Raw genomic sequence first — 72089 nt, 5'->3', positions numbered from 1 at the left:
AAGAGACAAGGAAGGACACTACATAATGATCAAGAGATCAATCCAAGAAGAAGATATAGCAATTATAAATATATACACACCCAACATAGGAGAACCTGAATACATAAGGCAAATGCTAACAGCTATAAAAGAGGAAACCAAAAATAACACAATAATCATGGGGGAAAATAACAACTCACTTACACAAATAGACAGATCATCCAGAGAGAAAATTAATTAGGAAATGCAACCTTTAAATTACACAATAGACCAGATAGATTTTATTGATATTTATAGGAAATTCCATGTGAAAACAGTAGATTACACTTTCTTCTCAAGTGCACACAGAACATTCTCTAGCATAGTTCACTTCTTGAGTTACAAATCAAGCCTTGGTAAATTTAAGAAACTTTAAATCATGTCAAGCATCTTTTCTGACCACAGTGCTATGAAGGTTAGAAATCAACTGCAGGGAAAAAAATCATAAAAACACAAACACATGGAGGCTAAACAATATGTTACTAAATAACCAAGAGATCACTGAAGAAATTAAAGAGGAAATCAAAAAATACCTAGAGACAAATGACAAGGAAAACACAATGATCCAAAACCTGTGGGATACAGCAAAAGCAGTTCTAAGAGGAAAGTTTATAGCAATACAACCCTCCTCAAGAAACAAGAAAAATCTCAAATAAACAATATAACTTTACACCTAAAGGAACTAGAGAAAGAAGAAAAAACAAAACCCAAAGATAGCAAAAGGAAAGAAATCATAAAGATCAGAGCAGAAATAAATGAAATAGAAACAAAGAAGAAAATAGTAAAGATCAATAAAACTAAAAGCTGGTTCTTTGAGAAGATAAACAAAATTGATAAACCTTTAGCCAGACTCACCAAGAAAAAGAGGGAGAACACTCAAATCAATAAAATTAGAAATGAAAAAGGAGAAGTTATAACAGACAACACAGAAATACAAAGCATCATAAGAGACTAGTACAAGCAACTCTATGCCAATAAAATGGACAACCTGGAAGAAATGGACAAATTCTTAGAAAGGTATAACCTTCCAAGACTGAACCAGGAAGAAATGGAAAATATAAACAGAGCAATCACAAGTAATGAAATTGAAACTGTGATTAAAAATCTTCCAACAAACAAAAGTCCATGACCATGTGGCATCACAGGTGAATTCTATCAAAAATTTAGAGAAGAGTTAACACCCATCCTTTTCAAACTCTTCTGAAAAATTGCAGAGGAAGGAAAACTCCCAAACTTATTCTATGAAGCCACTATCACCCTGATACCAAAACCAGACAAAGATACTATCAAAAAAAATTACAGATCAGTATCATTTATGAATATAGATGCAAAAATCCTCAACAAAACACTATCAAACAGAATCCAACAACACATTAAAAAGGTGATATACCGTGATCAAGTGGGATTTATCCCAGAGGTGCAAGTATTCTTCAATACATGGAAATCAATCAATGTGATACACCATACTAAGAGTTTGAAGGATAAAAACCATATGATAATCTCATTAGATGCATAAAAATCTTTAAACAAAATTCAATACCCACTTATGATAAAAACTCTCCAGAAAGTGGGCATAGAGGGAACTTACCTTAACATAATAAAGGCCATATATGACAAGCCCATAGCAAACATCATTCTTAATGGTGAAAAACTGAAAGTATTTCCTCTAAGATCAGGAACAAGGATGTCAGCTGTTGCCACTATTATTCATCATAGTTTTGGAAGTCTTAGTCACAGCAATCAGAGAAGAGAAAGGAATAAAATGAATCTAAATTGGAAAAGAAGAAGTAAAACTCTCACCGTTTGAAGCCGACATGAAAATATGCATAGATCATCATAAAGATGCCACCAGAAAACTACTAGAGCTAATGAATGAATTTGGTAAAGTTCTAGGATACAAAATTAATGCACAGAAATCTCTTGTATTCCCATACACTGACAACGAAAGATAAGAAAGAGAAATTAAGGAAATGACTCCATTCACCATTGCAACACAAAGAATAAAATACCTAGGAATAAAACTACTTAAGGTACCTACCTAAGGTACAGTATGGTACTGGCACAAAAACAGAAATATAGATCAATGGTACTGGATAAAATGTCCAGAGATAAACCCACGTATATATGGGCACTTAATTTACGACAAAGGAGGCAAAAACATACAATGGAGAAAAGACAGCCTCTTCAATAAATGGCTCTGGGAAAACTGGACAGCTACATTTAAAAGAATGAAATTAGAACACTCCCTAAAACCATACACAAAAATAAACTCAAAATGGATTAAATACTTAAACGTAAGGCCAGAGACTATAAAGCTCTTAGAGGAAAACATAGGAAAAACACTCTTTGACATAAACCACAACAAGATATTTTTTGACTCACCTCCTAGAGTAATGGAAATAAAACAAAAATTAACCAATTGGACATACTTAAACTTAAAAGCTTTTGCACAGCAAAGGAAACTATAAACAAGACAAAAAGACAACTCTCAGAATGGGAGAAAATATTTGCAAACAAACCAATGAGCAAAGGATTAATCTTCAAAATATATAACCAATTGATGCAGCTCAATATTTAGGAAAAAACAAAAAACACCCCATCAAAAAATGGGCAGAAGAACTAAATAGACATTTCACCAAAGAAGACATACAGATGGCCAAGAGGCACATGAAAAGCTGCTCAACGTCATTAATCATTAGAGAAATGCAAATCAAAACTACAATGAGGTATCACCTCACACCAGTTAGAATGGGCATCATCAGAAAATCTACAAACAACAAATGCTGGAGAGGGTGTGAAGAAAAGGAAACCCTCTTGCACTGTTGGGGGTAATATAAATTGATACAGACACTATGGAGAACAGTATGGAGCTTCCTTAAAAAAATAAAATAGAATTACCATATGACTCAGTAATCCCACTGCTGGGCATATACTCACAGAAAACCGTAATTCAAAAAGACACATGCACCCCAATGTTCATTGCAGCACTATTTACAATAGCCAGGTTATGGAAGCAACCTAAGTGCCCATAACAGATGAATGGATAAAGAAAATGTGGTACATTTATAGAATGGAATATTACCAAGCCATAAAAAGGAATGAAATTGGATCATTTTTAGAGATGTGGTTGGACATAGAGACTGTCATACAGAGTGAAGTAAGTCAGAAAGAGAAAAATATCATATATAATGCATATATGTGGAATCTAGAAAAATCGTACAGATGAAGCAGTTTGCAAGGCAGGAATAGAGACACAGATTTAGAGAACTAATGTACGGACACCAAGGGGGGAAAGCAGGAGAGGTGAGGTGGTGGTAGTGAGATGAATTGGGAGATTGGGATTGACATATATACACCAATATGAATAAAATGGATCACTAATAAGAACCTGCTGTATAAAATAAAATTTTAAAAAAAAGAAGTCAATATCCATGACACCTCATAATTAAACTTCTGAAAACTACAGGCAAAGACAAGAACTGACAAGGGACAGAGAGTAATAATGCATGGCTGCTGGGGAAGATCAGTTAGAATGACATCAGATTTCTCATCTGAAACCATGGAGGACAAAAGAAAGAGCCACTACATCTTTCAAGTTCTGAGATGAAAGGAATGTGAGATGTGAATTCTCCAGCTGGTGAACATGTCCTTCATGAATGGAGGAGGAACACAGACATTTTCAGACGAGGCAAACTTAGAGAAATATTGCTAACAAACCCACCCTGGAAGAATTGCTAGAGGAATGTCTCTACACAGAAAGGAAACAAAAGAAGAAAGCTTTTGTTTCTTCTTCTTCCATGGAAAGATTAAGGGACTTAAATGAAAGTAAGGTTTCTACATTTCACATGAATTGTCAAAATGTTGATACCAGTAGGCTGTGTTAGTGAAATAGGTGTATGGTAATACCGAGAACACTAAGAAAATTATACAAAGTGAGATACTTGAGAACACCATAAATAAATCAGGAGGAATCTAAAGCTTTCACATATCTGATCTCTTAAAAATTCGTCATTAAAATAAATTATTAAGAAAAAGTGGCTCAATATTATGTAACAACCTAAATGGGAAAAGAATTTGAAAAAGAATAGATACCTGAATATGTATAACTGAATCACTTTGCTGTACATCTGAAACTATCACAAAATTACTAATCAAATATACTTCAATATAAAATAAAAAATTTAAAAAATAAAAATAAATTAAAAAAATATTTTCATCTTTCTTTTTTTATTAAATTTATTTACTTTAATTATTTTTGACTGTGTTGGTTCCTCATTGTTGCACATGGGTTCTCTTCTAGCTGCGGTGAGCGGGGACCTCTCCTTGTTGCAGTGCATGTGCCTCTTATTGCGGTGGCCTCTCTTTTTGCAGAGCACAGGCTCCAGGCATGCTGGCTTCAGCAGGTGTGGCACTAGGGCTCAGAAGTTGTGGCTCGCAGGCTCTAGAAAGCAGGCTCAGTAGTTGTGGCAAGTGGGCTCAGCTGCTCCATGGCGTGTGGGATCTTTCCAGACAAGGGCTCGAACCCATGTCCCATGCATAGGCAGGCAGACTCCCAACCACTGCACTACCAAGGAAGTCCCTCAGCTTTCTTTTAAGCTATACTTTTGAGTGTATAGTAATAACTCATTATGGTTTTTAGTTTACACTTTCCTAATGATTAATGATGCTGAGCATTTTTAATGTGTTTTTTGTCATTTTAATATATTCATTTATAAAATGTCCTACAAATCTTTTGTCAGTTTTTAAATTATATTTGTCTTCTTATTGAATTATAAGTGTTCCTTACATAAAGGACAAATCCTTTGTCATGTAAGGATATACATATATACATATATATATATATCAGATCTGACATATGACATAGATGATAGATAAATAGGTAGATATAGATACAGATATAGATTATGATGCCTTTGTGAAGTACTTTTTCCCAATATGAAGCTTGCCTTTTCAATTTTTAAAGTGTCCTTAAATAAGCAAAAGTTTTAATGAAGTCCTCATTAACCAGCTCTGCCTTTTATTAGGTAAAGAAATAAAATACCTATCTTGTTAAAAACCTCAGTTAAAGCAGCCAAATCAATAATCTAATTAATGTATAAATATTAGTACACCAGAACACTACCAACTATCTACAATAAACACGTACTTGAAGATGGCGGAAGAATAAGATGTAGAGATCACCTTCCTCCCCACAGATACACCAGAAATACATCTACACATGGAACAATTCCTACAGAACACCTACTGAACACTGGCAGAAGACTTCAGACTTCCCAAAAGGCAAGAAACCCCCCACGTACCTGGGTAGGGCAAAAGAAAAAAGAAAAAAACAGAGACAAAAGGATAGGGATGGGACCTGCACCAGTGGGAGGGAGCTGCGAAGGAGGAAAGGTTTCCACACACTAGGAAGCCCCTTCACGGGCGGAGACTGTGGGTGGTGGAGGGGGAAAGCTTTGGAGCCCTGGAGAAGAGCACAGCAACAGGGGTGCGGAGGGCAAAGCAGAGAGATTCCCGCACAGAGGATCGGTGCTGACCAGCACTCACCAGCCCGAGAGGCTTGTCTGCTCACCCACCGGGGCAGGGGGTGCTGGGAGTTGAGGCTCGGGCTTTGGTAGGAGCACTAGGAGAGGACTGGGTTTAGCGGCGTGAACACAGCCTGCAGGGGTTAGTGCGCCACAGCTAGCCGGGAGGGAGTCCGGGGAAAAGTCTGGACCTGCCGAAGAGGCAAGAGACTTTTTCTTCCCTCTTTGTTTCCTCGTGTGCAAGGAGAGGGGATTAAGAGCGCTGCTTAAAGGAGCTCCAGAGACGGGCACGAGCTGCGGCTAAAAGCGTGGACCCCAGAGACGGGCATGAGACGCTAAGGCTGCTGCTGCAGCCAACAAGAAGCCTGTGTGCGAGCACAGGTCACTATCCACACCTCCCTTCTGGGAGCCTGTGCAGCCCACCACTGCCAGGGTCCCGGGATCCAGGGACAACTCCCCCAGGAGAACGCACGGCACACCTCAGGCTGGTGCAACGTCACGCTGGCCTCTGCCACCTCAGGCTTGCCCCGCACTCCATGCCCCTCCCTCCTCCCGGCCTGAGTGAGCCAGAGCCCCTAAATCAGCGGCTCCTTTAACCCTGTCCTGTCTGAGCGAAGAACAGATGCCCTCCAGCGACCTACACGCAGAGGCGGGGCCAAATCCAAAGCTGAGACCCTGGGAGCTGCGAGAACAAAGAAGAGAAAGGGAAATCTCTCTCAGCAGCCTCAGGAGCAGCGGTTTAAATCTCCACAATCAACTTGATGTACCCTGCATCTGTGGAATACATGAATAGACAACGAATCATGCCAAATTGAGGAGGTGGACTTTGAGAGCAAGATTTATTATTTTTTCCCCTTTTCCTCTTTTTCTGAGTGTGTATGTGTATGCTTCTGTGTGAGATTTTGTCTGTATAGCTTTGCTTCCACCATTTGTCCTAGGGCTCTATCCATCCGTTCTTTTTTCTTTTTTTCAAAATTTTTTTTCTTAATAATTACTTTTTATTTTAATAACTTTATTTTCTTTTACCTTTCTTTCTTTCTTTCTTTGTTTCTTTGTTTCTTTCTTTCTTTCCTTCCTTCCTTCCTTCCCTCCTTTAGACAATGAATAATCCCAAATTGAAAAGGTGGACTTTGAGAGTAAGATTTATGATTTTTTCCACTTTTCCTCTTTTTGAGAGTGTGTAGGTGTATGCTTCTGTGTGAGATTTTGTCTGTATAACTTTGCTTCCACCATTTGTCCTAGGGTACTATCTGTCTGTTTTTTTAATTTTATTTTTCTTTTTTTCCTCTTAATAATTTTTTTTATTTTAATAACTTTATTATATTTTATCTTACTTTATTTTATTTTATTTTATCTTGTTTCTTTTTTTCCTTCCTTCCCTCCTTCCTTCCTTCCTTCCTCCCTCCCTCCCTCCCTCCCTCCTTTCTTTCTTTCAATCTTTCTTTCTTTCTTTCTATCTTTCTTTCTTTCTTTCTTTCTTTCATTCTAATTCTACTAATTCTTTCTCCTTTTTCTCCCTTTTATTCTGAGCCGTGTAGATGAAAGGCTCTTCGTGCTCCAGCCAGGCATCAGGGCTGTGCCTCTGAGGTGGGAGAGCCAAATTCAGGACACTGGTCCACAAGAGACCTCCCAGTTCCACATAATATCAAATGGCTAAAATCTCCCAGAGATCTCCATCTCAACACCATCACCCAGCTTCACTCAACGACCAGCAAGCTACAGTGCTGGACATCCTATCCCAAACAACTAGCAAGACAGGAACACAACCCAACACATTAGCAGAGAGGCTGCCTAAAATCATAATAAGTACACAGACACCCCAAAACACACCACCAGACGTGGACCTTCCCACCAGAAAGACAAGATCCATCCTCACCCACCAGAATACAGGCACTAGTTCCCTCTGCCAGGAAGCCTACACAACCCACTGAACCAGCCTTAGCCACTGAGGACAGACACCAAAAATAATGGGAACTACGAACTTGCAGCCTGCAAAAAGGAGACCCCAAAACAGTAAGATAAGCAAAATGAGAAGACAGCATAACACACAGCAGATGAAGGAGCAAGATAAAAACCCAGTAGATCTAACAAATGAAGAGGAAATAAGCAGTCTACCTGAAAAAGAATTCAGAATAATGATAGGAAAGATGATCGAAAATCTTGGAAATAGAATAGACAAAATGCAAGAAACATTTAACAAGGACCAAGAAGAACTAAAGATGAAACAAACAACAATGAACAACACAATAAATGAAATTACAAATACTCTAGATGAGATCAATAGCAGAATAACTGAGGCAGAAGAACGGGTAAGTGACCTGGAAGATAAAATAGTAGAAATAACTACTGCAGAGCAGAATAAAGAAAAAAGAACGCAAAGAACTGAGGACAGTCTGAGAGACCTCTGGGAAACATTAAATGTACCAACATTTGAATTATAGGGGTTCCAGAGGAAGCAGAGGAAAAGAAAGGGACTGAGAAAATATTTGAAGAGATTATAGTTGAAAACTTCCCTAATATGGGAAAGGAAATAGTTAATCAAGGCCAGGAAACACAGAGAGTCCCATACAGGATAAATCCAAGGAGAAATATGCCAAGACACATATTAATCAAACTGTCAAAAATTAAATAAAAACATATTAAAAGCAGCAAGGGAAAAACAACAAATAACACACAAGGGAATCCCCATAAGGTTAACAGCTGAACTTTCAGCAGAAACTCTGCAAGCCAGAAGGGACTGGCAGGACATATTTAAAGTGATGAAGGAGAAAAACCTGCCACCAAGATTAGCAAGGCTCTCATTCAGATTTGATGGAGAAATTAAAACCTTTAGAGACAAGCAAAAGCTGAGAGAGTTCAGCACCACCAAACCAGCTTTACAACTGCTAAAGGAACTTCTCTAGGCAAGGAACACAAGAGAAGGAAAAGACCTACAATAACGACCCAAAACAATTAAGAAAATGGGAATAGGGACATACATATTGATACATATTGATAATTGTATATACATATTGATAATTGCACATACATATTGATAATTACCTTAAATGTAAATGGACTAAATGCTCCCACCAAAAGACACAGATTGGCTGAATTGATGCAAAAACAAGATCCATGTATATGCTGTCTACAAGAGACCCACTTCAGACATAGAGACACATACAGAGTAAGGGGATGCAAAAAGATATTTCATGCAAATGGAAACCAAAAGAAAACTGGAGTAGCAATTCTCATATCAGGCAAAATAAACTTTAAAATAAAGACTATTACAAGAGACAAGGACACTACATAATGATCAAGGGGTCGATCCAAGAAGAAGATATAACAATTGTAAATATTTATGCACCCAACATAGGAGCACCTCAATACATAAGGCAAATACTAACAGCCATAAAAGGGGAAATCAACAGTAACACATTCATAGTAGAGGACTTTAACACCCCAGTTTCACCAATGGACAGATCATCCAAAATGAAAATAAATAAGGAAACACAAGCCATAAATGATACATTAAACAAGATGGATTTAATTGATATTTATAGGACATTCCATCCAAACACAACAGAATACAAATTTTTCTCAAGCACTCATGGAACATTCTCCAGGATAGATCATATCTTGGGTCACAAATCAAGCCTTGGTAAATTTAAGAAAACTGAAATTGAATCAAGTATCTTTTCCAACCACAACACTATGAGACAAGATATCAATTACAGGAAAAGATCTGTAAAAAATAAAAACACATGGAAACTAAACAATACACTACTTAATAACGAAGTGATCACTGAAGAAATCAAAGAGGAAATCAAAAAATACCTAGAAACAAATGATGTTGGAGACACGACAACCCAAAACCTATGGGATGCAGCAAAAGCAGTTCTAAGACGGAAGTTTATAGCAATACAATCTATCTCAAGAAACAGGAAGCAACTCAAATAAACAACCTAACCTTGCACCTCAAGCAATTAGAGAAAGAAGAACAAAAAACCCCCAAAGTTAGCATAAGTAAAGAAATCATAAAAATCAGATCAGAAATAAATGAAAAAGAAATGAAGGAAACAATAGCAAAGGTCAATAAAACTAAGAGCTGGTTCTTTGAGAAGATAAACAAAATTCATAAACCATTAGCCATACTCATCAAGAATAAAAGGACTCAAATCAATAGAATTAGAAATGAAAAAGGACAAGTAACAACTGACACGGCAGAAATACAAAATATCATGAGAGCTTACTACAAGCAACTCTATGCCAATAAAATGGACAACCTGGAAGAAATGGACAAATTATTTGAAATGCACAACCTGCCAAGACTGAATCAGGAAGACATAGAAAATATGAACAGACCAAACACAAGCACTGAAATTGAAACTGTGATTAAAAATCATCCCACAAACAAAAGCCCAGGACCAGATGGCTTCACAGGCGAATTCTATCAAACATTAAGAGAAGAGGTAACACCTATCCTTCTCAAACTCTTCCAAAATATAGCAGAGGGAGGAACACTCCCAAACTCATTCTACAAGGCTACCATCACCCAGATACCAAAACCAGACAAGGATGTCACAAAGAAAGAAAACTACAGGCCAATATCACTGATGAACATAGATGCAAAAATCCTCAACAAAATATTAGCAAACAGAATCCAACAGCACATTAAATGGATCATACACCATTATCAAGTGGGGTTGATTCCAGGAATGCAAGGATTCTTCAATATATGCAAATCAATCAACGTGATACAACATATTAACGAATTGAAGGGGAAAAACCATATGATCATCTCAATAGATGCACAGAAAGCTTTTGACAAAATTCAACACCCATTTATGATAAAAACCCTGCAGAAAGTAGGCATAGAGGGAACTTTCCTCAACATAATAAAGGCCATATAGGACAAACCCACAGCCAACATCATCCTCAATGGTGAAAAACTGAAAGCATTTTCACTAAGACCAGGAACAAGACAAGGTTGCCCACTCTCACCATTCTTATTCAACATAGTTTTGGAAGTTTTAGTCACAGCAATCAGAGAAGAAAAGGAAATAAAAGGAATCCAAATTGGAAAAGAAGAAGTAAAGCTGTCACTGTTTGCAGATGACATGATTCTATACATAGAGAATCCTGAAGATGCTACCAGAAAACTACTAGACCTAATCAATGAATTTGGTAAAGTAGCAAGATACAAAATTAATGCACAGAAATCTCTTGCATTCCTATACACTAATGATGAAAAATCTGAAAGTAAAATCAAGAAAACACTACCATTTACCATTGCAACAAAAATAATAAAATGTCTAGGAATAAACCTACCTAAGGAAACAAAAGACCTGTATGCAGAAAATTATAAGACACTGATGAAAGAAATTAAAGATGATTCAAATAGATGGAGAGATATACCATGTTCTTGGATTGGAAGAATCAACATTGTGAAAATGACTCTACTACCGACAACAATCTACAGATTCAATGCAATCCCTATCAAACTACCACTGGCATTTTTCACAGAACTAGAACAAAAAACATCACAATCTGTATGGAAACACAAAAGACCCCAAGTAGCCAAAACAATCTTGAGAATGAAAAACGTAGCTGGAGGAATCAGGCTCCCTGACTTCAGACTATACTACAAAGCTACAGTAAACAAGACAGTATGGTACTGGCACAAAAACAGAAAGATTGATCAATGGAACAGGATAGAAAGCCGAGAGATAAACCTATGCACGTATGGTCACCCTATCTTTGCTAAAGGAGGCAGGAATGTACAGTGGAGAAAGGACAGCCTCTTCAATAAGTGGTGCTGGGAAAACTAGACAGGTACATGTAAAAGTATGAAATTAGATCACTCCCTAACACCATACACAAAAATAAGCTCAAAATGGATTAAAGACCTAAATATAAGGCCATTAACTATCAAACTCTTAGAGGAAAACATAGGCAGAACACTGTGACATAAATCACAGCAAGATCCTTTTTGACCCACCTCCTAGAGAAATGGAAATAAAAACGAAAATAAACAAATGGGACCTAATGAAACTTCAAAGTTTTGCACAGCAAAGGAAACCATAAACAAAACAAAAGACAACCCTCAGAATGGGAAAAAATATTTGAAAATGAAGCAACTGACAAAGGATTAATCTCCAAAATTTACAAGCAGCTCATGCAGCTCAATAACAGAAAAAATAAACAACCCAATCCAAAAACGGGCAGATGACCTAAATAGACATTTCTCCAAAGAAGTTATACAGACTGTCAACAAACACATGAAAGAATGCTCAACATCACTAATCATTAGAGAAATGCAACTCAAAACTACAATGAGATATCATCTCACACCAGTCAGAATGGCCATCATCAAAAAATCTAGAAACAATAAATGCTGGAGAGGGTGTGGAGAAAAGGGAACCCTCTTGCACTGTTGGTGGGAATGTAAATTGATACAGCCACTGTGGTGACCAGTATGGATGTTCCTTAAAAAACTACAAATAGAACTACAATATGAACCAGCAATCCCACTACTGGGCATATACCCTGAGAAAATCATAATTCAAAAAGAGTCATGTAGCAAAATATTCATTGCAGCTCTATTTAAAATAGCCTGGAGATGGAAACAACCTAAGTGTCCATCATCGGATGAATGGATAAAGAAGATGTGGCACATATATACAATGGAATATTACTCGGCCATAAAAAAAAATGAAATTGAGCTATTTGTAATGAGGTGGATAGACGTAGAGTCTGTCATACAGAGTGAAGTACGTCAGAAGGAGAAAGACAAATACCATATGCTAACACATATATATGGAATTTAAGAAAAAAAATGTCATGAAAAACCTAGGGGTAAGACAGGAATAAAGACACAGACCTACTAAAGAATGGACTTGAGGGTATGGGGCGGGGGAAGAGTAAGCTGTGACAAATCGAGAGAGAGGCATGGACATATATACACTACCATACGTAAGGTAGGTAGCTAGTGGGAAGCAGCCACATAGCACAGGGAGATCAGCTTGGTGCTTTTTGACTGCCTGGAGGGGTGGGATAGGAAGGGTGGGAGGGAGGGAGATGCAAGAGGGAAGAGATATGGGAACATATGTATATGTATAACTGATTCACTTTGTTATAAAGCAGAAACTAACACACCATTGTAAAGCAATTATACTCCAATAAAGGTGTAAAAAAAAAAAAACATACTGCTTTTGGAAACAGAAAAGTATAAACATTTTTAAGATGAAGAGTCTTCATGTTCAAGAAAGCACCATAATTAAATATATTAACTCCAGTCCTCTCACAAACTCAAGTGGCTACAATAAAAACAACAGAAAGAGGGTGAAATTAATATCTGCTCTAGAAACTGGGAAAATACACTTTTTATACATTCAAAACATTGAGGAACGCAACACTATGTGTTGCGGGACTGCATTGTAAGAACAAATTTTAAAAAATATCCATTTTAGTAATAATTAAAGGACCACTTAAGAATCCTATTACTTTCTCTGTACTGATTCCCAGCTCAAGGGAAGCTGAGACTTGAGGCAGTATATTAAGTTTGTATGAAAATAATCTGTACCTTCTGTATAGCACAGGGAGCTCTACTCAATACTCTGTAATGGCCTATATGGGAAAAGAATCTTAAAAAGAGTGTATATATGTGTATGTATAACTGATTCACTTTGCTGTACACCTAAAACTAACACAACATTGTAAATCAACTATACTCCAATAAAAATTATTAAAAAAAGAGATACCCAGCAAATTCTGAAAATACTTTATGCTATTGATATTTAGATTCTCATTGTAAACACTCCTTCATTTTCAAATACTGATTTCATAAATATTTAATGTGATTATTTTTCATCTTATTCCCTGAGGAGAGTAATATAAGGATTATGTTGTATTATACCTATGCTTGAAAACTGTATTAAATATTTATACAATGAAAAATAAAAGATTATATGAGCAACTTTGGAAAATTTTGCACATATTGGAACTATATAGACCAAAAATTTCAAAGTTGACCTAACCCATTTCCCATTTACCACAGAAAGTGGGCCAAAACTTAACAGATACATGGCTGCTGCTGATTCAGTAGAAGATTAATCCTACCACTTAGAGAATGTGATCATTAAATCACCTTATTGTAGTTATCTAATGGAATAAAATGAAAGGAAGAGCTAGAGAGTGAAGGAAAGAGGGTGAGAATGAAATAAAATCAAACAGACAAATGTTTTCTTAATGCTGTAGAATTCTTCTTCTGCCCAAAGTTCAAGCAGACCTAATTTGGCAAAGTTGAACCCACAAACATCTTTGATAGAATCTGTCTCAATTCTTAAAATTGAAGTATATTTGATGTACAATATTATGTTAGCTTCAGGTGTACAATTTAGTGATTCAACATTTAAAATACATTATGAAATGATCATCATGATAAGCCTAATAAAGCATCATTACGGTGTTATTGACTCTATTCCTTATGCTGTATATTACCTCCATGTGACTTAATTATTTTATAACTGGAAGTCTGTACCTCTTAATCCCCTTCACCTATTTCACCCAACACCTCACCCCATCTCAATTTTTAAAGCTGAAATAAAAATTCGTTTAGGGCTTCCCTGGTGGCGCAGTGGTTGAGAGTCCGCCTGCCGATGCAGGGGACACGGGTTCATGCCCCAGTCCGGGAAGATCCCACATGGCGCGGAGCGGCTGGGCCCGTGAGCCATGGCCGCTGAGCCTGCGCGTCCAGAGCCTGTGCTCCGCAACGGGAGAGGCCACAACAGTGAGAGGCCGGCGAACCGCAAAAAAAAAAAAAAAAAAAAAAAATTCGTTTAATAAAAGAAAAGAGGAATTAAGCTAAAAATGTAGAAGAAAAATACCCTAAAGAAAAGTTTAGAAAATACCCCATATCTTACTACCAAACAAACAGATGTCCTCAAACTCTGCAGTCTTTTCCAACCCTGCAGCATTTGCTCCTGTTGACTGTTTTTCTTTATGAAGCCTTTCCTCCAGATTATAAAGATGTCATCCTTTCCTAGTTAACTCCTCTTAGAACATGCATTCTATCCTTCACTTCATTTGTTAGCTCTTTGCTCTACTACTTTTCCATCCCTCTCATTAGATATAGTGTCATCACTCTCCACTGGTGAAAATATCCATACCCATGCTTTAAAATATTATCTTTATGACCATGAAATTTACCAGTAACTTCTGGGAAATTGTTAAACATTTTATGGACATCTCCAACAGGATGGTAATTAAGCATGTCCACAGCAATCTGTGAAAAAAATATCCAGTGTCTTCTCCTTGTTTCCAGGTGTTTTGCGAAAGATTTACATAATGAATCTTTGATAGCAGTCAAACTTGTTTTTCCCCTCACTGCAATACATTGGGGACATTGGCCTTACATATACCTTAAATATATCCTGTTTTCTATCCTCACTAACACCAGCATCAAGGAATACAAAAGTGCCCTGCCTCTAATTCCTTCCAACTAATGTGCACCCTGATCTTAGCTTATTAATTTGTCCGTAACTGCTTCTCCTTCAGTCCATCCCAGATGATATTGTTAGACTGGTCTTATGATATCACAATGAAGATTACATGACACTCATGTTGAAAAACATTTGAAGACTCCTTACAGCCTGTAAAATTAAATTCAGTTAATTCATTGTTTAAACATCTTTTTCATGATGCTTATGGAAACATTTTCCTTTTCTGAGTCCTGTGATGCCACATATTCTTGTTTATTCTACTACAGTAGTATTCATTCTCTATCTTTTTCTCCTTACATGCTCTCTCCAGATCATCTCCATTATTCACATGACATCTAAGTTGCAATATGCTGAGTTCCAAATATATATCTCTAGCCTAATATCTCTAGGAAGCATACATTAAATTCCCTACTTGTCAATTCTATGTCATTGTCTTATATCTCAGAACTCACTTGTCCAAAGGAGAATTTTTCTTAACCTCTGAAATCTGTACCCCTACGCAGGTGTTTCTCATCATAGTAATGCCATTTTCCCATTTGCTGAAATGAGAAATCCACATTTATTATCTATTTCATTCTTCTATCGAGCGTCTGAACCCAATTCATCAGCAGATTTATATTCATATAACAATTAGCTTTAGATTATTACTTCTCCTTGCTTGAACTATGGCATCTTTCTAACTAGTCTCTATGTTTTAATTCTTGCCACCCTCCAAACTATTCTTTGAAATAAAATTCCAATTTCTCAACATAATTTTAGAAGCCCTGCAGGATCTTGGTTCTGCTTATCTCTTCTGCCTCATCTCCTGCTGTTCTTAGCAACTGCTCTAATCCCCTTCACTATACTATGCTTTCACCAGATTCAGGATTTTGTACATACATTTGCTTCCATTTTACCCATAATCCCAATATAAGCCCTTCTCTTCTTTCAGCTCTCACCAAAAGTATCTCATTATCAGAGAAATCTTCCCTGAAGACCAAAATATGATTGGCAACCTTTTGTTTATACCTGTTTTAAACCCTAATTGGTTCTCTTTTCAGTCTTTATCACAATTTATAATTATTTAGTGTATTTATATTCTTACTTATTCTATTATCCCAACTATGTATAAACTCCCTGAATGCATACATTTGGTCAGCCTAGAAGTCTAGGCCTGCCTGGGAGCTAATACAGTACATGGCGTATGGTAGATAGCTGAATACATCTAATGAATGGATAAATAAACTCTATGCATCATCTCCCTTGTCTACTTGATAATTTTCAGAATAGCTAAACACATTTCACTTCTAGTGTTTTGGTTTTACTCTTTTTTCCTTTGAAATCCCATTTTACTTTTAAAACTCCAAAGTAATGGAGCTTTCCTGAAATGTCACTATCCCTTTGCAAAAACAGCTAATTAACCAACCAGTTATGAAAGCAAGATTTTCAATAAATAGACTGTAATTTATTTCTCTATGAAATCTCACAGTATTAGGGGAATGGGGTTTTTTCCTAAGGAATTCTCATGATACATTACTGTGGATATAGAAATTGTGTCTCATAAAAATACCCTTTATTTTATATACCAGAGTGCTATATTGTGCAACACTGAATGCTGAAGAGGTGTTTTTGATATATCTAGAAACATTTGTATTAAAAATATTTACCTTTTAAATGTTAACTACTAGTTAATAGGTATGTTGGCTGTGAGTGAGGCATGCAGCACATTCAAAAGACTAAAGATTTAATATTATTGGGTTTTGTTTATAAGCAGCAATAGAAAACATGAATAATTATGCTTCTTATGTTTTTCAGGAGTATATATAAAAGCATAATTTAGAGTTATTAGAGAGTCTAAACTGAAAAAACCCTGTTCCTGCATGATTCCTGGAGTTAAATCCATGCTAATTACAAGTGGGTGGGTGGGTGTTATGTTTGTGTGGGTTTTATCTTTTTAAGAGACTGGAGTTAGAAATAATTCCAGAATACGTAGCCATCAATAAGTACCTGCTCAATTGTTTCCTGCCTTTACTGCAATCCAGTATAACATAAACCTTGAAAGTAATAGGTATCCTGATTTAAGGTTAACTTAAAACATAAATATTATTATTAATATAAAGAAAAAAAATCACTCTTTTCCTGTGATGTAAACATGTTTTTCTTTTATTGTTTTTTCTGAAAAAATGGGGCCACCTTATGACCTTTAAGTACAGAGAAGGGGTGGATTTAATTCATGAAATAGTGTGTTGCTTAATCACACAGACCTCGTGAAAGCCCTTTCTTATAGACATGAAAACTTGTTTTGGAGACAGAGCTAAGAAATCTTTGCCATATAAATTATTATTTTACTGGGATTTGCATGGAGGCTTAGTTGAGGGCAATATATTTTTAGCTCTTCGTACACAAAAATAGCCTAGCCAGCTGTCATGGTAAACTAAAATTTTTGAGGGATGCCATAAGTCAAAGAAACATCACCACTATTTTATGAAGTAATATTAGGCAATGTCTGCATAAAAAAGCAGGACATATTAAAAATGCCTTGCCTGTGATCTCAGAATGCAGATTGTTTCTTGTACGTGCACATCTAATAACTACAATCTTTCATTACATGAGGTAAAATAAATCCATGGTTCAATAATTTGGCCCCCAAATCTGGCTTAAGTCTTAACTATCTCTAATTTTCAAGTCCACTATTTGATTTAATTGCATGTTACTTTATCTTATTCTCACTTACTCATTAGGACTTTCTTTCTTGATTGCATGTAGTGACTACTAATTATATGTAACCTGTTGACCTCTAGTCTTAAATTCTTCACTAGTGCTAGTTTACTTATATCTAGTTTTTTAATAATCATTAATTCTTTTACTCTTTATTTTTTGTGTTTTGTTTATAAGCATCACTATAAAACATGAAAATTATGATTCTCATATTTTCCATGAGTGTATTTAAAAGCATAATCTAGAATTGTTAAAGAGCCTAGGCTGAAAGAAATATAACAAATATGCTGCTTCTATTTTGTTACAGTTGGGAAAGGTAATTATTTCTCTAGCTCTGTTTCTTCTGTAAATGTGTTCTAAGTGTCAGAATTCTATATCTGTCTGTCTAGGTCACACCTATAGTTGTAGGCTAAGTGAGAAACCAAATGTGAAAGAACTCCAAATATTCAGCACAAAAGATGAAACTGTAATATTTGAAAGAACCCATAAGAGAAGTAGCTTTTCTGATACTCTTTATTGATTTATATAGTTCTGATGTTATCATTTTTATAATATCCTCATTTTTGTTTAGCCCTTCAATACTCTTTGGTAAATTTGTTTTGGGGGATTTATCAATATTACCTTTTATAGTCATAGCCAGCTTTGTGTGCCTTGACAATCTTCCCAAACCTCTTCACTTCATTTTGGTCAAGGCTGCTACAACATCAGATATATTGCTTTTCTAGAGCAATCTGTCTTCCATCTCTAGTTTTGAGAATTAATTTGTTAATCTAGTGCAAGAAAAAGATGGCTTCCTGAAAGAAGAATGTGTAGAGGTAGAATATCTTCTGGGAGGAGAAGGCAAGGGCCTTGAGTTTCATGGATGCACAGGGAGGACAGAGAGCAGATGTAGGAGCATCACACAACCAGGCCACTAGTCAGCTGAACATGGAGTTGGGGGCTCAGGGGATGGCACAGGAGAAGGATGTGAGAACTCATGGTTTTGCCTCCACTTACAGGGGTCTGGAATTTAAAGTCCAGTCATTTAAACAATGTACAGAATACTAAATACTTAGATTTTACAGAAGACAGAATTGAAAGAAATACAAACACAATGTTTGAATTTAGACCTAGTTTTAAATTCCATTATAACTTCCTGATTGGCAAAGGACTCTCAGTTTACTAATTTTTAAAATGTAGATACTAGTTCTCCACAAGGCTACTGGTGACATTGAGGTGATAGTATTTAGCTGCTTTGCATCAATAGAGAAGAAAGAAAACACTTATGAAAAAGTCTCCATTATCATTTTGATGTAGAAATAATGCTCCATTTGGTATTGGATATCTTCCCTGAGCTAAAACTGTGATGTGAATGCTCCCTGTTTTCTGCGCCCACCCCGGTCCGAGGCTATTGTACTAGAAAGAGCCTCATATTGAGGACTATTTAGTAAAAAAAACAGTAAGATATTTTTACTTTGCAACATATTCTTCTGAATATTCCACATGTAAAAATAACAGTAAAATACAGAAGAGAGGGTGTTGGGTCTTTGTCAACTTTGGATCTTCTATCAGTTAGTGTCAAAATAAGAAACAGAGGGCACGCGGGAAAGAGGAGTGTTCCTTACAAAGAAACCACATAGGATAGTGCTGTAATCTGAGGCTAGTAGTGGAGAGTTATTAACACATATAGTCCTGAAAGAATTCCAGCTATATGACATTATGGAAAAGGCAAAACTATGGAGATAATAAAAAGATCAGGTGTTGTCAAGGGTTAAGGAGGACAGAGAGATAAGAAGGGATACTTAGAGGATATTTAGGGTGGTGAAACTGTTCTGTATGATACAACAGTGGTGGATATATGTCATTATACACTTGTCCAAACCCATAGAAGGTACAATGAGTGACCCTAATGTAAACTATGTACTTTTTGTATGATATTGATGGTCAAAGTAGTTTCATCAATTATAATAAATGTACTGCTCAGGTGAAGGACATTGATGGTGAAGTCAGTAACTTGTGTGATGGCAGAAGGTATGAAGGTATGCTGAAACTCCCTGCTCTTTATGCTCACATTTGTTGTGAACCTAAAACTGCTCTAAAACATAAAGTCTATTAAAGTAAAATTACAGTAATCTTATTCTCTTCCTTTCCTCCAATCTCTTGCCTGGTTACTTATGGGCTAAAACAACTGGAAGCCATTAGTGTACAAGAGCCTTGTTGAAATACACTATGTAGTCCAGCCAATCAGAGGGGAGGAAGAGGTGGGAGAGTAGATCCTTTGAGGCATAAATGGGAGATGTCTAGGAAGGACTTCTTATGAATGTTGCAACTGTTACAAAAATTCCTGACAGTGTTTTCAGAACAGCAGTCCTTATTATCAACGAGTTAGAGTATTGCATTAAAACTTGTTGGGAAAACTCAATATGTGTTGAGTGACCTTGACAACACTGGTTACAGAAAAAAAATCCATGGAAAACACCATTGGATCATATGTAGCATAGTCAAATATAGCACATAATTATTAAAAAAAACTATTAATATATATAATAGCATAATAGGTAGATTTCTAATAAATATTAGGATGGTTATTAATGTGTGGATGAAACAGAATATTCTAGAGAAGGCACAAATAAAATAAATCTTAGTAACAGTGTCCCAAGATGAACTTAGTATTCTTAAAGCAGTATAAGAGAGTGACTAGCAACTTGGATGTCACAGACACACCTGGGTATAAAACACATCTGTGATAATTTCTAGCTAGATAATTCAGATAACTTGTTTTTCATCTAAAAAAACAGAATAATAATATCTACCTCAGAGATATCATGGTGGAATTTAAAATAGATAATGTATATAAAATATTTAACCCACTGCAATGGTCATAGAAGTCATTCAATAAATATTGACCATAGGGCTTCCCTGGTGGCGCAGTGGTTGAGAGTCCACCTGCTGATGCAGGGGACATGGGTTTGTGCTCCGGTCCTGGAAGATCTCACATGCCGTGGAGCGGCTAGGCCCGTGAGCCACGGCCACTGAGCCTGCGCGTCCGGAGCCTGTGCTCCGCAACGGGAGAGGCCGCAACAGTGAGAGGCCCGCGTAACGCAAAAAAAAAAAATTATTGACCATAATACGACTACTACTGAAATTATTATTAATATTAACATTAGATTTTTTTTATAAATTGTAGTACTACTGATTTTTAAAAATGTTCATTTCTGCATTATAACATTTGATATAGTTGTAAAACCATCCTGTGTTTATCTTCCTGTGTATTTTATTAATAAATAACTTATGAGAAGAGCACATTTTGTGTCTTTTAAAGCTACTATTGGCCAGTCTGTACCTAGGGGAAGCTAATCTTTATTATCTGTTTTTTCACATGCAAGGGAAACATTGCTACTAAAACCTTTATATTGCTGCCAGGATATTGGCACTGCAATGAGAATAACAGAGGAAGTGCTTAATCGAGGGTCATCTACTCAAATCATATTTGCAATGTGGAATTTATTGCTAAAGAGAGAACTAAAGACAAAGAATTTGACATTTGAGAACCAATATCAAAGCATAAAATATAAAAATTCTGTAGCTTTGGGACTCAAAATTATCTGGAACTTGAGCAGTAGCCATTAAAATACTTTAATTATTTCAATATGATACAAATATTTCAATTAATATTAGTTTTTGACTATGATACCATTTCAAAATAATAACAACCTCAAACATTATACAGATCTTCAGAGTCGTTTTATTATCATTAATAACAAAGATCAATCATAAATGATTCATAATACAAGCACCCTGTAATTGATTTAGCACCCTTATTAAATAACAATCTGGAGACTGTAAACAATTGTCATTCATTCCAACTTTCTTGGGGACAATTAAGCCTCATGGATGTCTGTGTTGCAGGGATACATGCACATATTTTTTTTTACTGAAACTGCTTGTAGTGGAAAACGCCAAGTGAGAAAATGGCCATATCTGTAGCAGTGTTTTTGAAAGAATAAGAGTTATCCAGGTAGGAAGCAAAAAACTAAATAAACAATATCTTTTGTGCCAGTTTTTTTTTTTTTTTCTCTAGGACCTAATAGAAGAGGTATTTACCAAACTTGTTAAATTGATGTTAAATGTGGAGTGATATATCCCGTTATTTAAACTAGACTATAAGAAATGCTCAGCATTTAGATACAGTGTGTTCCAGATCCTGAACAAAGGGAAAATTCTTAAATGATGTGTATATGTACAGAAAAAATCTAATTAGTGAACTAAACAACTAGGAAAGATATTCCCATGAAAAAAGATAAAAAACAAGATATTCAGTCATATATGGGTTGAAACTGCAAACCTCACTCCTTGAAGTTTTGACAGGGTGAGATGACAAGGATATTGAGAAGATATGAAATTTTAAATTGTGAAACTGAAAATAGGAAGAAATTTCTCTAAGCTCATGATTCTTTTGTGGAAGTAGGAAAACAAAATGGTGAGAATTACTGGGGTAATTACAAACAAAGATGTATATGATAGTTTCAAACACTTTACATCTGTTCTTCTCTCACATTTTATTACATTTGTGGATTTTATTAAATATTTTATTTGTATAGGGATTTTAGATTTTATCACAAACTTGGAATAATGAACAGACGTGCTGAATTCATAGATCTATGCAGTATAATATTATGTGGCATTCTAAATCGTGGAGGGGAGAAAGTGTTTCTAGAAATACTTAAAAGTCATATATAATTTCAATGAAGTAATGGAGAAAGGGCATCAATTTGTCATTAGGGTTAATTATTTGGTTTTGTGGAAATAAATATGCCACTGGACACTGATTTTAGTGAATCCTCTAAGTATGTGTCAAGATGCAAGAAAGAGATGGATTCATTTTCAGGTGTAAAGAAATAGCCTCACAAGAAAGAAAGGAAATTCTAATAGCAGAATTGGATCTAAGTATTTGCCAGTTATGCTATTGGATTAAAGGAATATCTCAGAGATAAAAGCTCCTACTTGTCGATTTCTGTTTTTGTTTTCTCTCTCACGTTTCACAGATCTGATGAGAAGAGATCTTCTTTACCTTGGGAAACAATTCACTTACTCCAGTGAGATTGAAAGTATGTCCATTTAGCCTAGGTGGGGATACCACAATCCATAGTAAAAAAATGGATTGTGTTGATACTGAAGACCTCTGCTGTATGTAAACAGAAAAACCTTCCCATTGCTGAGAGGTCGACTGGAAATCATAAACCTGTGATTAAAAATATTAGAATGTTTAAATCTATTAAGTAATATGTGTTTGCTTTTCTGAAAGGGGATTTTGACTAACATCACGGTTCAGAGAACATTTGTTTTCAAGGTAAGTGTGTTTCATACAATTTTATATCTTAAAAATAACACAGTGAAAATGGTTTTCAAGTGGGATCTATTCTTGCTTATGAGTTCTAAAACAAAAGACATTTGTCCAGATTCTTGGTGGATTATGATGGAGTGGTAAGTTTGGAATAAAATTTGTTCAGCTGGGAACATCCATGAAATTGGGAATTCCCTGTCTCCCAATAGCAAGACTACCTTAATGCCCTTTAATTTTCAATTAACATGATACTTGTGACACATTTGTTACCTGACCTGTAGAGTTGCTAAAAAGGAAAAACACCCGGAAATTAATAACGTAAAAAAACAAAAAGGAATAAGATATTTCTCTGATTGCAAAAATATATCTAAAGATTAGTTTTAAGTTTTGCATGAGCTATTATTCCTATAGCCAGGAAATGCCAGAAAGTGTTAGATGGAATAACATATCAGAAATAAGTTGTTTATAAAAGGTTTCAAAACTTGGAAAGTTATCTAGCAAATCCTAAAAGTCAAAAGGTTAAAGAACCCTAGGACTGGGCTGAGGTGAAGTTAAAGACAGCAGTCAAGTGGAAGGAAAAATCAAGCTTCCCTCATGCTTCTCTTTCTTTCCCTGTAGGTTGTTTCCAGGAAAGGACATAGGGAGGGAATGCTTCTAGTGTTGAATCCTGATGTATAATTTATCAAATCCACAGGGTAACTCAGTCAATGATTTTTTATGTTTTTTCCTTTATGCAAGATTGCACTGTGCATTTTACTTAGTCTGTTAAATGGATAGGAAGAAATGAAGGCAAAAATGTTTTATTGAATTTTCACTTAGAGTCGCCAGAAGCCTAAAGATTTCAATTAGTCGAGTTTTCATTTTGTAAGGCAACATTCTGTCCTGAAGATTTATCCTTACCCTATGCTTCCTCTGGCATTGTTCTTAAAGTAGGCAACATTATTTAAAATTATTTCCTTTCCTACTATAACTTACACTTTCGTAAAATCAATTCAATGAGTAAATTGTTTTCTTTCCATTCTACTTGTATTAATGCATGAAAAACAAAATGAAAGGAAGAATTTTGTAGTTTCTGTGCTTAAAGAACTTTAAATATAATTAGAAAATGAAAGAAAAAAATCACCAGCCAAAAATATTCTGAAGTGGGGAACAACATTTCTTGAAGCAAAAGGTATGTTCTGTAACAATTGATGTGATGTTTTCTAAAGAAGAATCTATTACTCATGTTGAGGGAGCACTAGAGAAAAACTCTCCAAAGCAATACAAGGGAGTTTGAATTTTACCTCAAGGATTGTCTTTTTATTTTTTTGTGTTTTTTTTTTTTTGACCTTCAGCTTGTGAGATCTTAGTTCCCTGATCAGGGGTTGGTCCCAGGCCATGGCAGTGAGAGCACCAAGTCCTAACCACTGGACCCCCGGGGAGCTCCCAAGGATTGCCTCTTTGGGGATACTTACCTGCATGTGCTATGAAGGAGATCAGAAGACCATATTATATTTTCTTCCTGATAGTTCATGACCAGAATTAAGACATGAAATACAGATTAGCAAAATGTTACCTTTTTTTTGTATTAGTCTATGTGAGTGGATATGAAACAGAATTTACTATAGATTATTAATGCAACTAGCTTCATGGGTGTAATACTTAATAAAATTATTCCAGTGTGGTAGATGTTGAAATAAAAGCACAAAAAACCACTTTTTTTATGGGAGGATGGTAGCAGTGGTCTTTCCTTAAGTATATGTTCAGAGGAGATGAGATTTTGCATAAACTTGATAGTTTATTACCTAAACACATAATTTTAAATTTTCTTTATTTATATTTATCTATATAGTACATAAAAAACATTTGTAATGTGTTGTACCATCTGACACAAAAATGTTAAGACACTGGCAGTACTAGCTGCAACTATTTAGGATAAAATATTCGTAAATCAAATAAAAATAATGTTATTATGTCAGAGTTTAAAGAGCCTAGAATAAAAAATAGTAAAAAAGGAATTACGGTTTCATATGTTTTGTAAATAGGAAGTTCGTGAGTTTTGAATAAGTGGGAAGGTGATTGAAAAGAAAGGGAATTCTAGAGAATTAAGGAATAAAAAGGCAATTACAACAATAGATAACCTTTTGCACAATAGGCAAAGACATATGAGTAAAATGGATTCTTATGAATAGCAATTGGATTTGAGAATTTCTCCGTTTCTCACTGAATACAGGCTTCTACTGAGTAAGGCAGTTAGCACAAAGCCATCCACCATTCTCCCTGCTTGTAAGAGAAAGTATAAAGAACATAATGACTGATAGGTTCATTTACACTCCCTAATTTAGTCAAATAAAGTTAATGTACATTCAGGGGACTCTGACCTGTAAATAGATTTTTGTTAGATTTCAGGAACAATTTACCTGAAATAGCCATTTGACTGCTTTACAGAAATGAATCTGGGCCTGCTTCATCTCTAATGTGCATATTGGGTAAATCTGCCATGATTATGGAATGTAGGAAGGGGTAAAAGTACAGCCACTTATGTGGCTGAATTTTATTTTTTAGAGAAAGGAAAATCAAATTGTGTATAGTGAGAAATAAAATGACATATTCTAGTATTTGCTAACGTGAGATCTATAGGATGTGGATTTTTTTTTTTTTTTTCAGTACGCAGCCCTCTCACTGTTGTGGCCTCTCCCATTGCGGAGCACAGGCTCCGGACGCGCAGGCTCAGCGGCCATGGCTCACGGGCCTAGCCGCTCCACGGCATGTGGGATCTTCCCGGACCGGGGCACGAACCCGTGTCCCCTGCATCGGCAGGCGGACTCTCAACCACTGCGCCACCAGGGAAGCCCCTAGGACGTGGATTTTGAGCAAGTTTGTTAGCACATAAGATCCTTTTAAATATCAGAGGATTACCTAAGGACATTTAAAATATGTTAATTTATTGACTTTCCAATGGACTCCATGGTCATACTATATTCATAAAATATTTGAAACAATGGGATTCAAGTTCAACTATTACTATCCTCTAACCATTGATGCCATTTAACATTTTTGAATATCCTCATTGGAATAATTCCCTGTTTACTTTAAGTGGCTACTGTAAGAACTAAATAAAATTATATGTATTAGTTTGAAAATGTAAAAATATTAAATAATAATGATTAATGTTCCTAAAATGTTATCAGTATTTTTTCTTACCAGCCTAACTAGCTCTCACTTTACAAACAAGGGTGTACCAATGAGTATTCAGGAAAAAAAATACTTTTTTTTGATATGTGTATGTGCCGTGATATTTTTTTAAGACTAAATATCAGTGAATTTAATCTCTGGATGTATTAGTAGATTACAGATGAGTAGAAAACAAAATAACTATGTGTATAACTTTCCTCAGACACATTTTGTGATTTATCTTTCTTTATATATTCAGCTTTAGTTAATTAATGTTTTTAATTATGTTTCATTTTGGAATGATTTTAGTATTACAGAAAAGTTGCAAAGATAATACGGATAGTTCCTATATATTAGGATTCTCCAGAGAAGCAGAAGCAATAGGAGGTGTGTGTGTGTGTGTGTGTGCGTGTGTGTGTGTGCGTGTGTGTATCTTCCTAACAGTGATATCTCCTCACTTTATCATTGTGAGGTAGGAACTGATGCCACTGGGAAGCACATATCCCTGACCATTAACTACTTTTTTGTTTTCTTTGTAAGAGGAGATATGCTGGGGAGGGACATGCACACAATATGAAATATGAAATGCATTACAGCTGCAGTGTGGAGCAGCCACAGTGAGTTTCCATGTTTGCTGGAAAGAAGGGAGGGCTAGCAGCAGATTCAGTCACAGAACAGGGACTGTGGTGGACACAGGAGGAGCTCATTTCCTCTGAACATCTTGGCTATTAGACCTGTGTGTGTGTGTGTGAAAAAGAAGAAAAAAGAGTCAGTGCTCACTGATTTAAATATTATTATTAATATTATTATTATTATTTTTTTAACTTTCCAATGGAGGCGGAGGGAATTGGAGAAGCAAGCCAGGGCAGGACCAGAGTCTTCCCTGGAATCACAGCCCACCAGTGCCACACTACATCCCCAAGTGAGCACTACAAGTATGGTTGGCCCAAAGGATGGGTTGGAGAAGGGGGATAGGACAGGGGCTGGAAGAGGGGCTCCGGGCCCATCACGACACAGGCATTACCTCACATAGTATTGGTGAAGCCTGAACCAGGGTGCCACCTGGTCAGCACAACGACCACATCTCCCTTCTTGAAAAGGTATTTATGATATATATATATATATACATACATATATGTGTGTATATATATGAGACTTATTCTAATAAGAAATTGACTCACACAGTCATGGAGATTAAGTCCTATGCTATTCAGTGTGTAAGCCAGAGACCCAAGAAAGCCTATGACACTGTTCCAGTCTTTGTTTTGTAAGTCCATTGGCTCTAGACCCAGGATGAGCCTATATTACAGTTTAAATTAGAAGACAGGAAAAAAAAATGATGTCTCAGCTCAAAGGAGGTCAGGCAGAAGAGATTCCCTCTCACTCATGGGAGTGTTACCCTTTCTGTTCTATTCAGGCCTTCAACTGATCGAATGGGGTCCATACAGATTAGGGAGGCCAACCTGCTTTACTTAGTCTACTAATTCAAATATTAAGCTCATTCAGAAACACCCTCACAGACACCCCCAGAATAATGTTGGACCACATGTCTGGGCACCCTGTGGTTCAGTCATGTTGACCCATAAAATTAACCACCCCAGCGCCCGTACGCCGTTATCCATTTTCCCCTAATGTTAACAATTTACTTAACCACAGAATATTTATCAAAATCAAGAAACCTACATAGGAACATTACCATTAGCTAAACTTCATACTTTATTTGATTTTTGCATTTTTTCTCATTAATGCTTTTTTATTTTTCCAGGATCCAGTCCAGGACACTGCATTGCATTTAAAGTTAATTCATTTCAATTGTGTAATGTATTTTATTGTAGGATTATGCCACAATTTATTTGTTCATTCTCCTAAAGGTGGTCATTATTTACAAGTTTCCACTCTTGAAAATATAACTATCCAATGAAATCAGCTGAACTCAGAGGCATTCATGAAGAAACCTTACTCTTTCTCCCATTGTCTCTTCAATATGCCCTGGGAAATAAATCTGACTCATTCCACAGCATTTTGTGTTAGTCTTAAAACCAGTGTCCTTTTATTTTTTTCAGGCTTATTGATGTATAATTGACAAAGAAAATTGTAAGATATTTAGAGTGTACACTGTGATGATTTGATGTACATACACATTGTGAAAGAATTCTCCCCTATTGAGTTAATTAACACATCCATCACCTCACTTATTTACCTTTGTGTTTTGTTTTGGTGAGAACATATAAGTTTCACTCACTTAGGAAATTTTCAAAATACAATATAGCCTTACCACTCTTGTACTAATAACTAAAATGCATAATGTGATATGGTCATAAAAGCCTTGAATATTATTCACATTAAATGTACTCTCTTTCCTCCATCTGGGGTTGGTTTCTGGCTTTCAAGTGTGCCATGGAGAGTGGAGCTTGGCTAGGAGATGTTATTAGAAGTGGATTTTTAATCCTTGAAGACTGGGCAGGATGAATGGAGTTTAAAATAAAGATACATTAAGAAAAATTATCCCAAACTTGGAAATAAGTTTAAAAATTGGGCAATACATCACTTTAAGGTCATATGAGGGCACTGTTTAACAGACCTCTCTGAGGATTATCCAGAGAACTGTACTTGATCCAATTCACTTCAAACAAAGTCCCAGATTAGTGAAGTTACATGTTAAATTGTATATTTTTGTCCAAGAGAGATGCAGACACTTTCTTTCTGATAGAAAAGATAATCCTCCAAATTACTAGGTTTTTTTCCATAAGAAATCAACAATTTTTGTAAGTAACCAGTCTTATTCAGTATTCATTTATTATATTGTCTACAAACCTCAAGTCCTCAAATGATCTTTGACCTGGTTATACTGTCTTAACGGTTTCCTTCTAAATTCTTTTTCTTTGACACATGTTCATTTTGTATTTATTTGTGCCATATGTTTAAACTTTTTGAAAATCAGTCTTTAACAGACAAAAGGATTCTGCTTTACATGTTGGGTGATATTTAATCTGGTCTCTGTTCCCTCTGGGAAATGCAGATGCATACATAGTTGCTAGCTGCTCTTTTTCAGTATGCTTTTTTGTATTTTCAGAGCTTCTCTTGCAGTAACTTCTGACTGAAGCCACTTGGCAAATGATGCCTGTTTTCTGGAAGGCTGCTTTACATTCCTTTCTTTACTGATGGGTCTACAGACCCATCAAACTCTTTTATTGGAATTCCACTTCTTCTGTAAATTCAAGTGACCCTCCATGCATCCTTTCACCACGATTAATAAGTACAGCTTGCTCTGAATGTGATCAACTGGAAAGACTGTTTCAAAAACAGTCTTTCTTCTTTATCCTTCTCTAAATGATAACCAGGCACCAGGTTCTATGATGGCCAAACCTGAAAGAATGCTTTTTCAGCTCTCTAGGTGGTTGGCCTGAAAACTCCTCACTTAGCTTGAGATATGAGGAAGAAGTATTTTCACTTTCTATTTTTCTTTCCCCAATGGGAATTCATTATATCAGCACCCTCTCTTTCTCTGAAGAAACCGTCTCCTCTGACTCTTTAATATCCACATACTTATAACTCTTACCACTTTTATTCTATATTTCTTTGGTTATTCTTGACATGTGCAGTTTGTTCCTTTGCATACATATTTTCAGATTAGCTAGTTTTGAACCCAGTACTGTGAAAATTTTGCTAATATTCTGAATGATAATTTATAAATTTATGAATTAATTTTTTGATAGGATCTTCATACTTTTGAATAGTATTGTCCATGAACATGGTATGTTTGTCCAGTTTTTTAGATCTTCTTTTATATATTTTATCATAATTTTATAATTTTCTTTATAAAAGTCTTATACATCACTTAGTAGATCAATTTATGCGTATCTTGTAGTTTTCGGTTTTTATGAGTTTTTAAAAAAAATTATTATTTAATTATAATTGTAAAATGTGCTGCCTTTTGAATAATATTTTTATGCCAAACAACATTGTTGTTCACTGTTTTATTTCTAATGATTTCTAGATTCTCCAAGGTTTCCCTGTCCTATATAATTAATGACATTTTTCATCTAATTTTATATCATGTATTTCATTTTCTAGATTTATTGAAATTAGCCAGGATCTGCTACCCTCCCTGACCACACACAGAGCCTATAAAGTTAAAAGGAAAGAATGATAGTGAGTGTAATTCTATTCTTGTTCTTACGGGAAACATGTCTAAAATAACTGTATATGTGATGCCAGATTTATATTTGTTTGTAAGTTTGGGCCGTTCCCTTAATTAGTTAAAAAAAATAGCCAAACTTGTTGACAAATGTTTATTTGATTAAAAGTGAATTTGGATAAGGTCTACTTTTTTCTGAATTTATTAGTATAATTATATGCTTTTTCTTTAAATCTTTCAATTTACTGCATTAATCACTGTTTTAATATTTTGAAAACCTTGAATTCTTGTGATACAGCTTTATTGATGATCATACACATAAATACCTTGATAAATAAGCATGAACAAAATGTTATAATACTTGTGTACAAAGAAACAAGTGTAGGAGAGTTGCTTTTAAATCTTGTATTCTATATGAATTATCTGACAACCCTTATCCCTCATTTCCTTTTGCATTAAAATGTCTTTAAAAAGTAAACTTTAAGTGAATAAAATATTTTATATAATAATCTACTTTTATTCAAGCATTTGTGATTGCCATAGGTTGAGTAATTTTTTTTTTTATTTAAACTTGGATATTAAAGTAGTTTAGAACCTTTTCCTTAATGTTTCCAAGGGAATTAAAATATTTTGTCTATGTAAATATTAGGGAAATTAGAAGAATCAGACAAATCATAAATATGCAATACAGTTATATTGTGGAAGAAAAGTTTTATTATTGTTCTAATTCAAGAAATGTTCTCTCAGTAAGCACTGGTTAGCTTAACTAAATGCAGCTGTGTTTCTAGGGATAGAAGAACCAATACAAAGCAGCATAACTACCCACACATCATCTAAAATATAAGGCTTGAATACAATTCATACAATTGTTGGGTAGATTCTTTTAAGCTATGTTTATTTATATAAATGTTAACAGAACTGTAATTGTTCTACTCATAATTTTTTCTTTGAAACACTTTGAACATGTAACAGAATCTTGCATATTGTGGATACTCAGTAAATACTGTTGAGTATTTGACTGTCTTCATTTTATTATTCTCAATAACAGTAATATACACATTGACCATCTACCTAGAAAAAATAGCCTTCAGGCAAATTTTTAAATAAATGGAAATTATTTATATTAGGAAAGAGGAAACTCAAAATTGAGTTAAAACACCACTTTTAAAAGTATAATTTTATTTTTTCAAAGATATATTTTAAACTTCAACATGTATGATTATTATTATAAAAAAACTTGGATCGAAAGAGTTATTAAATGATGGTCATTATGATCATTTGTTTTCTTGTCTACTTTGTGGTCTCCCCATTTTAATGGCTTGTTTTTGTAGTGGAGAACAAGACTGATATTTTACCCCCAGTCATCAATGACAATGAAGCAGGTCATGACCAGGCAAATATCTATTGATGTATTTCGGTATATCCAATATCACTTCAAAAGAAAACAAAACAAACAAACAAACAAACAAAAAATAAGATGTTAGCCCCAATCTCTGCCCACTAATCAAATTTCTAACTTTTAACATTGGACTTTACAGCTTTCACAGAAATTCCTTAAACTGATTCATCAAAAATCACCTGTGTTACTGTAGCCAGAAGATATTTACAATGATACAAAGAAAATAGCAACCAAAATCTTCTAATAAAAGTCTGAGTGGGGCATAACTCCTTACACTGTCAGAATCTATGCCAGTTCAAAAAGAAAGAAATAAGGAGGGTGGGAGGGAGACACAAGAGGGAGGAGATATGGGGGTATATGTATATGTATAGCTGATTCACTTTGTTATAAAGCAGAAACTAACACACCATCGTAAAGCAGAGAAGATGTTAAAAAAAAAAAACAATGAAGATGTTAAAAAAAAAAAAGAAAAGAAAAAGCAGAGAGAACTACAACACGGACACACACAAACACAAACGCAGGCAAACACACACGCACACTCTACTCCCTTCCCCAGCCCAAATAACAACATCAGACATGAACAAAATTCAGAATAGCAGATAATTCACAGAGATTTTGTTTAAGAGTCATAAACATTTTCAGAACACTGGAATCCAGAAAGGAGGCGAGGAACAAAGAAATAAGTATCATGATATAATGCCCATGATGGTATGATTCCATGTTACAATCATATGGGTGTATGAGTAACATCTTTGGAAATTTGTATAATTAAAATATTAACAATTAATCATCAAAAGGAATTAATGATTATGAACAAAAGTCAAATTAAACCACTATTTCATACCATATATAAAAGTAAATTCCAAAAAGATTAAAGTCCAAATTTTAAAAAAATTAGAAAGACATTCTGCAAAATAGAAGATACCAAAGAAAAAACATATGTAATATATTTGAGTGCAAGAAATTAATATTTTCCAAATAGAAGAATAAGTCAGAGAAACATAAAAGAACCGGGAGAAAAGATCTGAAACATATAAAAGAAAAAAAGGAGTGAAATGATATTTTAATGTTCCAGTAGCTCCTGCAAATTAAAGAATAAAAGATCTTTAAACTAAATGGAAACGATGGTAGAGATTATGACAAGAATATTCAGAGTAGAAAAGACTATCAATTCAAATTTTCAATAAGTGCTTTAAAAGATGTTCAACCTCTTTTTTAATCAGGAAAAAGCTAATCAATGACTAACAATTTTCATTGATTATACTGGCAAATATGTTAAAGACTAATATCCAATGATGGTGAGGGCAATCAAAAGGAGCTCTCTCATGCATTTCCAATGCAAGTACCAATCACAACAACCTTTTGGGAAACTAAGCTGGCAGAATCTAAAACTGAAATATGCATTCCACTATATTCAACATTCTCACTTCATAATAAAAATATGGAAAGAAAAGTCCCATTGTTTAAAGATTCCCTGCAGAATTCTCTGAAGGGATAAGAAATAAAAGGATCCTAAATACCCACTAATAGGAGAATGACTAAAAAAATCATAGCACATTCATAAATATCTGATATTACACAGTCATTAAAGAAAAAAATCGATTTCTTTATAAGCATAATGCTCGGTAAAAGAAGCAAGTTTCAGAGTAATGTATATAATAGCATTTTTATAAAAACAGATTTTATGTATGTGTGTGTATATATATATATATATATGCTTTCATATGCTTACATAGACATAGAAAAATTACTTGAAAAGATGTCCATTATACAGTTAATAATTTTCCTTGTGGAGTGAGAGAAGGGAATGGAGAGAAGGGAGTGAGCACTTAGTTTTATCATGTGCTCTTTTGTGTCAACCATTGCCATGTGTAGTTTGTAAGGACAATCCAATAGAGTATAATTCTTGATTTTTACTGAAATAAGTGTACAATTCTTACAAATATTATAGAACACAAGGCTCAGTTTCTTGTGGAAAAAAGAAAATTTTTCTCTTCTATTTCACAATTAATTTAGTGTCAATCCAATAGCAGATATTGAGATTTACCAGAGTTTATGAAATCTTTAAAATTGCTAGGGAACCTTCAGAGGCAAGTAACACTTCCTTTAAGGGCATTTTAGCTATTTGGATGAGAGTTAACAGATTGTAGCTGTTGGAACATTGTGAACTAGTCTGAGTGATAAAGTGAAGCACTATAGTTCATGGCAATAAATGCCACCTGCAGTGAATTTATCAGTCAACTAATATTAAGAACATATTCGAGGGCACAGTATCATTTCTCAGTACTTGACATCCAGGCACAAAATATTTTCTAATGTTTATTAGCACCATATCAGTTGATAAAAAAGGTGGCTTTGCTGGTTTTAGAAGTGTTTTTCCCCAGGACCATAATACACTGCTGCTTTTGGCAATGTAGAACGTGAGATTTTTGTAAATCTATAAAGTTCAATGCATTTACTGTATATTCCATTAAGTACTTACAGTCATAATATAGTGCGAGGCATGTGCATTCATTAAAACATTAATTTTATTACATTGTTTCAATAGAAGAAATCAAAATAATCGGAATATTTTTTAAAATAAAAGGAAATAGTAGTTTTATAAAATTTAACATTCTGATTTGATGTTAATAGCTTCTATATTACCATTGTTTAATAACATTCCAAACTGTTCAATAACCAGAGAAAATATGTACAATTCTTATTAAATTAAAATATATCCCATAGGACAAAAATAGCAAATACTTTGAAAAAATGCTTTTCAAAACTATCTGTATGCTTAAAAGCTTAATTGAAAATAAATGTTGATAATGATATCTTGAAAGACAGTTTGGAACCTCATTCAGTTTGTATATTGACCGTGGAAAAGTGCTTGCTTTCAGACTTCCCTGTGCTTAGGCTGACTTTTCACATCATTCTTCTCATATTACTGATTAACTTGTGTGAATGTAAATTTATGAATGTGTGCCTTGGTAGGTTATAACAGCTTTTCATACAGTATTTCTCTCTGGGCTTCAGATTCCTATTCTTTTTTTCATTTTCTTTCTGTTATGCCTCCAACTCCGTATACCAACATTTGCAGCTCAGTAAACTGAAACCTCTATTAGTGGCTGAAAATGTGCCTTCTGATCCACTCTTGTGCCAGAGATAAAGATTTTGCCCTACAATTTTTATTAATTTAAATAATTTTAAATTACTTCTGCTTGTCTCTTCTTCTATTCCCTCAACTGCATGTTGATTTTTATTTATGTTTCCTTGATTATTTGTATATACCTTATATTTCCTGGGGAAAATATGATCTAACTTACTCATTTTTCTTTGTATTTGCTTGCTTGCATTTTGTGAAATATGCTTGAGTAATAATAACTAATTATATAAATAGGAAGTATAAACCACGTTCAGGGCACCAAAAAATCCTTAAATAAATATTTATTTTCAGTTTACACACCACATTGTAGAATGACAGTTCAAATGCAAAGAAGTCCTTAGTGAACAAAAATGTTAATATTCCTGTCTTAGGTTTGAAGAAAAAAAGTGAGGGGTCCTAAAACATATACATTGATTAACCTCCCTAAAGGCTGTTGCCTGCTTTTGGGATTGGACTATAATTTATTTTATTTTGTTTTTAAGATATCTTAATTGATACACCAATTATTATTTAGATATTAACTGAAACTCTACAAGTAAAAGCCCAAAACTACTCTAGCAAGTTCATAAGGAATCCGTTTTTCCTTTCTACTTATAAGATATATGCATTTCAGTTTAATCAATTTACAAATGTGGAACTGAGGTTAAAAAAATAAAATACAACCTCTAGTCATTTTCCTCAAAGAAAGAACCCCTCAGGGCAATCTGCAGTTTACATTGCAGTTAAAAATTGTTTCAGAAGCATTGGCCTCCAAGTAATAAACACATAAGAAAGTATAATATAAAACCTGTATCACAAAATTATTTTGATTTATATGAGTAGCACAGATAGAATTATCTAAGGGGATATGCAGTACAATTGAAATAAAACCAAAAAAAATGCTAAATTTCACATTGTGTCTCACAATAGTTTGCAGAAAAGAGGGCTTGCTCAAGGTGGTCATAAACTGACTTTAATGAAAGTCAGTAATTTATATACTGCATGTTGAACCATCTAATTTTTGTTTATGTTGATGTAATTGCTATGATGAAAGTGGGGGAAAAAGGACCAAACCACATTTTCAGAATATTAGAGTTTTATTTAGAGTGGTATTTTATTAAGTTAAAGATGAATAATAAATCGATTTGACTGGCCACTAAATCATTTTTTTTTAAATTTACCATTTATATGCTTTATAAGGGACAACAGAGAGAAAGAACGATGGCAAACAATGAATGGTGCTGTAAAGAAGGCTGATTACCACTGATAAGTCTCTTCTTTATTCTTCTCTGATTTTCTTATTCATAATTTAGGTTCATTTAGAAACACTTGATATTATGTTATTGAATCAAAATTATGTCTATAAAAAATGAGATTGCATGGATCAGAAGAAAAGTAGGAAATGTAACACAAATATATCCACAAACTCCTTTTCAACATCATAGTCAAAAACTCTCATTAAATATGAACTTCAGTACAACAAGTAGATGAAGCCTACAGCAATAATGGAAACCAGGAAAGAATGATATTCACACAACAAATTTAATCAGCTTATACAATTGAAATTATATTCTATGATAAAAAAATGAAAAATCCCTCAGAGATAGGCTCAGAACACACAGAACCTGTTGTGATGTTTCAAGATACCTAAAAAAATATGTTTTTAAAAATTCCATGAGATGAAAGGCTTAGTTTATAGTCCCAGTGGTTATATAACAGTCATGAAGCTCTTGGCCTCAACTAACAAAGCATGGAATTAAATAAGACAAAATATGTACAGGTATACCTTGTTTTATTGCACTTGGCTTTACTGTGCTTCGCAGACATTGTGTTTTTTACAAATTGAAGGTTCATGGCAACCCTGCATTGAGCAAGTCTGTCAGCACTGTTTTTCCAACAGCACTTGCTCACTTCGTGACTCTGTGTCTCATTTTATTTATTCTCTCAATATTTCAAACGTTTTCAATATTATCACATCTGTTATGGTGATCTGTGATCAGCGATTTTTGATGTTACTACTGTGAGTCACTGAAGGTTCAGATGATGGTTAGCATTTTAAAAATATTAATTATTTTTAATTAAAGTATGTACATTGTTAATTTAGTCATAATGCTATTGCACACAGGCTACAGTATGGTATAAACATAATTTTTATATGTACTGGGAAACCAAAAAATCCATGTGACTTGCTTTATTGAGATATTTGCTTTATTACTGTGGTCTGGAACCAAATCCACAGTCTCTCCATTGTATGCCTGTAATGAGTTCAATAAAAATCAACATAAACAACTATTTAGGAAGACTTTAATAAATCACTCTGTCTTTGAAAGAAAATGTAATCTAAAATGCATAAGTATATATCTTAGGGTAATATAATTCATTAGGCTTTTTGATGCTATAGATATATAAATTAACATATAGATACATAAAATGACATAGTTATATGAAATGATTTATACAATCTTTGGCATATAAATAAAGGACACAATTTTTTACAATAAAATTTAAAACTAATTCTGCAATCATATTCCAAATTAATGTGAAAACAACATTTAAAGGTCACATTCCTTAAACTGCATTGCAATAAAACTAGAATTCAATGATTGTACGATTAATTATAAATCACCCAAAGTTATCAAATAATAAGTATAGCTGAACAGATCAATAGCCCAGAGAAAATTCAAAATAGTTTAATATATTTAGATCAAATAAACTTTCAACTTCTTGGCTTACTTTTTTAGTTAGCTGTAACTTTTACAATATACCCAAGTAAATAGTTCAAGAGCACTAAAAAAATTTAAGAAGTGTTCCAGTTGATTTTATGAAATGATCTAAATGCCACCTTTATTGGAGAGCAAGAAAAAGTAAACTGAACACCAGCTTTGTTTATCTGCAGGGTTTGAAACGGAACAGTGGGGAGATTGGTACAGCTTGAATCACTTCTACTCTTAGGAATATGCCCTTGACTACTGTGTGGAGGATAGTGAATACAAGAGTTTGGGGGTGGTGGGGGGAAGCTGTTAAGGTCATGATGTCTGGAAGCAAGATGGTAGCAGTAGAAGTCATTGGATGTGGTGGGTACTGGATATATTTTGAAGATAAACCTAATTTGATTCTTTAAATAACTGAAGGTGGAGTGTCAGAGAAGTAAGGGGCCAATGTCTTTCCATGGCTTAAAGTCTAATTTTATTATAAACTATGGGCTGTGCACTTGCTTGGTCAAACTCAGTTCCTCTTCTCTTTGCCTGGAGCATTAGACCCCAGCTTCACTCTCCTTTCACTTCCCAGATTGTGCCCTTAAATCTTTGGCATAATATTTCTCAAATGCTTTTCCTCAGTTCTTGTCCTGGCTGTTTCCATCGTTGTGGAATCATATTGTAGGTCTCAGCTTAAATTTGCTCTTTCATAATGGCTTCCATGAACATTGTGCTAAAGTGTAAGCCCTCTTACTCTCTTCTACATTCCACCAAAATCATTCTGTATTGCAACATATTATTTGTTTTCTCTGCAATACTTTACATTTTGGAATCATTTACTTATAGATTTGATTTCTTACCTTGTTTTGTCAGTCTCACTGAAATTCAGTAAGTTTCATAAAGGCAGGAACTAACTCTGAATTAACTTCTAACGCAAATTGGGCACATGCTGAGAACTTGGCTTATAACTGGGCCTCAGAAAACATGTAAACAAATGAGTAAATGCAAACAAAATTGGAAAAATAACATCTCTTCCTGATATATTAAAAATAGTTAATTATTAATAGGGTAATAAATTACTTTGTGAAAGAGAAATTTTATTTTAGTTAGATCATAGAACTCATATTTAACTATGAAGAAATGGAAACACACAAAGCCATGTCAGGATGTGACAACCCTGCCCCTCAACTGGATATCTTTCACTATTTCCTCATATACACCATCTTCTGTGTCCTGCAAGGTCAACCCAAATAAACAACATTAAGCGTTCCTTTATCCTAAGGCTTTCTTTTATGTTTATCCAAAGTTGAATACCTGCAGAGGTTATAGAGGAGGTAGGAAAGTTAAGTTGGTGAGTATATTCCCTTGGTTTGCTCCATTATGGCTACTCCACACTGATTGCATTTCTTAATACACTCTGTCTCCAGTCCTGATAACTGCTTTCTCCCTTGTCTCTGTAGCATAAAGGCAGGATTAGCACCCCTTTCTTATGAGGCCTAGAACTTCACTCTATCATGTTGCTTTCCTAACCCTCACCCATATATTTTTAAATAGTCTCTGTATTACTTTTTTAATTACTCAAATTTAGTGTGCTTTTTTACCCGTGCCAGGACCCCAACCAAAAAAACACTATTAAAACTATTATGTTGCAAATTATGTAACCTCTAGATATAAATAGTCCAGCATAGGAATCAGAAATAAAAGGTATAAGGGTTGAAAATAGAAATGAGAAAATTATTACATATAAATGACAGAAATATTTATTAAACAAAATTGAATAAAAAGTTTTATAAGAACTTTAAGCAGTTCAGTAAGAAAATACACATATAATAAAAAGTTTTCCCTACATATTTTCCAAGTTTTATTGAGTGCATCACAGAAGATAGAGACCTTACCAAGTTCTTTGCCTCATAAAAACTCATCTAATCCATACCACAACTCAATGAGATTATTATTATTATTGAAATATTATCTTAATTTTATAGAGGAACTAATTTATACTCAGAGATTAGGTAATTTTCCCTACCTGAAAAGCAAGAGAATCAAGATCTGAGCCCAGACAGTCTAGAGATGGATAACTGTACTCGTTACTTCCATCCAGTACACAAGATTAATCAGCTAGAAAACATAAGGGAATATAAGTCCTCTCAAACTAGTATTTTAATACAAAAAATAGATATAAACCTGCCAAGAAATGTTGCATATCTTTTCTAAGAAAATTACACAATTTTATCTAGAAAAATAATTAAAGATGAATAAATGAAGAGTCAGTATGTCATTAACTGAGAAAACACATTTTTATAAAGAGTTCAATTCTCCCTAACTTATTTAATAGATTAAAACAAAATCAATTTAAGCTCACCCTGGGATATTTTCACCCCAAACTTGACCAATGATTTTAAGGTTAATGTGGAAGTATAATTGGGCAAGAATATACATCAAACACTCAAACAAAAAGAGAGTATTATCAAGAGGCTTGCCAGAGACTAAGATATAGTATAAAGACATAATAATTAAAGTGTAATCCACATGGAAATAGACCATATTACATTTAAGTATTTAATGCATAAAGGAAACGTTTAAGTCTCTGGAAAATTTTCAATGAAAAGTCTCTAGCTTAGCTAAATGAAAACTAAGGTGGACACCTACTTAACCAAATGCTAAAAAAATCTTCTGAATATATCTGAGAGTTAAATATGAAAAAATAAATCAGTAAATAACTAAAGAAATCAAATAAGATTATTAATATTATTTGTTAGTGGGAAGGAATTTCTATGCTCAAAAAGAATTTATATACACACATGCACAAACTATATGCATATATATTTTTCTATCATTTGAGGCATTTATAAGTCAAAGTATTATTATAATATTGTGCAAATAATGCACTTAGTAAAGAAATACATATGACAGATAAAAGGCTAATTTTCAAAAGATATGATTTTTAAAAATTAAAAGAAGACTCCTCAAAATAAAAATGGACCAATGACATGAGAAACCAGTTCAGAAAATTAGATTTAAATTTCAAATGTCTAGATTGAAAATTCCATATTTAGCTAGTAAGCAATACTTTAAAATTAAAATGAGCTGTATCTTTTATACAAAATTCGCAAAAATTAAAGATAATGACATTACATCATTAACAAGAGGATAATGGATGATGCTTTCTAATATGTAACACATAACCAACCTGTCTTCATATCTGAACTATTACTATTTTGAAAGTGAGTCACTGAGAGTTAAAGAAACATTTCTTAGACTACTTAGTAAGGAGGAACATAACAAGTGTAGAAACAAAAGTTTTTTTAAAATTTTTTTAATACCAAAACTCATGTTCTTTACCATTATGTCTTTTCTCAGAAAATCCTATTATAATGCAGCAAAATGTCAACATGCTTTTATTAGGAGAGGAGGGAAGATAATAACTGGTGAAATAAAAATATGTATTTCATATTATGTTTATAAAAAATTTAGGATGCAAATTTAAAATTTTATTGTTATCTAAACATTATAAATATAATTGCCCAGAAGTAGATATTATCATATGTTTTCAACTATGATTAACTTGGATGGCAGAAATATAGGTTTAAATATTGATACTTTAAAATACTGTTTTGGATATTTTCTATAATAAGCATATAATGCTTAAAACATTTAACAAAAACTGATACTTTTAAAATTTTATTTTTAAATTTAAATGTGTAGATTAACGTGGAGGAGTCACTATACATTTCCAAGTAGAACATGCTTCAGCCTAAGATAATACCTGTATGGGTTTAAATTTTCAAGAGCTGTTTGAATAATTTTGGCTGCACCCCAAGCACAGGAGAAGGGGGAGGGGAAGCAGCAAGATCTTCACGAAAGTATTTATTGACCTTTACAAGAGCAGTGACACCGTCAGGTGAACAGAGATCTGGCAGCTTCTAAATATGTTTGCATCAATGAGAATTTCACCAAAATTGTGAGGTTTCATTATGATGATTCTGACAGCTGTGTGAACTACAGGAATCTCTTCTACCCCCATCTTTCATGTTCTAGCCTCATTCTTCTCCCTATTCTTCCATAGAGCTTTGGCTTGACATTTAAAACTTTGAACTAGTAAAGTTTATTTTATTTTCCCAATCTTATATCTCATGACTACAGGAAAAGAAACAGCTACTAGAGCAGCCATCTCATGATTCTCCAAATATTCTATAGAAAACTTTGTCATTTAGCTCTTTCCTCCTTTAGCTCCTAACATTCTAACAATTTTCCAAAGTCAAGATGTAATGCTACTTGTTTAATATTTCCTTCTGATTTTGATAACTTTAGTATATCTGCCCTCCTAAAATAAGTAGAGTATAATCCAATATATGAAATATTTAATACAAGATTCAATAAGGTTAAAAACAGTTTTGAAAAATATTTTTTAAAATATGCTGGAGAATCTCACATTAAATAGGAACAACAGAAAAATAAGCTAATGAAGTAAAAAAAGTGCTAATTATTGTTACACTCTTTATTATACCTCCCTGATTTCTCTTTAGGTCTTTTCAACCATACTTCTCAAAAATAGTATTGGGTTGGCAAAAAAAGTTAATTTGGGTTTTTCCATAAGCTGTTACAGAATGAATTTTTGGCTAATCCAATATTTAATTGCTGCCTCCATTTCTTACATACACAATCTGTAGGAAACTCCAAACTAGATCAATTCATTTTCCTCACTTTAATTAAAGCAGTACTTGAAAAAGTTAACCAAAGAAAGCTTTTCTAAACTTTTCTATATGTTATGTTCTGTCTCAGTAGAATTTGATACAATTGATGACTCCTTCCTTCTTTAAACTCATTTTTTCCTTGATTTTGGTGACACTTCCACTTTCATTATGGTTAATCACCATCACATCCAAAGAATAATTGTTCTCGCCACAACCTCCAGGTACTATACCCTTAACTATTACCTACCCTGACTCTCTCCCAAGGCAGTCTCTTCCAAGCACACAACTACAGTTTCCACATATAAGTCAAAGATTACAATTTTATCTTCAGCTAAGATTTCTTCACTGAGCTTCAGATTTATATCCACTGTTCTTGTGATGTCACCACTTGAATGCTGCAAAACATCTCCAAACTAACAGGTGAAGAACCGAAATAATGGTCTCCCCTCTTTCTTCCCCTGAACCAAATCTCTTCTATTGTTTCCTGTCACAGTGAATAGTACTTGCTCTTATATGAGCCAGAAACCAACATGTCAAATGACTTTCCTTCTTTTCCCCATATCTGATATATAACATTATTCTGTTAGTATTATCTTCTAATTATATGTTAAATCCATTTTCATCTCTAATATTAAATCCAAATTTCAGTTAATTTTGCTCATGCAAATTGTTGTTTATGCACTCTCTTTGTTTCTGCTCTAGGTTCAGCTACCTTCACACTTTAGTATAATGCTGTTTTTACAAGGTCTTCTCCAGTCATGCACAACTTCTGATTAAAGTAGTGCATGTTGTGTTTTGAACATCTTTAGGGGGCATTCTTCACTCCATAATCTTATTAGTTTAAATAGGTATTTGGCAATTACCTAGCAGATGGCAGTAAAGTGTCATGAAGAAAGAAACCCTTTTGCTGATTTACACAAAGTCATTCTATGGTCTGGTAACAGAACACCTACCCTTCACTCTTGTTAAAGTCATTCAACTCCTCCTCATTTATTTGAGGATTAGATATACTAAATATACACTAGATGTTCTCACACATGGGCTGACTCTGTCTTTCAGTCCTCCTTTATTCTATACCACACTCTCCTTATTATCTTTGCTCAGTCATCTGACTCTTCAACTCCATGAAGCATTACAGGCTCTCCTGCCACACAAATTTTTCACCTTTTATTTCTGTTCATGGAGTGTTCTTCCCTCTGCATTTCCTCAGTTAACTCCTAATCTTTCTTCACATCTCAGCTCTGCTTTTTTCTTCCCAGGAAATATTTTCCCAGGAAAATATTCTCAAATCTTCTATCTAGGTCAAATTCCTCTATTATGTGCTCTGATTGATCCATGAACCTCCTTACTCATAATATTTAGCATAGTTATAATTTCAAAATTTTCTGTAATGATTTGATTAACATATGGTTGGAGGAGTTAATCAAGAGGACATGACCACTGGTTGACCCACAAGCTGGACCCAGGCAATCAGAGGCTCCTCACTCCCTCACCTGTCTTTGGAACATGCATTCTGCCTACAATTCCCACAGTGGGAGCTGTTCCAAGGGTACAGTCTTGAGAGAGTAAGGTGTTGTTGTGATCATCAGGACTGAATATGTGACCAAACGGGTTAAGACCTCTATGGAAACTTTTTTTAATTGAAGTATAGTTGATGTACAATATTATATAAGTTACAGGTGTACAATACAGTGATTCACAGTTTTTAAAGGTTATACTCCATGTATAGTTATTATAAAATATTGGTTATACTCCCCATGTTGTACAATATATCCTTTATATATAACAGTTTGTACCTCTTAATCCCCTACCCCTATAGTACCCATCCCTGCTTCATTTTCCCCACTGATAACCACTAGTTTGTTCTCTATATCTGTGAGTTTACTTCTTTTTCCTTATATTCACTAGTTTGTTGTACTTTTTAGATTCTACATATAAGTGATATATATAGTATTTGCCTTTCTCTGACTTATTTCACTTAGCATAATACCCCCCAAGTCCATTCATGTTGCTGCAAACGGCAAAGTTTCATTCAAGGATCTGGTAGTTGTGTGTAGAAATCTACTCTTCCTGCTGCCACCCAAGACAAGCCTCATTGCTTATGAAACTTGCCACCTACCAATCTGGAATGGTTTTCCTCTTTCTTCAGTCTCTTCCTGTCCTCCTTGTAGGGAAGATAGTTTCAAATTACACCAAGGAAGCTCCCTAGAAGGTTTTGAAACAACACATATGTATTCTCTACTAAACTGGAACTTGATAAGTGATAGCGACCACATTAGTTTTGCACAATTTGAATCTCTAATTCTACCTCAGATCCATGACCCTAGTAGGTTGGAAGGAAGAAAGAAAGGATGGAAGGTAAAAAAGTTTGTACCTACAAACTGTTGGTGGCATGACCAATGGAGATGAATAATTGAATTGTGTGGAAGGTTTTATTAGATGTTTTCTAAAAATGATGACATTGTTTGCAGGATGGATATTTCTGCTAAAATTTAGAGTATAGAGAAAACAAATAAGTAAAGATTTAAATTTAATGGGGTTTATAAAGTAATTTTATGTTAAAAGCACGATAAACAATTTAGAAATAATTCCTAAAACATAAAAATTGAAACTTTTTCAATTGTACATAATGTATTTTGAAGTTTTGAAAAAAACATGTTATTGACAATAGACTGGCTTTAACTGCTTAACACATTAAATATGTTTCACACATTTTCCATTCAGTATAACTAATTTTTTATATAAAGTTTCCTAGCAAGACTTTTCATTAAAATTTTACACTCCAGTAACTGAAACTTTAATAACAGGTGAATATATCTTATCTACTTTGGTTTCAGAAAATTAGTAAAAATGTTATATTTGAATAATACTCAATTTTGGTTAATGATATAAGCATTTAACATGTCTGTGACTTCATTTTTCTTTATTGTGAGTAAATAATTTGTTAAAAATAAATGTTATTCAAATTTATTTTATAAAGTAGGTTTCCTTTGGATTTAAATCTTGCAAAATTAGAAAGACGGGATAAATTCATTAAAGGAATTAATAGGATTTCTGTTGGCCAACAAAATAGATGGTACATTCATACAATCTTTCAACTGTTCAATAAATATATATATAAAAGGTATATATACGTATGTATGTGTATACATATATATGTATATATATATATATATATATATACACACACACTATATGCTGTGCCTCAGACTAGCAGCGGTAGTTAAGACACAGTCCTTGCTCTCACAGAGCATACAGTTTCATGAAAGGGACAGATTTTAAACCTTACAACACAATATCTAGTTACGAGTGTGAAGATAAAATGCTACAAGTGTATATGAAAGAGATTTCAATTTTTGGATTTCAAATAAGGATTCATTAAAGGAGAGATAAGAAGAAGGAAAAGGAACTGATAGAAAGAAACTACTGGAGGTAGATGTAATGAAATCAATCAAATCTTGTTTTACAGAAGACTAAGGAAAATATATTTAAATAAATGTTATGTATGAGAAACAGATGGTGGTTTCTTTGATACTAATGTATGGTTTAAGGAGAAAGCTAGTGAGAGGTGAAGCTGGAAATTTGAAATAAGAACCAGATATTGGCTTTGATTTACAAATAGAAATGTTTTGTTTAATTTATTAATGATTCATAAACAGAGATTTTGGAAGGGAATTATAGCAAAATGCATCTTTCTTTTAAAACTATAATGATGATGGCCCTATAAAACATGGACAAAATGAGAAGAAATAAAAATAAAAGTATAGTAAGAGTCTCAAATTTAATCAGAAACATACTGACCAATACCAGAATTGTAAGAAGGAATCTCATAGCATTTCTAGACATTATAACCTGAGAATTAATAGGTCTCTTTGGGAAAAGAAATAATCATAATCTTGAAATTTTGAGTCAAGATGATGGAATAAATGCTTGTTAATTTTTATTCAACAAATATTTATTATGCATAAAAAAACATTCCAAGCAATCTTTTGGGTCCTGGAGATAGTATAGTAAACCAAAAAATACAAAAAGCCCTGCCAGGGAAACAAATAGACTTCCATTCTAGCCAGGGAGACAAAAAGACTAACAATACACACAAAATATATTAAATGTTGGCTCGTGATAAAAACTAAGAAAAAAATAGTAAGGCAGGGAAGTAGACTAGGAAGGGGAAAGGGTGAAAGATTTGATACCAAGAGAAGCCTCAATATATAAGTAAAAGTCAGATAAGGGCTGAAGGAAGAGAGCATAACGCATGAGGCTGACTGGGAAAAGCTCATTCCAGAAAATAGGGAGAACTTATGCCAAGACTCTGAGGAAGGAGGCAACATGGTGGATACATTGCAGGGGTCTTTGGGAAGGCATTAGGAGACCAGTGGTCTGTAGAGAAGTGATTGGGAAGGACAGTGTGAAGTCAGAGAGAGAACAGGGCGTAGATCATACAGGGACTCATGGGTTTTTTGTCTGAGTGTGATGGGAGCCATTGGAAACTTTTAAGCACAGCAGTGACATGATCTGAATTATATTTTAAAAGGATCACTCTGGCAGATAGATGGGGAAAATAGTAAAAGCAGGCAAGCCAAGGCAGGAGGTTTTGCACAATTTACAAGAGAAACAATGATGGCTTAGACCCCTACATCCAGTTTGAAGTAGTAGAAACACTGAGAAATAGTAAAATCTGATTAACTCTGGTGGCATAGCACAGTGGTCAGATGACCAGCCTCTAGAGTTCATTTGCACAGATTTAAAATCCAGTTAGTTACTTAAAACATAAAAGACAGCGGTCTATTTTTTTTGTTTGTTTAACACTTCTCCCTTTTGTAAAAACAGGAATAATAATAATAGTAACTAATTGAGAGGTAATCTCTGAAGAGCATTTAGAAGCATTCCTACATGCTAGGCAGGTAGGAAGCACTAAGGGTTGGCAAAACAGGGAAAGAGGAGGCACAAGGATTTGCTAATAAACCAAATGTTAAGAGTGAGCAGAAGGGCTTCCCTGGTGGCGCAGTGGTTGAGAGTCCTCCTGCCGATGCAGGGGACGCGGGTTAGTGCCCCGGTCCGGGAAGATCCCACATGTCGCGGAGCAGCTGGGCCCGTGAGCCATGGCCGCTGAGCCTGCGCGTCCGGAGCCTGTGCTCCACAACTGGAGAGGCCACAACAGTGAGAGGCCCGCGTACCGGAAAAAAAAAAAAAAACAGTGAGCAGAAGACAGGAGTCAGATGACTAAAAAACTGGAAGATCTCAAGTTTTTCTTTACTAAAAGGGAGAATATTGACTTAGGAAGAGCAGGCTTGAGTGAAGATATAAGGAGCTCAGTTTGAGATGTTTAATGTCTTGGATATCATTTAGATATCCCTGTGGGGTAGACTACTGTAGGTCTGAGCTCGTAATATGAACTTAGGAAGCTTTAGGATGTAAAGAGAGTACATGATGATAGAAAAGACAAGAGTTCTAAGGACTCATCTATTAATACTCTATTAATACTAACAGATAGACTCTATTAATACTAATACTAAAACATACAACTTTAGGGAATTGGGAAATGAGGAAGAACCAAAAAATGAGACTAAGAAAAAGAAGTAAAACAGGAAGAAGAAAAAGAAAAAACAAAACCAAAACAAAATCCCCAAAAGCCTATGATATTTTGGAAGCCAAGAGAAAAGGTGTTTAAAGGCCAAGGGAGTCATCAACTCTTCAAGTAGGATGAATGCTGAGAAATGACCATTAGATTTAGCAGTTCTATAGTCCAGTAGCCCTAGTCAAGTGTTTCACTGGAGCAGTGGGAGCAAATATCTTATTGGAGTGGGGGGTTCAAGGTGGAATGAAAAGAACAGAAGACTTTCTGTGAAGAAAATAAGAGAAACGAGATCTCAACTGAGGGGAAAGTATGGTCAAAAGGTTTATTAGGTTTGGGTTTGTTTTAGTTTTTTGAAATATAGGATGTTTGCAAGTTTACATAAATGGTTCAGGAGAAAGGGATAATTTGATGAAATCGAGAAAGGGTAGACTTGCTGGAATATTATCCTTGAGTAGATCAGAAAAGATTGGCCCAATGTGAACTGCAGAAGCTGTCCTTAGCTAGGAGCATGGACAGTTTAATCCATATAAGTAGGAGAAGGTATAGTGTATGGACACAAACGCATGAAGTTAAGTGGAAAATTGTGGAAGTTTTCTCCTGATTACTTCAATGTTCTCAGTTTAAAAAGATGCCATTTCTGTTATGCAAGATGAATAAACTCTGGAGATTTAATGTACAGTATGATGACTATAGTTAATAATACTGTATTAATACTGTACTTAAAAGTTGCTAAGATAGTAAATCTTAAATGTTATCAACACACACACACAAATGATACCTACTTGAGTTGATGGATATGTTAATTAATTTTATTGTATTAGTCATTTTGCAATGTATATCAAACATCACATTGTGCACTGTAAATATATGTAGTATTTATTTTGTCAATTATACTTCAATAAAGCTGAAAAAAATACACGACATTCTCAGCAAAGAACGTTAATGAAAAAGAAGTAGTATGGTGTGATGGTATGAATGGTCACATAGGAGAGGAAATGGCACATACATACATGATAAACACTTATGAATATACACATGCATTAAACATATATTTGTACGCACATATATTCATAAACATATGTAGATAATAAAGAAAATAAATATTTAATTATATATGCATGCATATACATGCATGTATGTATACACATGAGTACATACACACAAATGTACATTCTTGTGACAATGTGTGTCTATGTGTGTATAAATCTAAGTTACCCACTTAAGCCTAGAAGATCTTCACTGTTCTGAGATGATATGTTTGTTTGTTTTGGGGAGGTCATGCAATTGTTGAGTAGAAGGACATTCATAGATAAAGGTGTTGAATAAGAACAGGAGATAACAAAACCTTAGTTCAAGGTGAGGCTTAAAAATGTAAACACTGTATTTAAATTTAAATCCAGAAAGCAAGAGTAATATTTTTATGCTAAATTTTCTTAAATGTACATTTTCTTGAATGAAGTAGAAATTAACAGGTAGAAACTAAAGGCTGAGATTCTCAGTAGTCCAGAATATTTGTAAAAATATTTAAAAATAAAAGTACCATCGCCTGGCTACTTCTTCATAGTGATCAGAATATATACTAGCAGGACTTAATAGTAGCTTAGTAATAGGTTTTCTTTAGAGCCAGCAAGAAAAATTGAGCCGGTCTTGAAAAAAAAGTTCTCAAAGAATATAGAAAGTAATGGTTACTTTAAAAGAGGGAAAAGGCAGATTTGGCAACAAAATAAAGAGAGAGTGTGTGTAGCCACCTTAGGGATGAGAAGTAGCCCTTGGGCTTACTAGTATATAAATCACAAGATTAGGAAATGCAAAGAAAAATAGCTCCCTGAAGGCTATAAATGTTATAGTGAGTCGAAGGCTATAGCCAAGCTAAGAACTATTCATGAACTGATCAGCAATACTCTTGCAAAAGACACACTGTAGACAGAGAGGTAGAGAAGTTGTTAATGCTCTTTTTTTGACAGCACAGCATCTGATGAGCCAGTGAGCAAAAAAACAAGATAAAGGTGAATAAAATTTCAGTACAATCCACCAATCACACAAACGTCAGATTTGGAAGACCAATGTTCTAACTTTAAATTAACTGCCAGGGAAAAACGTAAAATCAAAGCACTTGAGAGTGATCTGTAAGCTGGCATAAATGAAGTACATGGATCTTATATTATTACAAGAATCAATATACTTTAAGGGTACATTATAAGCCATAAAAATAATCTTAAGACGCTGAAAGATTTTAAAAGCTAATCAAACGAAAGTCTTAGAAATCCTACTGAAGACCACACATTAGAACAAATTAACATTTATATGCATGCTGATATATTTTAATTTGATAATACCCACTTCATTGACTATCAAATGGAGTGAGGTTCAATGAAGGAGGTGAGTTTCATAAAGAGTTTTGAAGGATTATGGCTAGAAATGTATTTGAGAATAGTTAGATGTATGGACCTCAGTTTTACAGTACTCTATTAACAGGACTGTTAGCTAAAAATGAGATAGTCCACAAAAACAAAATATTGTCTCCACTTGCAAATAGTCATAAAAAACAATAGCCCAAATGAACTGCCAGGCTTTTATTCTGAGAAAATACAAAAACAAGTTTTATTTTGTTTCCAAAAATTCACTCATACATATTTGTTTCAGAGGAGTCTCTTTGATAAGTGATTCTTATATACTGTCAATCTGTTGAAAAAATGAAAGATTATATTAACTTTATGTTCTTTGACTGCATTATTCATTGGTTCTACTATGGTCTGAACTTTTTTGAAATGTGGAATATAGTAGAGCATTCACTGAACACCTTTCTCAGAAATGTTTATTGATGCTCTTTGCTTTGTGTTAATAACATCTGAATTGCCAGCTTTACTCTTCATACTGAAGCCAGCCTCAACACAAGCTTTGGCTACAGTGAGTGGGCCTTAAACCTCAGTCTGTTACACTCAGCACCTCTGTGTGCTTCTTCCCCATTGTAGAGGGATTTCTTGAATTCTAACTTGTACCGTGTAGCTCAATCATGCTGGGTTCTTACACCCAGCTTTGCCTTTTCGATCTCTCTCACTCAAGGGCATGGGATTTTCCAAAGAGCTTTAGAAACTGGTTGGGTGTCACTTCTACCTAAATATACTTACTAAAACTTTCCAACAGGTGACTGCTTTTATTACGTTTAAGGTATAGCAAATTATATCTTTGGACACCATGATCTTGAAGGAAGACCATTCCTAAAGAGGCCAGTCAATTGCACAACCAGGTTGGTTTATCTCAGATTCAGCCTTAATCATTCTCAGATTATTATTTTTTTTAATATGGAACACTTCAAGAACACTTGCACAGGATCCAGGCTAATCTTCTCTGTATGATTCTAATTTTAGTATATGTGCTGCCAAAGCAAGCATCATTCTCAGATTATTCTCTCAGATTATTGTTTCCATATTATTTTGCCTCATAAGTAAGGACACATAGGACATAATAATACATCTCCAGGATTCAGAAACACTTAGACCATATTTCTTTGTTGAGTCTTTGTCTTTTAGTACTAATTTATCTATTTAAAAATACATGTCTCTACCATGGGTTTCTCTAAGGTAGAAATACCTTTTTTCCCTTGTATCGACATTACATAACAATGTGGTAAGTATTTAATAAGCCACTGAAAAGTTACATGTCTGAAGTTCACAGTAATAATAATAATATGGAAGTAATGAAGTTCAATAATTGTTATAAAAATATAGATATCATAGCTACTTATATCTTAAATAATTACTAGTTTTTGATGAAAGATATATATCAGAGTTGTATTTTTTTAATTGAATAATTGTCTTTTTTATTGAGTCATTAATGGATGTTTGTTTAGTTTTCATAATTAAGATAAAACAGCTATCAGAATTTTGCTTCTACATATTCGGTCACTCCTTATGTATATTACATACATTTGTATATGTTCTGTATATTCTAGTTTGTAATCAGTTTTTTAACATAAAAATAAAATCCATGTTTGTTTTGCTCAGTATCTCCACAATCTGTAAGTTTTGCTTTCAATATGTCTTTTATATTTTATTTAACCACTCCTGTAATTAAATAATCCCATATTAGTGTATGCTTTACGTTTCTTTTCACTTTTCAGGATAAATGTCATATAACACAACTTTGGCCACAGCCTAATTCTCTTATAATAAGTAGCTGTAAATATGTTGTTGAGTAAATTGTATGCATCTAAAATGTTAATATACATTGCTAAACATAAATATACTATTAATTTTAAAATTCCTAACAGTAGTTTTTATCTCTTGCTTTCTCACTCTCTCATTTAAATGACTATTAGACATTTAAGTTGGTCAGTTCTTCAGATTGTTGCACACTACTATCAGCTATTAATTATCATTAGTTTTATTTTAACTTTTCTTATTTCCTTCTCATCCATATTCCCTAATCATATTTGTATTCCCCTCCCTCACACAAACACCCTTTGAATGTGTTTGATATATACCTTTAGATACATACATTATTCTAAAATATAACATGTTCCTTTGTCTCTGTATGTATTTTTGATTTACAGAAATGATGTCCTGCTTGAGAGCTCATTATTTTTCTTATCCATTATTCTCAACAGTATATTCTATAAGATCTATTGGTACTTCTGAGAGTACATTGAGTTCATGCTCTTAACACTGCATATTTCACATTTGCTTTTGTTCTCTAGTGATGAGAACTTAGGTTGTCCCTAACTCCCTCTACCAGAAAAAAATGAGACAATAAATGTGTAAATATATTTTTTTTTTCAGACTGATACTAGTGATAGGGGTGTTAGAGGTTCTAGGTATACCTAATTTTAATAATTACTTTCAAAATTCTCTCTATGATGGCTAATCATCTAAATTACACTCTTTACTACACACTATGCATTTTTCTCCATATATTTATCAAAACTTGGTATTATCTGACTTTCTATCTTTTGCCAATCTGGTGTTCATAAATTCTTAACTTATTCCTTTTCTATTTACACTACTTTAATCCTTAGTGAGAATGAGCACCTCCTTATAAACATGTTAGTAATTTGAATTTTGGTATCTCCTGGATCTTATGGCCCACGTGGCAGAGCACCTGTCTTGACATCCTGGACCTGTTGTACAGTCTTTTATTGTTTTGGGCCCCAATCAAAACTAGCATTCCTCAGGTCACTGGGTAAATGGCCCACTGTAACACACCCAAGTGGGGGATATGTTGCCTCCAAAATCCAAAGATGCCCACTAGACATGGAGCCTCGTTTTTTGGTTATAGGAGGGGACAGATGTGACAACTTATCCTTCACTTTAGAACAGGTGTCTTGAAATGCCCTACACCACAGGATCCCTGGACATTTTACTGAAGTGGAAGTCTGCTGAGTTTTTGTGGAATTGATTTCTCAGTTTTTGACATGCAAATATCTTAACATTAAGTCTAGAGTAGTTGCTACTTCTTGCTCATTAGATCTAATCAGGACAATCTCACCAATATGATAAACTAATGTCATGTCTTGGGAAATGGAAATGTGATCAAGGTCCCTACAGACTAAATTATAATGTTAAGGCTGGAGATAGCCCTTGAGGTAGAACAGTGAGAGCAAACTGCTTCTTGTAATTTTTTTACTACTGGGTGTCAAGAAAGAAGCACTGGCTGCATACTAAGTACCAGGGGATGTGTTAATTTGCTGAAGCGATGAAATCACATCTGGAAGAGCAGCTGCAATTGGAGCCACCATTTGGTTAATTTTACAAGAATCCACTGTCACTCTTCAAAATCCATCTGTTTTCTGCACAGGATAAATAAGGCAAGTTGAATAGGGATGCAGTGGGAATCAATACCTCTTCACCTCTCAAGTCCCTGATAGTGGCAGTAATCACAGGAATACTTTCATAAATGTGATATGGCTTTTGGTTGACTATTTATCCTAATTAGAGGCAGTCCTAGTGGTTTCCATTTGGCCTTTCCTACCTCACTCCACAGGTAAAGGAACCAGTGTGTGGTTTCTTCCAATTAAACAATCTAGAACTAGAGAAATAACCACAGGGTGGACTCGGATCCACTAGACCCAACGTAAGGTGGACCTGAGCTAAAACACCATTTATCACCTGACGTTAATAAAACCCTACTCTGAGTAATAGACCACAATGACTTATAGATCTCCTGGAATTAGTGTCATTTCAGAGCCAATATTCAGTAATTCTCAAAAAATCTGAACATTTCCTTTTCCCCAATCCTTAGTAAATCTGGTAAAAGGGCGTATGTCCCTTTCAAGAAGTCTGGGAGAAAGATTGACAGTATGAATTTTGGTGATGTAGCTGGATTCTTTCTCAAGAGGAGTTAGCCTTTTCATTCAAGGAATTCTGGGTCTATAAATGGGTTCAACATCTGGGAATTGATCGGGGGGACATAGTTCTCTGTTTTGGTGATTAAAGTTAGACTTTTGTCTAACTCAATCTAAAGCTCTGATTACATTTCATAAAGTCAGAATTTCATAGACTCCCTATCTCTTTCTCAAATATTCTGGTTACTTCTTTGACTCCACTGTCCATTATGGCAACCAGACTCACCTTGTCTCTGGTGACTGAGTTCTGCCCATTGTTTCCTGACACTCTGGGATCCAGTTACTCCCATTGTATATAAGGATCTCTGTGCACTAGCAGCAATTTCCACTGTAATTTCTGGCCTACAGAGAAGAGATACCAAAGATCTCTTCAAAGATGCTGAGGCTCACCTCACAAATTATTTCTCAAAGTAATGTGAAAGGTGTGTTTTCTGGACCCTCTTGAAGTGGGTGAGCAACTCTTCCATGATTAATGTACTTTAACATTCCAATATTCCTAAGCCTTTCAACACCTTCCTCTACAGTACATCAGAGAAGTTCTTGCATTTTAGCTTCATGTAGTATAAGCTATTTTTTGATCCATGTTTCAGGCAACCAACCAAACATACTGTTAGAGCTCTTTCTAATCCATCAAGCTGAAAAATTGAATCCAGAACCTTTGCTTGCTTGGCCCATATTAATAAATCCAGAGTGAACCAACTATATATTTCTTTCACCATTTTCCTTCACTCTTTTTATCCTTTCCTAAACATATTCCCCAGATTTCTGTCTATATCCATTGGCATGCAGTATACCTCCTTGTAGGACACATGTTTTACTTCAACCTTTATGACCTGCTGGGACTTGAGTGTAGTTATAGGTCTAGAAGCTAAGATAGATGGTGTGGATGAGTCCTGAGAAGAATCAGCAATGTCTTCAAAGGCAACCACTTCAAAATAGACCATTAGTTTCTTCAGGCAAATCACGGTTAACCTCCTCAGTCTGTAGTGAAAGAAAGACTGCTTTTATTATCAAAGAAGACTCAACAGAATTTAGGGGTTCAATGTTCACAGCTTCACCAGGATCTTGCCATTTCAATTTTCAAGATCCCGTTCCTTCCTGATGAACGCCCTCTCTTTAACAGAAGATATCCTATTGAGATGGTCGAGAATTCAGTTTGTGTTATGATCTACCATTCACAGGATGTGGCACTGTAATTGGTTTTTGGAATATCAGTCCTATAGCCACAGGAAATACGGTTTGTTTCAGGGCAGAATAGAAGTTTTCAGGTAATGTACTCAGGGCTTGAACTAGGAATTTGATGTGTTCATCCCTTCTTTCTCCCAGTTTCTCCACTGCAGTTAGGAACAACAAGCCACTCTCAGTGTACTCCTTATTTTAAGCCAAATGTTCTAAAGTATGAAATACATAGTTACCTAGAGTCTTACCTTATATATATATATATATATATATATATATATATATATATATTTGTTAACAGATCCCAATGGTGATATTTTGTGCATCTCTAATGCTGCACCTGCCCATGGGCTACCAATGTTCTCTTTATTAGTGAAAATAGAGTAATATGTACCTCTAATCAGATTAGTAGAACCAATTCCAGAAAACCCAGAATCCGCTGAGAAAACATATCCTTTAGAGCTACTTGTAACAAATTATCACAGAGTAGTTTATTTATTTTATTTATTTATTTTTTTGCAGTATGTGGGCCTTTCACTGTTGTGGCCTTCTCCCGTTGTGGAGCACAGGCTACAGACGCGCAGGCTCAACGGCCATGGCTCACGGGCCTAGCCGCTCCGCAGCATGTGGGATCTTCCCTGACCGGGGCACGAACCCGTGTCCCCTGCATTGGCAGGCGGACTCTCAACCACTGCGCCACCAGGGAAGCCCCACAGAGTAGTTTAAAATAAGAGAAATGTACTCTCTCCCAGTTCTAGGGGCCAGAAATTGAAATCAAGGTGTCAGTAAGGTTGCAGTCTTTCACAGTTTATTGTTGCTTTTGTCTTTCCTTGACTCATGGCTGCATCTCTCTCTGCTCCATCTTCATATCACTTTCTCCTTTGTGTAACTGTGTATAAAATTTTCTTCTGCCTCTGTTTTGCTTGTGATGACATTTAGGGCCCACTTTCATAATCCAGGATAATCTCTTCCTTTCCAGATTCTTAACCACTATTTTTGCCACATAAGCTAATAGTCACTATTTTACCATATAAGGTAATACTTATGGGTCCAGAAATTAGGACATGACCTATATTTTGTGGGGAGGGGTCACCATGCAGCCCACTACACTCATTATTTATAAGATCTTGTACCAGTCAATTTCACTCTGTCTTGCTTAAACCATGGCATTTTGGTTTGCCTTTGATAAGAAAAACTATTTTTACTATTTTTTTCCTGATGTTATGAATAATATCTCATTTTCTATTGTATTTTAATTAACTATTGATGGTGCAGAAAAATACAGATGGTTTTATAAATTGACCTTTCATACAAGACATTTGCTAAATTTTGTCAGAGTTCTAGAAATGTCTCGATCCAATTGAGGTTTCTATATAGATAATCATAACATCTACAAACAATAGTACTTTAACTTCTGCCTACCAATTTTTGCAGCTGTTATATCTTATTTTTAAAAATAATTTTGCTGCCTGTAAATTCCAATCTTATGTTTATTAGTAGTGGCAATAATAAGAATCTTTATCTTGTTTCAGATCCTATGGGAAATATTTCCAATAATTTTTCATTAAGAATCATGTTTGTTAATCAAACATAAAAGTAGAGAGTACAATGGTACTTTCCAAAGGCTAGGAAGAAGGGAAGATGAGGAGATGTCAATGAAAGGATACAAAGTTTCATTTATACAAGGTAAAATCTCTGGAGGTCTACTGAACAAAAAACATAGGGCCTCTGGTTAAAAATACAATATTGTATACTTAAAAAATTGCTAAGGGGGTACGTATAATGTTAAGTACTCTTACCACAAATAAAAAAAAAACAAACAAGAAATAACATTTGTTATTAATTTTTTTATTTACACACTGGGCCAAGTTAAGAAAGTTTCTCTCTATTCCATATATTCTTGTCTCAAGCATATTAATAACATTGTAGTAATTTTGTATATATACTTCCTTTTTATTATGTGATTAGCACATCTCTTTGTGAGAGGTAAATTTAAAACTACAATAGCTTATTTGCTCTTTCCATCTTCAATTTTTTGTTTTTTTTTAAATACTATCGAAGGCTATGTATATAAGGTACATATATATTTAAAGCTTTTATAACTTTTGAATCTTTTTCATTTACAGGTATTTAAAGTATTACTACTTATGATAATTTAGCTTAAATTATATATAATTTAATACTAAAATTTCTTTATTGAGTTATTTTGAGGTTTATGTTTGCTTGTTGTATTTGGCTTTAACAGTGTAGTTTCAGAATTATGTATCCTTTTTAGTTCAGTGAATTTCTTACACACAATATATTGAATTTTTTCCCTTATGTAATATCTCTTCTAATTGATGGGGCTTCCTTATGTAATGGACTAAATGATGGTCCTCAAAAAGATATGTCTACATCCAAATCCCCAGGACCTGTGAATATTACTGTACTTGGCCAAAAAAAAAAAAAAATGTGATTAAGTTAGGGCTCTTGAAAAGAGAAATGTATCTTGAATTATCCAGGTGAACCGCAAGTGTGATCATATATATCTTAAAGGAAAGCCTGAGGAAGGTTTAGGACAGACACACAGAGTAGAAGATAGAAGACAAAGAGAAGGCAATGTGACCATGGAGGTAGAGATTGGGTTGATGCAACCACAATGCAAGGAATGCCTGGATCCACCAGAAGCTGGGAAAGTAAAGGAACAGAGCCTTTGAAAGGAGCACAGCCCTTCTGACACCTTCATATCAGACTTCAGGCCTACAGAACTGTGAGAGAGTACCTTTCTGTTGTTTTAAGCCCAAATTGTAGTAATTCGTTACAGCAGTCCTAGGAAATTAATATACCCCATTTACACTTATTGTAAATACTCCTGTGTTACATTAATTTCTGCCATCTTATTGGATGATTTCTCATATAAAAATGTCTTTTGATTCTTAGTGTTCAATTGAATATGTCCATTTTCTTCCATGGGATTCAAATTTTAAAATCATTAAAGTGTGTTGTGTCTGCTTTCTCACATTCTAAATAGGAAAATTAGCACCTGGCTTGTCTTCCTCATAGATTCTTTGTTGTGAGGATTAAATGGTTTACCAGGCCTCAAGTCATTTGGCTCTACTTTGACATGTTCTCATCTCCTAGTAAGTTTTAAAACTTATATTGAGACCTTGGATAACACACACTTATGTATTAGATATAAAGATATTGAATATAGAAAGAAAGAAAGGACTTTTATTCTGAGGTTATTTTATATGAAAATTCAGTCATGAAATGTATAACTGAGATAAGTATGAATGCATATATATGTACAATACTTGATTTGGTAAAGTAGGTATAGTAAAGACAGGTAAAGCATCAAACAGTTTAAACACAGTAACCTAAGTAACCCAATATGAAATAAATGAAAATAATGAAGTATCCATTACAATTATTTATGGTATTTCACTGACGAAAAAGATTTGTTACTAACACAACAAGGAGTCATAAACCTCAGTAACCAAAATTGGATGGCAACTTCATAAAATATTATTAAAATTATACTCTACCTACTACCACCAATATTAGAAATGGCTTGGTGTAATTACAGATCATGATGCAAGTAAATTATTAGGATATCTTTTCTAAATAAAATCATTGTATGACATTTGAATGAAGAATGAAGAAATAAATAAAGCCTACATGCGTTAATGGTTGGGAAGTGATGGAAAATTATTTTATTCTTGTTAGTTTTATTTCTTCTTAATTATATAGAAGAACATAATTAAATAATAAGAGCTATGAAAAGTACATTTTATGTCACTATAAAATTTATGTGTTTCTTGGAATTTGAAATAATTAAACATATGTACAGTACATGTTTTATCTCTAAGTAGATGAAAGCTTCATGAAAATATGAGCTAAATAAATTGAAAACTGTTAAGTTTAAATTAAAAATGTTTAATATGTCATAAAGGGATGGGAACATATGCTCACATTTATACTAGTCTGTGGAGTTAAGATGCTTAGTAAGATCTTAAAATGGCATACACTTAAACACAACTTGGTAAGCATTCATTGATTATTTTGTGTGTATGTGTAGAAGTCTCAAATTCATTTATAAACATAAGTAAAATTAGCCAGAAACAATATTACTGGGAATCCATTTGCAGAAAGTACTATCATTAATATATATCTATAAATTTATATAAATGTATAATGAAATAAATAAATAAATATATATGCTATATGTTCTTGGCAGATTTCAGTCTAAGAATATCTAGCTCAATAGCCATGTATGTATTATTAATATTCACTATTTTATGAAAGTTGCTAACATTTACATCTTAATTAAAATAGGCCATGCACTGTTACATTTTTTACTTGTTAATATATTTAGTATTTACAATAACCCTATAAGGAATGCATTATCATCATCCACATTTTACAAATGAGGAAACAGTAGCAGAAAGAAGTTAAATAATGGCCGAATTCACACAACTAGAAATTGTTCTAGCCCAAATTCAAACCTTGGTAATTTGGTTCTAGAACTGATACTCTTCATCATTTTGTGACATTGACTCTGCAGTTATAACAATTAGAGTCAGTTCTCCAGGAAAATTGTGATAGAAACTGTCAACAAAATATTAACAAGTTGATCTAAGAAAGAAATGGAAAATTTTATTCAAGCCAAATTTGAGGATTATAATAAGGGCAGAGCATCTCAGAAAGTTCTGAGAATGAGGACTGTCTCATCCATGAGAAGTCAAGGCAGAGTTATATAAGTTTTTTGAGACAGAGGGCTATACGTCAAATGACGTATTATTGACAGTTTACATAATCCAGATCTAAGCGTCATTGCAGTGGGTTATGTGACCCCTTACAAGATCAAGAAGGGATATTATCTTTTAAGGAGTTGTCTTGTTGATGCTAGGAAAATATTGCTCTTTATGGTTGAGCAGATATTCCTGATGATGTGGGAGGCCCGGTTGATACATAATGCAGATACACAATGCACAATATGGGGGGAAGAGGAGGGCAAAGGGCAGAGAAGAATTTTTATGTTTAGATTCTTCTTGTCTTTCCATAAAATATTAATTTTATTTCACAAGACAAAATTTTCTCTCTACACACTCTGTGTTTTTATCATACCCCTCTGTTCCCATAACTCTAAGTAGCACTGGGGTTGCCACCCTTTCTAATTACTCTCAGGATGACAAATAATAAGATGATATATCACATATTGCTACCTTTATACTTTAACAATCATACTAGAGATGTACCCACAGATTCAAAGAAATAGATCTGAAATTGTTAAATTTTGAAATAACAGCAAGGCCCTGGTGATGATGAAGGCAGGGCTTTGGCAGGTGCATACTTGTCAGCAGGAGATCGTATTTAGTTCTCCTTAAACTGCACCAGAGATACTTAAATTTTTCATCTATTTATATTATTTAGCTAGCACAAAAAGTTTAATATTCTTGCATACTTGTATTAATCAGTGTTCTCCAGAGAAATAAATCCAAGGACAGGAGGAGATGGAGGTCACAGCTCAGCAGGCAGGCAGGCAGGGGTAAATCCTCCCTTCCTCTGTTTTTTGTTCTACTCAGGCCCTCAATGCTTTGGATGATGTTACCCACACTGGGGAGGACAATCTACTTTACTGAATCCACCAATTTAAATGGTAATCCAATCTAGAAATACCTAGATATAACATTTATTATTGGTACCCTGTACACTCGGTACACATTGACATATAAATTTAACTATTACAACATTTCATAGGTCATTTAAATGTATAATTGAATTAGACTTCCCAGCGTTTGGGGAAAAAGTAAATTATATTTAACCATTATCTAAAATGACACCACCCTTGAAGTGGAACTGTACTGGGATATTACTTGAAATGGCCAAATGCCATTTTGCAATTGCCCATAAAATGGTATTTCTTAAGATTTCTGTCCAAATTCAGCATTGGGATGAGCCACCCTCACCCTTGAGATATGTTGTGCTCTAAGGAAAACAGAGTAGCCATCACACAGAAAGACTTTTCAAATGAGGCTCATGTACCCTGAAAGCAAAACAGCTACTGTGTGGACAACCGAAGGCTTGTGACCTTTGCTACTGGAGAAAAATGTCTGTTGACACTTGGGCTCATTATTGCACACACAGAGCCAGCTGTATTAAAGTTTCCTAGAATAGAAATATCAGTTTCCAACAGATTTTCTTTCTGTTGCAAGGATGTGCTATTTCTCTTTCTCTGAGAGCCATTTTTGAAATTTTGCATAATAAATTTCAGAGACACAAAGTACCTTATGGAATAGGAATGGAAAATCCACTTTCCATTCCTATCACATTTTTATCACATCAAATCACATTTTTTCCATAACTTCAACATCAGGTCTTAATGAGGAAAATCAGCCCTCTCATAAAAATAATTTGCTTTCACTTATTCTAAAATCAAAAATCTGTCTAAAAATACTGTGTCTCTCTTTTTTTTCAAATGTATATGTATATATGTATGTTTTACATGTACACTTTATCTTATTTTCTATTAACTCTCATTGTTTTTAAGAGGTATATTTGAATCTCTTCTCCAGAATATTTTACTCCTTCTCAGTTATTTACAAACTACATACTTGAATTGTTGCCCAAATGAATATTATAAATTCATTCATGTATGTGTACTAGGGCTTCTTTTCACTGTAAATCTCAAAACACTTTCTGAACTATTTAAAGGAATACATTTTATCCTGGATTATACAAAAGAGAACCTGTAAGTCACATTTAAGAACTGATGATAAAGAATCACACAGCTTGATAGTAGAGATCCCTCTAATTTTCTTTGGCATGCACATTGAAAAAAAATTGGCAAAAGTCATATATCAAAAAAAAAGAAAAAAGTTCTAGTGCATGGTGGTGTTTCCAAAATAGCAGCAGCTTGAACAGAGATATCCAACTCTTTTGTTGCAAGATTGGTGTTGAAATACCAAAAGAAAATTTCCAGCAAACAGAAAAATCTCATTACAGCTACAGAAATAGAAGAAAAGTTTCACCTCACAGCCCAAAATTTGTGGGCTAGAGATGGAAACAATAGCACATTTTAAAAAACAAACCAAACCAAAAAACACCCAGAGAGAACCCATGTCTCCTCTCACATGTGCGAGGGAGGAATCGTGGAAAATGAGGCGAGAAAACAGACTGTTGGACAGCTCTGCTATCATCACTTTTCTTAGTAGAATTCTACACACACTGTTGACTTATAAGAAAGCCCAGAGAAATGATCTAGGTACAAGGGAAATAGAACTCTTGTAATCTCAGTATTCAGAAACAGCTATTTTGGAGGCCTAAATTTTGTGTGATGACTATATCGTTCAGGAAGCTGGCAGAGTTTGTTCAGAGCTTTTCTTTGATGTAGTGGATCTGGCTGTATTAGCTAAATCAGGAAGGAGCCTGGATGTAGCCATAAGTGAAGAAGCTCGGACAAAGGGTGGCAGAATATCTATTTTGTGGTTCTGTCACTTTTCCAAGCAGAAATAAAATTTTTTATACTGTCTGGAAAGCACATGACCCTTAGCCATTCCACTCAATGTTTAATTTACAACAAATAAACCATTCAGATTAAAGCCTGTGTCTACATTTCTGAGAACAACCAGGTACAAAGGGGGAAAACAAGAGGAAAATACAGTCACCATGTTTATGAGTATGAATCAGTTCTGGAAACTGTGTTTTTTGTTTGAATATGGTTAAGTAAGAAACATAAGTAAAGGGAAAGTGGAACGAGTGAATCCTTGAGAGTATAGTGTCAAGGAAGCTAAGGAAAGAGAATGTTTCAAGAAGAAAACTTCTCTTAGAAAAAAGTTGTCAACTGATCCAGATGCTGGGAAGAATATGAGAAATGAAACCAGTTTCTGCATTTAAGATATTCAGATCCTTGGTGAATTTATTTATTCGGGGAGTGTTGGGAGCAGAAGTTAGGTTAGAGAAAGCTGAAAAGTTACTGGACGGTGTGTGGTAGGTTCAGTAATGCCTCCCACCAAAGATGTCCAGAGATGAGAGATTCCTACCAGGTGGAAATTTACTATCTTAGTAAAGGGGAATATCTCACAATGCATATGTAAGTTGAATCATCACATTGTACAATTTAAATATCTTACAATTGTATGTGTCAATTACACTTCAAAGAGCTGAAAAAAAGAGGAATATCCATTGGGTAAGCAGAAATATGTATGTGTATAAATGCCTGAGTGTGTAAATACATGTTTATATATATGAAAATATATACCTATATAAAACTCTACATATTTTTAAGTGGAACAATTATTTCCTTAAATGTGCTTTAGTAAAAAAAATGTTTTCACCTCCACTTTAGAATAACAACCAAATAAGAATATAAGTAATTTGTTCAGTTACATAGCCATAAAAATGAAACTACAGCTACCAAATCCCTCTTCTACTTACTTCTCATAGCATGTCTCTCAATTAGTGGAAAATCCACCATATGCTTATATCCTTCACTTGAGCTTAATTCCTATTGTGTCAACTTTATACAAATAAATTTAATTTTAAATTTACAGACCATATGTTGGGTTAAACTTGAAATCTCCTAGGAGGCCTACAATAAAATAAATATTCAAATCAGTGATGTAAATTTTCACATCATAACCCCTGCTTCTCCTCATTGCATATCCAACCATTTTTATCCCAGCTGCAGTGCATAAAGCAGACATTATATCATCCTAGGCCTGCCAGTCATATTGCTCTAACTAATACAGAAAACCTAATGTGAATTGTACCACTGCTAGAAGTGTTACTCCACCAAAAGTTTCTCAAAGTACTTGATTAAGATTCTGTGGTACAGACCACAATTTAAAATGAAATGCTAAAATAAAGTCACATCCTGAAGAGGTTGAGCTTTCACCATCATTTGAGTTATCATCATTCTTTGAGACAGTAAAGCAAAAGAAGTAATTATCTTGCATGAATGAGAAGACTTCCCCCCTTTCAGAAACTATATTGGTGACCTCAGTTTGCCTACCTTTGGCACTAAAATGACCTGAGTGCTTTCTTGTGGGAAGGAGTTGGGAAAATAATAAAGAAAAAGCAAGAGAGAGTTGGGGTAGAAAGGAGCAGGGATGGAAGTAAAGAAAAAAAAAACCTTTTTAGGGTTTGTTCAAGAAAATCTTAAAATGATCTGATAACTATTTCTGATGAAAATAACGTATTTCCTTGAATATAGAAACCATTGCAGTTGTCAAGAGGACACACTTATATTGTTTTTGAAAGAGTATAAAAAGTATCTGCATGGGCCTTCCCTGGTGGCGCAGTGGTTGAGAGTCCGCCTGCCGATGCAGGGGACGCGGGTTCGTGCCCCGGTCTGGGAAGATCCCACATGCTGTGGAGCGGCTGGGCCCGTGAGCCATGGCCTCTGAGCCTGCGCGTCCGAAGCCTGTGCTCCACAATGGGAGAGGCCACAACAGTGAGAGCCCCACGTACTGCAAAAAAAAAAAAAAAAAAAAGTGTCTGCATGAGGATTTCCACAGCAAGTCCAAGCTGCAGGTAAACTGACCTGTTACTTGAGTTGTGTAGCACTGGAATTTCCTGGGAGATGTGGAGATTGTAGGAGCCTCTGACAAGCCTCAATACGGTAGTCATAACACAGATGCCTGGGCTTAGGAATAAGGCTATTTCTTCTTCAGGAAACATTATTGCACATTTGAAAAGCAGCTCCATGCTGGATCTTGGACCCCAACAGAGACCAGACCCTTGACCATGAGCCATTTGGTGATGATGGGATCCAAACAGCCTATCATGATCCAGGTATTATCTGATCGTACAAATTAGAAAACATATAAACAAAAACAACGATCAGATCCCCACCTTTTTTTTTTTTTTTTTTGGCTAAAAAGATAATCTATGTTTTTAATTACTTGTTTGCCTTCACGATGGCTGTTTCGCCCATTTCTGTCATATAAAAATGTATCCTGATGGTGGCTAGTGTTTTACTTTAAATTTTGTGTAGGACTGTGGTTACATTGACACCATGCAGTGACAATATGGTAACTGATAGACAAAGAAAAGTGTATTCTGAAGGGCACATGGGGAGAGCTGTGCTAGATATTCTTATTTTCCATCCCAGATCCACTCCTCTCTGCTGTCCACTACTTTCTTTGCTCCTAGATGTTGGCTTCTATCAGATTCAAATGAGTCCCCTTGTCTTCTAACTGAATGGGTTCAGAACTCAGCTGTAGCTACACTCTCTGGGTTCAGAGCTGTGTTGGTCACAGTTTGCTTCTGGAGTGTTCCAACAATCCATGTCATTTCCCTTAACCCTGATGACACATGGTGAAAGCCCCTTCCCTAAACTCTCTTTAATTACCTTTTGAGAGTACCATCTGTTTTCTGATGGTTTCTAACATAAACAGCTGTTTTGATGAAGCTGTAACAAAATGGCTAGCTAAAAAAATTGTAAAGAAACTGTTCTTATGAATTATACCTGATATAAACTGCACATTCTTAAACTTCATGGTATCTCCAAGCCTTGTCCTATTCGTTATACTCTGTTTTCTCTCAAACCCTTGACCAGCAACTATCCACACTATATGCAATCAAAGATTCCCATAACATCCTTGATCTCAGTGGTGATGAGAGTCAGGGATGTGATAAACTTGTACATAAGGAAGGCTGAGGAATGGTGTAACGATGTGTATTAGATGCATGACAAGGCAACTTGAAAAAAAGAAAATAGGTCTCTCATCTTCTGAGATGGCCCACACTCTGTTTGTGGATTGTGTTTCTCTCTAAATAAATTCACTACTTACCTAAAAAAAAAAAAAAGAAAAGAAAAGAAGGTAAGAATATATTTTTTTTTTACTTCTAAACAGAATAATTCCAAGGCCAGTTGTGCCTGTGCCAAAACAGCAAATTTCAAATGATTGTATATAGAAGTATTTCAGTATATTAATATTCAGGAGCATGAACTGATAGGCTAACTGATATCATGTATACTATACAATCAACAGAAGGAAGTTTCCAGCCTTCAGTTATGCAAGATAAGTTTCTCAAGAAGAGTAGAATTATGAGGTCTAGTTTAATGAGCATACATTTTCTTCACAGATTCTCTGCCAGGGCACAAATCCACCATAGTATTGTAAGTGCCTTTATTTACTTTTCAATGTTTATTTGATCCTGACCACTTGGAAATTCATAAGCATTCGATCGAGAATATGCAAGGAAAGAACAAGTTTAGAATAAGTGAGTAAACACTGAGCGTGTGAACTTTTATTAAGCTGAAGATATATGTTGAATTTAGATCAAATCTATTTCTGTAATAAAAGTTTATAACTATTTGCTAGCTTCTTTAAAAGCAAATACAAGCAAACACTAATTTTTTGTATTTATTTTTCAATTTCCCCACCTGTACCTTTCACGTGAATTTATCACTTGTTTCTGAGGGGTGTGAGCTACAGAAACATGACATAATTTTGTGCTTCTAAAACCGATCACTGACTGCTTGGCTGGATTTTAGGGCTTCATGATGTAGAGGAAATTTTGCACCAGAGCTTCAAGTTCCAACCTGACTCTTCTTGCTTCAAATACTTTCTCTTTTACTAAATAATTCCAGTTTTGAGGCATAGAGCAATAACACCATAATAAGCATAACTACTTTCTTGGAATTTTTTTTTTTTTTTTTTTGCTGCGGTACGCGGGCCTCTCACTGTTGTGGCCGGTACCTTAACTTGTTCTCCTCAGTGTTGCCATGTTGTTCCTCCATCAATCCGAACTCACCCTCTTGTGATCTCTCTGTCTCTCTCTCTTTCTCTTTCTCTTTGACTTGCTTATTCATACCTCCTTTGTCACTTCAGTAAATTTTCACATGTATAAGGATCGAGTAAAAATGTTATAGTGATTGAATCTGTTGGAAAAATAAGAAATATATTTCAGATACCTAGATTACACTCCTTGCCCCCCACAACAGTGTTCTATTTGAGTAAAATTTAGAGTGAATTACTAAATATTCCCCAAACATGCATTAAATAGGTTGAATAAGAACTATTCCAAACTGATTATTTTCCTTTTTTCACAATGATTTGAATTTGAAGACTAGTTCTATAGAATTAATTGGTAACTTTTCTTAGGATTCATGTCCACATTTTGAGAAATTTTTACCTGTGATTAATGTTTTTGTAAATGTGGCTAATCTGATAGATGTTCTTTAATACAGTTACATGTTTATACACACAATTATATCCATAGTTATGTTAATTATAACAAAAATGTATGCATAATAATGTATGAATTTAATACAGATAGTTAATTGAATTACTAATTAAACACATCACTTTATCTCTTGGAATTTCACAAATAAAATTTATTTTTATGATAAAAGAATTTTTATTCACATATAAGTTAACAAGCGGTGTGGCTTTTAACAACTGATAATTCTCTTAACTCATAAGAACCTTGTTTTCCTTATTTGTCAAAAGGAAATAAGGGGGGGGACCTTGAAGATGGCGGAAGAGTAAGACGCGGAGATCGCCTTCCTCCCCACGGATACACCAGAAATACATCTACACGTGGAACAACTCCTACAGAACACCTACTGAAGGCTGGCAGAAGACCTCAGACCTCCCAAAAGGCAAGAAACTCCCCACGTACCTGGGTAGGGCAAAAGAAAAAAAGAAAAAACAGAGACAAAAGAATAAGGACGGCACCTGCGCCAGTGGGAGGGAGCTGTGAAGGAGGAAAAGTTTCCACACACTAGGAAGCCCCTCCGCGGGCGGAGACTGCGGGAGGCGGAGGGGGGGGCTTCGGGACCGAGGAGTAGTGCACAGCGACGGGTGCGGAGGGCAAAGCGGGGAGATTCCCGCACAGAGGATCGGTGCCGACCGGCACTCACCAGCCCGAGAGGCTTGTCTGCTCACCCACCCGGGCGGGCGGGGCTGCGAGCTGAAGCTCGGGTTTCGGTTTTGGACGGAGCGCAGGGAGAGGACTGGGGTTGGCGGCTTGAACATAGCCTGAAGGGGTTAGTGCACCACGACTAGCCGGGAGGGAGTTCGGGGAAAAGCCTGCACCTGCCGAAGAGGCAAGAGACTTTTTCTTCCCTCTTTGTTTCCTGGTGCGCGAGGAGAGGGGTTTAAGAGCGCTGCTTAAAGGAACTCCAGAGACGGGCGCGAGCCGCGGCTAAAAGCGCGAACCCCAGAGACGGGCGCGAGCCGCGGTTAAAAGCGCGAACCCCAGAGACGGGCGCGAGCCGCGGCTAAAAGCGCGGACCCCAGAGACGGGCGGGAGACGCTAAGGCTGCTGCTGCCGCCACCAAGGGGCCTGTGTGCGAGCACAGGTCACTCTCCACACCCCTCTTCCGCGGAGCCTGTGCAGCCCGCCACTGCCAGGTTCCCGGGAACCAGGGACAACTTCCCCGGGAGAACGCACGGCGGGCCTCAGGCTGGTGCAACGTCACGCCGGCCTCTGCCGCAACGTCACGCCGCCTCTGACGCCGCAGGCCCGCCCCGCACGCAGTGCCCCTCCTTCCCCCCCCCCCCCCCGGCCTGAGTGAGCCTGAGCCCCCGAATCAGCGGCCCCTTTAACCCTTTCCTGTCTGAGCAAAAAACAGACGCCCTCCAGCGACCTACACGCAGAGGCAGGGCCAAATCCAAAGCTGAGCTCCTGTGAGCTGTGAGAACAAAGAAGAGAAAGGGAAATCTTTCCCAGCAGCCTCAGAAGCAGCGGATTAAAGCTCCACAATCAACTTGATATACCCTGCATCTGTGGAATACCTGAATAGACAAGGAATGATCCCAAATTGAAGAGGTGGAATTTAGGAGCGAGATCTATGATTTTTTTTCCCTTTTCCTCTTTTTGTGAATGTGTACGTGTATGCTTATGTGTGAGATCTTGTCTGTATACTCTTGCTTCCACCATTTGTCCTAGGGCTCTATCCGTCCATGGTTTTTAAAAAAAAAATTTTTTTTCTCAATAATTAATTTTAATTGTAATAACTTTATTATACTTTACCGTCGTTCCTTCTTTCTTTCTTTCTTTCTTTCCGTCCTTCCCTCCTTTAGACAACGAATCACCCCAAATTGAGGAGTTGGTCTCTGAGAGCAAGATTTATGATTTTTCCCCCTTTACCTCTTTTTGTGAAGGTGTATGTGTATGCTTCTGTATAAGATTTTCTCTGTATAGCTTTGCTTCCAACATTTGTCCTAAGGTTCTATCCGTCCCTCTTTTTTTTTTTTTTTCTAAATATTTTTTAATTCAATAACTATATTATACTTTATTTTATTTTTACTGTATCTTCTTTCTTTCTGTCTTTTTTCCTTCTTTCCCTCCTTCCTTCCTTCCTTCCTTCCTCCCTCCCTCCCTCCTTTCTTTCCTTCTTTGCTTCTTTCTTCCTTCCTTCCTTTCCTCCTTTCCTTCTTTCTTTCCTCATACTTCTACTAATTCTCTCTACTTTTTCTCCCTTTTATTCTGAGCCGTGTGGATGAAAGGCTCTTGGTGCTCCAGCCAGGAGTCAGGGCTCTGCCTCTGAGGTAGGAGAGCCAACTTCAGGACACTGGTCAACAAGAGACCTCCCAGCTCCACATAATATTAAACGGTGGAAATCTCCCAGTGACCTCCATCTTAACACCAGCACCCAGCTTCACTCAACGACCAGCAAGCCACAGTGCTAGACAACCTATGCCAAACAACTAGCAAAACAGGAACACAACCCCACCCATTAGCAGAGAGGCTGCCTAAAATCATAATAAGGCCACAGACACCCCAAAACACACCACCAGACGTGAACCTGCCCACTAGAGAGACAAGATCCAGCCTCATCCACCACAACACAGGCACTAGTCCCCTCCACCAGGAAGCCTACACAACCCACTGAAACAACCTTAGCCACTGGAGACAGACATCAAAAACAACGGGAACTGCGAACGTGCAGCCTGCAAAAAGGAGACCCCAAACACAGTAAGATAAGCAAAATGAGAAGGCAGAAAAACACACAGCAGATGAAGGAGCAAGATAAAAATGCACCAGACCTAACAAATGAAGAGGAAATAGGCAGTCTACCTGAAAAAGAATTCAGAATAATGATAGTAAGGATGATCCGAAATCTTGGAAGTAGAATGGACAAAATGCAAGAAGCAGTTAACAAGGACCTAGAAGAAATAAAGATGAAACAAGCAATGATGAACAACGCAATAAATGAAATTAAAAGTACTCTAGATGGGATCAATAACAGAATAACTGAGGCAGAAGAACGGATAAGTGACCTGGAAGATAAAATAGTGGAAATAACTACTGCAGAGCAGAATAAAGAAAAAAGAATGAAAAGAACTGAGGACAGTCTCAGAGACCTCTGGGACAACATTAAACGCACCAACATTCGAATTATAGGGGTTCCAGAAGAAGAAGAGAAAAAGAAAGGGACTGAGAAAATATTTGAAGAGATTATAGTTGAAAACTTCCCTAATATGGGAAAGGAAATAGTTAATCAAGTCCAAGAAGCACAGAGAGTCCCATACAGGATAAATACAAGGAGAAATACGCCAAGACACATATTAATCAAACTGTCAAAAATTAAATACAAAGAAAGCATATTAAAAGCAGCAAGGGAAAAACAGCAAATAACACACAAGGGAATCCCCATAAGGTTAACAGCTGATCTCTCAGCAGAAACCCTACAAGCCAGAAGGGAGTGGCAGGACATACTGAAAGTGATGAAGGAGAAAAACCTGCAACCAAGGCTACTCTACCCAGCAAGGATCTCATTCAGATTTGATGGAGAAATTAAAACCTTTACAGACAAGCAAAAGCTGAGAGAGTTTAGCACCACCAAACCAGCTTTACAGCAAATGCTAAAGGAACTTCTCTAGACAAGGAACACAAGAGAAGGAAAAGACCTATAATAACGAACCCAAAACAATATAGAAAATGGGAATAGGAACATACATATCGATAATTACCTTAAATGTAAATGGACTAAATGCTCCCACCAAAAGACACAGATTGGCTGAATGGATACAAAAACAAGACCCTTATATATGCTGTCTACAAGAGACCCACTTCAGACCTAGAGACACATACAGACTGAAAATAAGGGGATGGAAAAAGATATTCCATGCAAATGGAAACCAAAAGAAAGCTGGAGTAGCAATTCTCATATCAGACAAAATAGACTTTAAAATAAGGACTATTACAAGAGACAAAGAAGGACACTACATAATGATCAAGGGATCAATCCAAGAAGAAGATATAACAATTGTAAATATTTATGCACCCAACATAGGAGCACCTCAATACATAAGGCAAATACTAACAGCCATAAAACAGGAGATTGACAGTAACACATTCATAGTAGGGGACTTTAACACCCCACTTTCACCCATGGACAGATCATCCAAAATGAAAATAAATAAGGAAACACAAGCTTTAAATGATACATTAAACAAGATGGACTTAATTGATATTTATAGGACACTCCATCCAAAAACAACAGAATACACATTTTTCTCAAGTGCTCATGGAACATTCTCCAGGATAGATCATATCTTGGGTCACAAATCAAGCCTTGGTAAATTTAAGAAAATTGAAATTGTATCAAGTATCTTTTCTGACCACAACGCCATGAGACTAGATATCAATTACAGGAAAAGATCTGTAAAAAATACAAACACATGGAAGCTAAACAATACACTACTTAATAATGAAGTGATCACTGAAGAAATCAAAGAGGAAATAAAAAAATACCTAGAAACAAATGACAATGGAGACACAACGACCCAAAACCTATGGGAT

General features: G+C 35.1%; 1 pseudogene; it reads right to left on the bottom strand.

Annotated features, from left to right (window-relative positions):
- Positions 1-51123: 51123 nt before the first annotated feature.
- On the bottom strand, positions 51124-51219 carry LOC115803196 (U6 spliceosomal RNA; annotated as a pseudogene).
- Between the last annotated feature and the right edge of the window lie 20870 nt (positions 51220-72089).

Source organism: Delphinapterus leucas, chromosome 18 (genome assembly GCF_059928025.1).
Source record: "Delphinapterus leucas isolate spDelLeu-1000000601 "Yukka" chromosome 18, BTC_Dleu_Yukka2, whole genome shotgun sequence".
Taxonomy (NCBI): Eukaryota; Metazoa; Chordata; class Mammalia; order Artiodactyla; family Monodontidae; genus Delphinapterus; species Delphinapterus leucas.
The sequence above is the reverse complement of the archived record's forward strand: the minus strand, read 5'-3'. Positions and strand labels throughout refer to the sequence as shown.